This window comes from Ceratotherium simum, chromosome X, assembly GCF_057802395.1.
Source record: "Ceratotherium simum simum isolate JZ-2026a chromosome X, ASM5780239v1, whole genome shotgun sequence".
Lineage (NCBI taxonomy): Eukaryota > Metazoa > Chordata > Mammalia > Perissodactyla > Rhinocerotidae > Ceratotherium > Ceratotherium simum.
In genome coordinates this window covers 62,377,098-62,449,186 of record NC_141940.1, presented here as the reverse complement: position 1 = coordinate 62,449,186, position 72,089 = coordinate 62,377,098, and positions in this window count along the sequence as shown.

The window sequence follows — 72,089 nt, the reverse complement described above, 5'->3', positions numbered from 1 at the left end:
GTCCTCTCTCTTTTTTCCTTAGTCAGTCTTCCTAAAGTTTTGTCAATTTCTTTATCTTTTCATAAGACCAATTTTTAGTATTGTTGATTCCCTTGATTGTTTTTTCTATTCTCTCCTTGCTTTTAAAATCTCTGCTCTAATCTTTTTCATTCTGTTCTTTATGTTGCCTTTGTGTTTAGTTTGCACTTCCTTTTCTAGTTCCTCAGGTTGTAAAGTTAATTTGTTGGTTTGAGATCTTTATTCCTTTTTAATGTAGTGATTTACTAGTATAAATTTCTTTCTGAGCACTAATTTCTTTGTATTGCATAAGTTTGATATTTTGTGCTTTCATTTTCATTTGTCTCAAACTATTTTCTAATTTCTATAGTGACTTCTTTTTTTGACACGTCTGTTGTTTAAGAGTGTGTTGTTTAATTTCCACACAATTGTAACTTTTCCAGTTTTTCTTCTGTTACTGATTTCTAGTTTAAATACACTGTGGTTGAAGAATATACTTTGTAAGACTTCAAACTTTTAAAATGTATTGAGGTTTGCTTTATGACCTAAAATATGGTCTACCTGGAGAATGCTCTATGTGTACTTGAAATGAATATTTATTTTGCTGTTGTCAGGTGAAGACTCTGATATATGTCCATTAAGTTGTTACTTTATAATATTGTTCAAGTTATTTCTTTCCTTATTGATCTTCTGTCTAGATGTTTTATCCATCATTGAAAGTGATGTGTGAAAGTCTCCAAATATTACTGTAGAACTTCCTATTTCTCCCTTCAATTATGTTAATGTTTGCCTCATATATATTGGGCCTATGTCGTTTGATGTAAGTGTTTATAGTTGTATCTTCTTGATGAATTCTTCATTTAATCAAAATATATTGTCCTCTTTGTCTTGTGTAACAATTTTTTCTTGTATTATTATAACCACTCCAGCTCTATTTTGGTTATTATTTGCATGAAATATCTTTGTCTATCCTTTCACTTTTAACATATTTGTGTCTTTTAGTCTAAAGTTAGTCTCTTTTAAGTGACATATATTTACATCATGTTTTTTAAAATCCATTCTGCCAATCCTCTCCTTTAATCTGTGAGTTTAATCTATTTACACTTAAAGTAATTATCCATAATGAAGAAATTTACTTCTGCCTAAAAGTTTAGTTTTACTTTTTGTTTTCTATATGTCTTAATACTTTTTGGTTCCTCAGTTCCTCCAATAATGCCTTTCTTTGTATTTTACTGTTTTATAGTGTACAATTTTTAGCCTCTCTTTATTTCTTTTCTATATACTCTAAATTTATTTTCTTAGTAGTTACCATGAGAATTACCATTAACATCCTAAATTTACAACAATCTAGTTGACTTGATGTTAACTTAGCTTCAACAACATAATTTAACTCCTATGCTCCTATCCATCTCCATCATCCCTTTTATGTTATTATTGGTACAAATTATATCTTTATACATGTGTCCATTAACACAGATTTGTAATTATTATTTTATTTTATTTTTTCTCTTAACTCATGCAGTAAATAAAAAGAGGAATTACAAACCAAAAATCCAATGATGCTAGTTTTTGTATTAATCTATGTATGTAATATAAAGACAGAGACCTTTATATGGCTTTGAGTTACCATTTATTGTCTTTTTGCTTCAGCCTTAAGAACTCCCTTTAGCTTTCTTGTGGGGCAGGTACACTAGCAATCAACTCTCTTAGCTTTTGTTTATCTGTGAAAGCCTTAATTTTTCCTTCATTTTTGAAAGATAGTTTTTACCAGATGCAGATTTCTTGGTTGAGAAGTTTTTTTATTTTTTTTTTCTTTTAGCACTTTGAATATATCATCCCACTGCCTTTTGGTCTCCCTGGTTTTTATTTTATTTATTTATATTTTTTGTGAGGAAGATCAGCCCTGAGCTAACATCTGCCAATCTCCTCTTTTTATGCTGAGGAAGACTGGCCCTGGGCTAACATTCATGCACATGTTCCTCCACTTTATATGGGACACCGCCACAGCATGGCTCGACAAGTGGTGCCTCAGTGCGCACCCGGGATCTGAACTGGTGCATCCCGGGCCACCGCAGTGGAGCACGTGCACTTAACCGCTTGTGCCACTGGGCCGGCCCCTGGCCTCCATTGTTTTTGATGATAAATTTGCTGTTAATCTTATTGTGGATTCCATGTATGTGATGAATTGCTTCTCTCTTGATGCTTTCAAGAGTTTCCCTTTGTTTTTGCCCTTCAACAGTTTGATTATAATGTGTCTCAGTGTGAATAGCTTTAGATTTGTCCTATTTGGAGTTCATTGAGCTTCTTGGGTATATAGATTCATGTATTTAATCAAATTTGGGAAGTTTTCAGCCATTATATCTTCAAATATTTTTTCTGACCCTTTCTTTCTTCTCTTCTCCTTCTGGGATTCCCATAATGCACGTGTTGATATACTCGATTGTGTCAGATTTGTACCTTAGATTTTGTTCATTTTTCGTCATTCCTTTTTCTTTCTGCTCCTCAGACTAGGTAGTTTTCATTACCCTTTTTTTAAAGTTCACAGTTTTTTCTTTTACCTGTTCAAATCTGCTGTTGAACTTCTGTCCTATTTTTTTTTCATTTTGCCTATTATGTTTTTCAGCTCCAGAATTTCTATTTGGTTTCTTTCTATAATTTCTGTCTTTGTTATGATTCTCCATACTTGTTTGCATATTATTTTCTTGATTCCTTTTAATTATTTGTCCATGATTTGCTTAGATCTTTGAGCATATTTAAGATAATTAATTTAAAATCTTTGTCTAGTAAGTCCAAAGTCTGTGCTTCCTCATGGAAGCATTCTTCATGGCTTATTTCTTTTTTCCTATGAAATAGTCACACTTTCCTGTTTCTTTGTATGCTTCATTTTTTTTTTCATTGAGAGCTGGACATTTTGAATATTGTAATTTGGTAACTCAGGAAATCAGATTCTCCTATCTCCCTGAGGATTGCTGTTTTTGCTTGTTGAGTACTGCAGTTTTCCATTTTGTTGGTGACTTTTCCAAGCTATTTTTGAAAAGATTATAATCTTTGTCTTGTGTGGTTATTGAAGTCTCTTTTCCATTATCCCCACAGTCATCAGCTTGTGACCCTACAGAAATTTCCTTGAATGCCTGGATCAGATGAGAAAATAAAAAAGAAAGAATATATGATCTTTTTAAATTTTTTCAACATATGCCACCTGGGAAATCACTCCATCCTGAGAGGATTGAAACAATTGTCATCCTGTGCTGGTCCCTCAGTGATCCACTGGGCACATCAAAACACACAGCTCCAACTTTGTAGGACAAAGTCCTTTTTCCTACCCTGGTACCAAAAAGCTACACCAGGAATGTGGTCTACCATTCTCATGTCTGCTTACTGTGGGAAAAGGGAATGGCAACTGCTATGCAAAATGGCAAAATTCACTGCAATTTACTAACTTCTTTATTTATCTATCACTCTCCTGGATGCTGCAAGTGTTCAGCTGGACTCCAAGTTCTGATACAGTTCATTCCGACATTTCCAAGTAAATTGTTTCAGTGGAGGTACTGAATCCTAGACCTTCCAATCTGCCATCTTTTGTAACATCACTCTCAGAGTTATTTTTCTAAATTCATTTTTTTGCTGTTGTTGAAATAGTAATTTAGTCTTGGAAGAACAACAATGGTTATGCCCCTACATATGCAGTGTGTGGCTTGCTGAGAGGGTGCAGAAGGTGCTCTTGACCCACACTCTGTCTCTGTGGCTGGGTTTCGGTGTATCTCTTGGCCTCTCACATCTGGCCTCAGCCATTGACACCACAGCTGCCACCTCAGTTGTGAATGGCTCTTTACATATCATTTATATCTGAGAACCTGTACCATGGAAATATGGTGAATCTCAGAATCTTGAGAACTTTCATAAACAATTTAAATAATAGGAAACTGAGGAGGATGTAGAGGCACAAAAGTAATAGAAATCCTGTTGCAGGAAGACTCCAATTACCATCATAGCTTTTTAGGATAACAGAAAAGATTGAAAAGTCTTCTGGAACTTCTCATTTTTCAGTATCCTATGCTGAATTTGAGAAATAATATAAAATGAAGAATAATATCTCAGGGGAAAAAGACATAAGTGGAGTGAATCTTGATACAGGACATTTTAAAATGTCTCAGAAAGATTTTCAGAGACAAAGTTCTGAAACAAAAGTTTTGTACAATTTCAGAGGAACTCACTCTTAGTCTCCACTCTTAAGTCAGTAGGTTATAAAAGTAATAGACAGAACTTCAATATAGCAGCCCTCAAAATGCAACTGGAAAGGGAAGGGAAAATGAAGGATATCATAAAAAGAATGAATAGTATCAAAGAAAACATATCAATACCATATAAAGGCAAATGTAAGTTTCAAAAGCTGTCCCTCTTAAGCATAAACAAGCTAAGACAAAACAAAACTGCATCACAGTAATGAAAACATACTACAGAAAAAAATGGGATGTGAACATAAGGAACAAAATTGAGCATAGGATGCAAAAGACTGACAAAAATCCACTCAAGAAGAATGTGTAACCCAAGGAACTGAAGCCAATTCAAATTCCCCATGAATGTTTACTGAATAGAAGAACTTATTAAAAATATGAGCTAAATATAAAAGGAACTCAAAGACCACAGTAAAATCAACAGATAATATAAAAAGGAAGGACTCAGAGCTAAGGAAACAAATTGAAAACCACAAGACACCATATGAGAACTAACAAACTAGAAAATGTAAGAAACTCAGTATAATTTATAAAAATCAAATTAATGAAATGGAGGGAAATTCTGAGATAATTACAGAGAATGAAGAAGATAAAGAGAGAAATTGAAGTAAATAGATAAAATATAATAGAGATGAAGAACAAACATGATCTAGTAAAGATAATGCTGAAGTAGAATAACTTTTACTCTACAAATGAAACAGGGAAAGTAGTAGAAGATATAACAGCAGAAAAATTTTCTAAACTAGTGGAAGAACTAAAGTTGTAAATCTAAATACTGGACTTTGTGTTCCAGCATAGTCTTAAGAGACTGAAAACAAATCATATTATGATTATATTATTAAATTTTAAGGATAAAGAAGGAGTCATGTGCAGAAGGAAAAAAACTGGCTGATATGACACTTCTCCACAAATACAGCTAATGTCAGAAGACAATGGGAAACAATATTCTGAAGGATAGTATGACCTAAGAATACTAGCCAAGCTTTAGATCAAATGTAAGTTTAACAGCAGACATTCTAAGGCATGAAAGAACTCAGGATATACAGCAACCATGATTATTTCTGATGGGAGAAAAAATGACTGAAGGATGAAAGCCAGCTAACTAAAGAAGAATAGAGAAGTTGTTAAAAAAGTATTGGTAATGAACATTTGTTCAATTTAGTCATAGACTTAAGAATAAACTAAGGGCTTATGGTTACAGAATAGAAGGTAAATGTCACATCTTCTGATTAAGATATAAATGTCATATGCTCTCATTAAGATATATAATAGGCATATCTCATTTTATTGCACTTTGTAGATATTGCTTTTTTTTTGTTTTTAAAGCAAGTTTATCAGAACCATTTTTCCAACAACATTTGTTCACTTTCTGTCTCGGTTACATTTTGGCAATTCTTGCAATATTTCAAACTTTTTAATTATTATTATATTTTTACTGGTGATCTATGATCAGGGATCTTTGATGTTACTAATATAATTGTTTTCAGGCACCACGAGCCACACCCATATTAAATGGCAAACTTAATTGATAAATGTTGTATGTGTTCTGACTGCTCCACTCACTGGCTGTTCCTCCATCTTTGCCACTCTCCGCAGACCTCTCCATTTCCTGAGACACAACAATATTGAAATTAGGCCAATTAATAACCCTACAATGGCCTCTAAGCGTCCGAGGTGAAAAGAAAAGTTGCACATCTCTCACTTTAAATTAAAAGCTAGAAATGATTGAGTTCTGTGAGGAAGGCATGTCAAAAGCTGAGATAGGTAGAAAGCTAAGACTTCTTGTGCCAGTTAGCCAAGTTGTGAATGCAAAGGAAAAGTCCTTGAAGGAAATTACAAGTGCTAATCCAGTGAATACACAAATGATAAGAAAGTGAAACAGCCTTATTGCTGATATGGAGAAAGTTTTAGTTGTCTGGATAGATCAAACCAGCCACAACATTCCTTTAAGCCAAAGCCTAATTCAGAGCTAGGCCCTAACTCTCTTCAATTCTATGAAGGCAGAGAGAGGCAAGGTAGTGGTTGGTTCATGAGGTTTAAAGAAAGAAGCCATTTCCATAATATAAAAGTGCAAAGTGAAGCAGCAAGTGCTGATGTAGAAGCTGCAGCAAGTTATCCAGAAGAGTTAAATAAGATAATTAATTAAAATGACTATGCTAAACAACATATTTTCAGTGTAGCTGAAACAGCATTATATTGGAAGAAGATGCCATCTAGGACTTTCATAGCCAGAAAAGAGAAGTCAATGTCTGGTTTCAAAGATTCGAAGGACAATCTGATTCTCTTGTTAGGGGCTAATGCAGCTGGTGACTTTAAGTTGAAGCCAATGCTCATTTACTATTCTGAAAATCCTAGGGCCCTTAAGAATTATGCTAAATCTACTCTGCCTGTGCTCCTTAAATGGAACAACAAAGCCTGGATGACATCACATCTGTTTACAACATGGTTCACTGAATATTTTAAGCCCACTGTTGAGACCTAGTTCTCAGAAAAAAATATTCCTTTCAAAATATTACTGCTCATTGACAATGCACTTGGTCACCCAAGAGCTCTGATGGAGATGTACAATGAGATTAATATTATTTTCATGCCTGCTAACATAACATTTACTCTGTGGCCCATGAATCAATGAGTAATTTTGACTTTCAAGTCTCGTTATTTAAGAAATATACTTGATAAGGCTATAGCTGTCATAAATAGTGATTCCTCTGATAAATCTAGGCAAAGTAAATCGAAAACCTTCTGGAAAGGATTTGCCATTCTAGATGTCATAAAGAACATTCATAATTCATGGGAAAAGATAAAAATGTCAACAGTAACAGGAGTTTGGAAGAAGTTGATTCCAACTCTCAAGGATGACTTTTAAGGGCTCAAGACTTCAGTGGAGGAAGTAACTGCAGATGTAGTGGAAATAAAGAAAGAAAACTGGAATTAGAAGTGGACCCTGAAGATGTGACTGAATTGCTGCAAACTCATGGTAAAACTTTAATGGATGAAGAGTTGCTTCATATGGATGAGCAAAGAAAGTGTTTTCTTGAGATAGAATCGACTCCTGATGAAGATGCTGTGAAGAGTGTTGAAACGAAAATGAATGATTTAGAATATTACATAAACTTAGTTGAGAAAGCAGTGGCAGGGTTTTAGAAGATTGACTCCAGTTTTGAAAGACGTCCTTCTATGGGTAAAATGCTTTCAAACAGAAGCACGTGCTACAGAGAAATCATACATTAAAGGAAGAGTCAATCAATGTGGCAAACTTCACTGTTGTCTTATTTTAAGAAATTGCCACAGCCACCCCAACCTTCAGCAACTAGCGCCCTGATCCATCAGCAGCCATCAACACTGAGGCAAGACCCTCCAGCAGCAAAAAGATTACAACCCACTGAAGACTCAGATGATGGTTAGCATATTTTAGCAATAAAGTATGTTTTAATTAAGGTATATACATTTTTTTGACATAATGCTATTGGATACTTAATAGGTTACATGTAATGTAAACATAACTTTTAAATGCATTGGAAAACCGAAACATTTATGTGACTCTATTGTGATATTCACTTTATTGCAGTGGTCTAGAACTGAACCTCTTTTTGCTGAGGAAGACTGGCCCTGGGCTAACATCCGTGCCTATCTTCCTCCACTTTATGTGGGACGCCGCCACAGCATGGCCTGACAAGTGGTGTGTTGGTGCGCACGCACCCAGTATCTGAACCCGGGCCACCAGCAGTGGAGTGCGTACACTTAACTGCTACACCACGGGGTGGACCAGGAATATTACTTCTAATTTGAGAAGTAGAGATAACAGGAAGAAGAATTTGGTAAGACAATAGTATCAATACATATATCCCAAGAACTTTTAGTAGAAATATATTTTTTTCTTATTAAAATTAAATTGGAGTAAAAACAACAAGATCTTCTTGGAGAAATGGCTGATTCTAAAGCTGGGAAAAGGAAATTACAAAATGAGCCTAGAGCAGCTTGCAGTGCCAGAGAGTTAGGAAGTGTATTAAAAAAAGGAATGTGATCATGTCAAAGTACCAGATCTGAAAGAGCTCCTAATGTCCAAAGCTGGAACAACTTGAGCAACAAAATTAATAATATAATATTAAATTATAACCCCAAGCACAAAATAAATATTCACAAATTTATACTGATATAAATAAATGCTTGCATAAATAAATGGAGTGAGACATATCTTTTCATGAATTAATTTCAAATAATATATAGTTATACTTCCCTCTCCAGGATGTGGAGATTAATTTTCCTCCTCCCATGGTGGGCCACACTTAGTAATTTGCTTCAAAAGAGTAGAGTACGGTAAAGAAAAACTAGTAACTTTATAGTGAAAAAACTTGGAAAACACTACTTTAACCAAGTGATCAAGGTTAACATCACCAATGGTGTTATGGGGCTAACATGTATTTCTCATGTGATGTGATGAGAAGGGCACTTCACTTCTGTGTCATTCTTCTCAAAAATACACAAACCCTGTCTAATCATAAGGAAAACAGACAAAGCCAGACTGGGGAACATTCTACATAATACCAGACCAATACTCTTCAAAAATATCAAGGATCTTGAAAAACAAGGAAATATTGAGAAATTGTCACAGATCTAAGGAGATAGGACAACTAAATGCAGTTATCCTAGATTGGTTCCTAGAACAGAAAAATAACATTACAGCCCAAACTGGTGAAATCTGAAGCTTGGTTGATAGTAATGTATCAACATTGTTTTCTTAGATTTGAGAAATGTACCATGGTAATGTAAGAGGCTAACATTAGGGTAAAACTAGGTAAGATATGTGATGTTGGCAAGATGGTGGAATAGGAGATCCAAGCCCTTGCATCACCATGGACACACTGATTTGACAAACCATTCAGAGATAAAAGTACCTTTATGAGGGCTCTGTAGTCCAGTTGAGAAGTTCCAGCACCCCAGTGAAGCACAAAGTTCAAGATCAGCCATGTTGTAAAGGGAAAGAAGAACAGTTGCAGTTTATCTGCATTACCCTTTCCCCAATCTGGCACAGCTCTGGGCCAAGAGAGAACCCCTGGTCAGCAATTTCTCCCATGGGAAAGGGAGAAAACAAAGTGGAGGTCTGGCATCCCCAGGCTTTTGAGGTACTTCCCAAGAGGCTAGCTTCTGTCCTGTCACATCCAGAACACTGAGGAAATTGGCATGGCTGGATCATTTGGGAGCAGCTAACAACAAAGAACAGGAACAGAAGCTCACAGAAAACAGTGCACAGATCTCAACAACCTCCCTCTGCACCCCTGTAGCTGGCAATCCATGTGCCTCTGAAGCTATCACACTATACATTCTCACAAACAGCATACAGATCTCAGCAGCTGGCATGGATTGCAGCAGCCAGCTTGACTCTGGGATTGGGAGGAGTTGTAGAACCCTCACACTGCTCTTCCAGGAGGGAAAGAGAATGGGAGCTTATGACCCCCATCCCAGCATTTCACTGCACTTTTTTAAGGAAAATGAGTGGGCAACTCTTGGTGCTTGACACAGCTATGCAAGGTAGGAAGAAGGCACATAATCTTAAAGTATCTCCTTCAGGAGTGAGTCAGAGCTTGCACCCAATACATCCACACATCAGGGTGCTGCCGTGGGGAAAAGTTGTAGTGGTTCTCAGCATGTGGCATGGCTGCATGGGAATAAGAGAAGGTACACAATCTTAAGAGATCCCCCCAGGAGTGAGTGATAGGAGTGGAAATGGTGCATTCATAGAAGAGATTTGAGAGAACTCCAGCATCTTTAGCCAGGGTGTCTGGTGAAGGAGTTTCACTCCCAAAGCCAGTCTGTAAAGACTGACAGAGGTGACTACATCTTCAAAAGCACAAATAGCAATACAAGGTTAAAATAAACATGAAGAACTGGGAAAACATAACACCACCAAAGGAACAAAGTAAATCTCCAATAACCAACCCTCCCAAAATGGAGATCTACAAATTGCCTGGCAAAGAATTGAAAACAGTTGTCTTAAAGAGCTCAGCGAACTATAAGAGAACACAGAGAGATAACTAAACAAAATCAGGAAAACAGTACCTAGCCAAAATGAGAAGATCAATAAAAACATAGAAACCATAAAAAAGAACAAAACAAATTATGGAACTGAAGAATTCAAAGACTAAATGGAAAAATTCAATAGAGAGATTCAACAGCAGAATCTATCAAGCGAAGGGAAGAATTAGTGAACTCAAAAACAGATCATTTGAAATTATACAATCAGAGAAATAAAAAGAAAAAATAATGCAAAAGAGTGGTGAAAGTTTATGGGACTTATGAGACATTAACAAGTCAATTAATATACCTATTGTGTGATTCTCAGAAAAATAAAAGAAATAGAAAGAGCCAGAAAGCTTATTGAAAGAAATAATGGCTTAAATCTCAAATGTGGGAAGCAAGATGCACATCCTGATTTATAAAGGTCAAACAGGTTGAACCTAAAGATGCCTTCACCAAGACATATTATAATTTAATGGTCAAAAGTCAAAAATAATGAGAAAAATTTTTAAAGCAGCAAGAGGAAAGTGACTTATGACATATAAGGGAACCCCCATTAGTCTACAAAAGGATTAATCAGCAGAAACCTTGAAGGCCAGGAGAGAGTGAGATAATATAATCATATTGCAGAAAGAAAATAAATAAATAAATAAAATACTATATCTGGCAAAACTGCCAATTGAAATTGACGTAGAGATACTTTCCCAGACAAACAAAAACAGAGGGAGTTCAACGCCAATAGACCTGCCTGACAAGAAGTGCTAGAAGAAGTTCCTCAATTGAAAAAAAGGGCACTAGACAGCAACATTAAAGCATATGAAAGTATAAATCTCACTGGTAAAAGTGAATATATAGAAAATATGGAAAAATTTAATACTGTCATAGTGATGCAAAAATGACTTTTAACCCTAGTATAAAAGTTAAAGGACAAAAATGTTAAGAATAATTTTAATGACAAACATTTGTTGGTGTGTGCACAATATAAAAGATGTAAATGGTGGGGCCAGCCCAGTGGCATAGTGATTGGGTTCACGTGTTCCACTTCAGTGGCTCAGGGTTCGCTGGTTCAGATCCTGGGCATGGACCTACTCAGCACTCATCAGGCTATGCCGAAGTGGCGTCCCATATAGAAGAACTACAATTCTACAACTATGATACACAACTATGTACTGGGGCTTTGGGGAGAAAAAAGAAAAAAAAAGAAGAAGATTGGCAACAGATGTTAGCACAAGGCCAATCTTCCTCAATAAATAAATAAATAAACAAACAAACAAATAAATAAAAACAGCGTCTGCTCAAACAAGAAGCCCAAAGAGGCATACAACCCATTAAAAAAAAAAAGATGTAGGGGCCGGCCTGGTGGCGCAAGCGGTTGGGTGCGCGCACTCCGCTGCGGTGGCCCGGGGTTCGCTGGTTCAGATCCCGGGCGCGCACCGACGCACTGCTTGGCAAGCCATGCTGTGGCGGCGTCCCATATAAAGTGGAGGAAGATGGGCACAGATGTTAGCCCAGGGCCGTCTTCCTCAGCAAAAAAAAAGGAGGATTGGCAGATGTTAGCACAGGGCTGATCTCCTCACAAAAAAAAAAAAAAAAAGATGTAAATTGTGACAACAATAACATAAAATGTGTTTTAGGGAGAGAAGTAAAAGGGTAGGGTTTTTTTTTTTTTTTTGTGAGGAAGATCTGCCCCGAGCTAACATCTGCCAATCCTCCTCTTTTTGCTGAGGAAGACTGGCCGTGGGCTAACACCCATGCCCATCTTCCTCTGCTTTATATGGGACGCCGCCACAGCATGGCCTGAGGAGCGGCGCGTCAGTGCGCACCCATGATCCGAACCAGGGAACTCCGGGCCGCCACAGCAGAGCGCGCGCACCCAACCATCAGCGCCACTGGGTTGGCCCCAAAAGTGTAGAGTTTTTTTATGCAATTGAAATTAACTTGTTATCAGCTTAGTATGTTGTTATAATTTTTTACGTACATCTCATGGTATCCATAAAGAAAATCTACAAAGAATATACACAAAAGAGCAAGAGAAAGGAATCAAAGCATATCAATACAAAAAATCAACAAATCACAAAGAATCAGCAAGACGGGAAGAGGATAAAAACTATAAAACACTCAGAATACAATTAATAAAACGACAATAGTAAGTCCTTACTTATCAATAATTACTTTAATGGAAATGGTTTAAACTCCCCACTCAGAAGATATGAAGTGGCTGAATGGATAAAACAATAAAACTTAATATATATGCTGTTTACAAGAATTTCACTTTAGATTTAAGGACACACATAGGCTGAGAATGAAGGGATGGAAAAAGATATTGCATACTAAAGGAAACCAAAAGAGAGCAGGGGTGGCTACACGTGTATCAGACAAAATTGACTTAAAGTAAAAAACTGTCACAAGAGGCAAAGAACACCATTAAATAATGATAAAAATGATTATTCAACAATTGTGTGTGTATATATATATATATAACAATTGTACATGTATATCTATAAAACATCCAGCATCAGAGCACATAAATATTTAAAGCAAACATTGAGAGACCTAAAGTGAGAAACAGAGAGCAATTAAATAATAGGAGACTTCAATATCCCACTTTCAAGAATGGATAGAATGACCAGACAGAGAAACATGAAGAAAGCAGCAGTTGAACAACACTTTAGACTAAATGGACTTAACAAACATAGAATGTTCCACCCATCAGCAGGAGAAAACACATTCTTCCCAAGTGCCCATGAACTATGCTCCAGGATACATCACATGCTAAGTCAAAAAATGTCTTAAGTTTAAAAGACTGAAATCATCCCAAGTATCTTTTCCAACAACGATGGAATGAAACTAGATATCATAACAGAAGGAAAAATGTACAATTACAGGGAAATTAAACAACACATTCTAAAACAACCACTGGTTCTAAGAAGAAATGAAAAGGGAAATTAGAAAATAGCTCCAGACAAACTAACATGAAAACACAACACACAATACTTAGAGGAAGCAGCAAAACTATACCAAAAGGGAAGTTTATGAAAATAAATATGTACATTAAAAAATTAAAGAACTCAAATAAAAACTGTAACTTTACACCTCAAAGAACTAGAAAAAAAGAACAAACTAAGACCTAAGTTAGAAGAAGGAAAGAAATAATAAGGATTAGAGTAGAAATGAATGACATAGAAAATAGAAAAAAATCAAAATAACTAAAATTTTCTTTTCTAAAAAGATAAAATCAACAAATGCTTTTCAAGACTAATATAAAAGAGACATGATTCAAACAAATAAAATTGCAAATGAAAGTGGAGCTGTCACAACTGGTGCCACAGAAATAAATAAAAGGCATAAGGGACAAATATGTACAATTATATAGCAACAAATGGGACAATCTAGAAGAAATGAATAAATTATTGGAAACATACAACCTACCAAGACTTAATGAAGAAGAAATGGAAAGCCTCAACAGACCAACAACAAATAAGGAGACTGAATCAGCAATCAAGTATCTCACAACAAATAAAAACCTAAGAACAGACAGCTTCACAGATTAATTCTACCAAACATTTGAATAAAAATTAATACCAATCCTTCTTAAACTCTTCCAAAAAATAGAAGAAGAGGGAACACATCTAAACTTATTTTTTGAGGCCAGCATAACCCCAATACCAAATCCAGACAAAGAAAGAGAAAGAAAAAACTATAGGTCAATAACTGTGATAAACATAGATGTAAAAATCCTCAACAAAATACTAACAAACAGAACTCAACAGCACAATGAAAAGATCATACATCATGACTGAGATTTACCATGTGATGCAAGGATGGTTCAACAATACACAAATCAATATGATACATCACGTTAACAGAATAAAGCATAAAAATCACATGATTATCTCAATATATGCATAAAAAGCATTTGACAAAGTTAAACACTTTTTCATGATAAAAATTCTCAACAATTTAGATCAAGAGCAAACTTACCTCAACACAATAAAGACCATTTAAGAAAATACTACAGCTAACATCATACTCAATGGTGAAAATTGAAAGTCTTTCCTCTACGATCTGAAACAATGCAAAAATGCCCACTCTCACCATTTCTCTTCAAATTAATACTGGAAGGTCTAGCCAGAGCAATTAAACAAGAAAAAGAAATAAAAGGCATCGAAATTGGGAAGGAAGAAATAAAATTAGCTGTTTGCAGGTGTCATGATATTATATGTAAAAAACTCTAAAGATTCCATGAAAACTCTTTTATAACTAAAAAGTATATTCAATAAACTTGCAGAATACAAAATCAATCTGCAAAATCAGTTGCATTTCGATACACTAACAACAAAACATCCAAAATGAAATCAAGAATACTATTCCATTTACACCATCATCAAATAGAATAAAATAGGAATACACCTAACCAAGGAGATGAAAAAACTCGCACACTAAAATTGATAAGAATTGATGAATGTAATTGAGGAAGATGCAAGTAATGGGAAGATATGGTTTGGTTACATACTGGAAGAAGTAATATTGTTAAAATGTCCATACTAACCACAGTGATCTAGAGATTCAATGTAATTCCTATCAAAATCCCAATGACATTTTCTACAGAAATAGAAAAAACAATCCTAAAATTCATATGGAACTACAAAAGACCCCAAAGAGACAAAGTAATTTTGGGCATGAAGAATAAAGCTGAAGGCCTCATACTTCCTGATTTTAAAGTATATTTCAAGGCTACTGTAACAAAAAGAACATGCAACTGGCATAAAACAAACATTTAGAATAGAAAGCCAGAAATAAACACATGCATGTAAGGCACTGGTCTTTGATAAGGTTACCAAGAACACATAATGGTGAATGTATAAGGTCTTCAACAAATGGTGCTGGGAAAACCAGATAGCCCCATGTAAAAGAACAAAATTGTACCCTTATCTTATAGCATAAACAATAATCAACTCAAAATAGTTTAAAGATTTTAAATGTAAGACCACAAACTGTAAAACTCCTAAAAGAAAACATAGGGGAAAAGATTCCTGACATTGGCCTTGGGATTGACTTCTTGGATATGACACCTAAAGTATAGGCAACAAAAGCAAAAATAGACAAGTGGGATTACATCAAACTTAAAAGCAAAGGTGACAATCAACAAAATAAAATGGCAATCTACAAAATGGAAGAAAATATCTGCAAACAATATATCTGATAAAGGGATCGCATCCAAAATATATAAGAAATATATCTATCATCTATGTTATCTATCTATGTATCTATCTATCCATCATCTATGTAACTGTGGAATTCCAGGTGATTATAGTTAACAATACTGTATTATATACTTGAAATTTGCTAAGAGAGTAAATCTCAAGTCTTTTCAGTGCAAAAAATTGAAAAGTATCTGAGGTGATGGTGCATTAATTAAATTAAGTGTGGTAATCATTTCATAATGTATACATATATCAAATATATTTCAAAACTACAGTAATTATATCAATATGATACTGGGATAAAGATGATATATAGACGTGTGGAACAGAATAGACAGCCCAGAAATGAAACCATGCATTTATATTTAACTGATCTTTTGTTTTTAATGAGATATAGCTGGCATGTAACATTGTGTAAGTTTAAGGCATACGAACTGTTGATTTGAAACACTTATATATTGCAATATGATTATCACTGTAGCATTGGCTAACATCTCTATCATGTCACACAATTATTATTTCTTTTTTATGATGAGGGCAATTAGGATCTAGTCTCTTAGCAACTTTGAGGTCTATAATATAGTATTGTTGATTGTAATCACTAAACTGTGATCTCCAGGACGTATTTATCTTCTAGTTGCAAGTTTGTACCCTTAAACAGTATCTCCTCAATTCCCTCATCCTTCAGCTCCTGGTAACCACCAATATATTCTCTGTTTATACAAATTTGGCTCTTTCAGGTTCCACACATAAGTGATATCATACAGCATTTACCTTGTTCTGTTTGATTTATCTACCTTAGCATAATGCCCTCAAGTTCCATACATGTTGTCACAAATGGCAGAGTTTCCTTTTTTCTCATGGCTAAATAATATTCTTATAGATATATAATATATGATATATATACATATATATATATATATATATAATCAAATTTTCTTTATCTATTCATTTCCTTTGGATATATACCCAACAGTGGGATTGCTGCATCATATAGAAGTTCTATGTTTAATTTTTGAGGAAACTTTGTATTCTTTTCCATAGTGGGTGAACCAATTTACATTCCCACCAACAGAGCGCAAGGGATCCCTTTTCTCCACATCCTCATAACACTTGTAATTTCTTGTATTTTTGATGACAGCCATGCTAACAGGTGTGAGGGGATAGCTCATTGTAGTTTTGGTTTGCATTACCCTAGTGATTAGTGATGTTGAGCACCTTTTCATGTACCTGTCTGCCTTTTGGATGTTTTCTTTGGAAATATGTCTATTTAGTTCCCCAGCCCTTTTTATAATCAGATTTTTTTTTGTTATTGAGTTGTATGAGATTTTTGTATATTTTGGATATTAACTCCTTATCTGATGTAAAGTTTGAAAATATTTTCTCCCTTTCCATAGGTTGCCTTTTCATTTTTTGATTGTTTCTCATGCTGTGCAGAAGAGTTTGTTTGATCTAGTTACATGTGTTGATTTTTGCTTTTGTTGCTTCTGCTTTTGGTGTCATATCCAAAAAAAACCTTGCCAGATCAATTTCAAGGAGTTTCTTCCCTATTTTCTTCTAGGAGTTTTATGGTATCAGGTGTTATGTTTAAGTATTTAATCAATTTAGAGTTAATTTTTGTGAGTGGTGTAAGATGAGAGCCAATTTCATTTTTCTGCATGTGGTTATCCAGTTTTCCCTGCACCATTTGTTGAAGAGACTATCTTTTCTCCATTGAGTATTCTTGGCTCCCTTGCCAACCAAAAGTTAACTGTATATGCAACGGTCTATTTCTGAGCTCTCTATTATGTTTCTTTTGTCTATGTGTCTTTTCATGCCAGTACCATATTGTTTTAATTATTATAGCTTTGTAGTATAGTTTGAAATCAGGAAATGTGATGCCTGAGGCTTTGTTAATCTTTCTCAGGAGTGTTTTGCCTATTGAAGGTCTTTTGTGATTTCATACAAGTTTTAAAATTGTTCTTTCCATATCTATGAAAAATGCTATTGGGATTTTGATGGGGATTGCATTGAATCTATAAATGGCTTTGTGTAGTACGGACATTAATTCTTCCAGTCCACGAACATGAAATATCTTTCCACGTGTTTGTGTCTTTCATCAAAGGAAGTGTGTTTTTATTGTACAGATCTTGCATTGTTCTTGGTTAAATTTATTCCTAAATTTTTGTTTATGATGTCATTGTGTGTGAGATAGTTTTCTTTATTTCTTTTTTTAGATGTTCATTGTTAGTATATAAACACAACTAATTTCTGTGTGGTGATTTTTAGCTTGCCACTTTACTGAAATGTTGATTAGTTCCAAAAGGTTTTTGGTAGAGTCTTTAAGATTTTCTATACATAAGATCATATCATCTGCAAATAATGATGACTTTACTTCTTCCTTTCAGATTTGGATGACTTTTATTTCTTTCTTGTGAAAATTAATAAACAGAAATATCATTTAAACCAGAGTTGGGAGGCCAGCACTGGGAGTTCTCATGCCCTACAATGATTGCATAGCCAAAATGGAAAAAAAAAAAAAAGAGACTTCCTTTTCTTGCCCAGCAACAGCTCAGCCAATGAGAGACTGTCACAACTCATCCAATGAAAAGCCACTACACTTTGAACTCCCAGTCTTCTCCAATGGACTTTTTGTTTACAGTAGGCCTCCCAGTTTCCTCTCCCTTTCTGATAGAAGAGTTTCTCCTCCCCTTGTTGCTCAGGACTTGTACATGGCTCACGTGGTTGCAGACCCCAAATTGAGATTCTTTGCTGATTCCAAATAAACAATTTTTGCTGGGGAAATAACTAGCTGTCTATTTATTTAAGGTCAACATTTTGATGGCCTATATGGGTGCACAGAGAAGACCACTGAGAAATCCAAGGCTGGTGAGCTAACAGGTGCGGTACTCACAAAAGAGCCCATTGAGTTACTGTTTTTCTCACCAAACCTAGAGTTTGAGGTGAATCTTTCTTCTGGATCCCAGCTTCTACTCTATTTGTATTTTGAAGCTCTCCAAGCTCTATTTGGGATTTATTTTAAACCTTTATCCTTTTCTAGTTAAGATCTTCTTTTCTCTGTGAGTACTCATTTGGCACTTTTGCCTGACTATTTTGAGTCAAGCTGTTCCATTGGAACTGATTGCTCAGCTTTTGGTCTGATTCATCTGGAATCAGACTGTTTCATTGGAAGTGTGCTATTCAGCCTTTGGCCTGATCGTTGTGGAACTGGGCTATTCTACTGGAACTGTGCTACTCAGCCTTCACCCTAACTACTATAGGATTAGGCTGTTCTTTTTGTGTGTGTGTGTGTTTGGCTGCCCCGTCTTTACTAAGACATAAATACACAATCACCACCACCCCTGACAGATTATGCATTAGTGAAGGCTGTACATAAATAGAGAATTTTTATTCTTTTTTTTTAATTTTTTGTTTATTGCAGTAACATTGGTTTATAACATTGTAAAAATTTCAGGTGTACATCATTGTACTTCTATTTCTGCATAGATTACTAGGCTGTTCTAGTGGAACTGTGCTTTCTTCCTTAGGCCTAACTCTTTCAGGATTAGGCTGTTCCATTAGAACTACATTGTTAACCCTTCAGCATGACTCTTTCAAAATTAGGCTGTTCTATTAGAACTGTGGTGTTCAGCCTTTGGCCTGACTACTTCAAGATTAGCCTTTTCCCTTAGAACTGTGCTGGTATTAAGACTGTGGGCTGTTTAAGCTATTTTATTTGCAAGCTATTTAAGCTGTTTGAGCTGTTTAGGCTGTTTGAAAATTATTCATTTACTCTAGAGAAAACCCTCTGAGAAATGGATTCCCAGTTGTCTAATTATTTTGAGGGTGCCTACCTACAGAGACCCTGGCTGATTTTATATTTAAGAACTGTGGTCCTTCCTTATATGCATTTATAATTAAATGGACAGACTTAACCAAAAGTAATTTAAAATACCAATGACCAGTATGGGGAACTTTTGAACTTTCCAAACTTGCTTTTCTTAGAACAAAATTGAATAAACATAGCTCTGTAACTTTTGAAACTATATGGAATGCCTATTTCAATTGGTATGTTGAGACTTCCACATGTTATCAGGAGTCTAAACTTGCCTTTTTGCAAAATAAAATTTTAAGATTAACTGAGACAAACAATTAAAGAAAGATAAAATAGCTTCTGAAGTCTCATGTTCCTCTTCCCTGGCTTCTTTGTTTTAGGCTCTGCCTCTGATAAGATCATATTCATCTTCCCTGGCTCCTTGTGCTCAGGTGCCACCTCTGGTGCCATAACTCTCCTTCTGTTCTATAACATCTACACTGCCTCTATACCCTTAGTTGCCAGATACAAACTCTTGCCAAAATTTATATTTTCCCTGGACCTCTCCTCATTCCCTCTTCCTCTGACCCTATCAGAACATGTCCTTTCCTAATTAATCCTTCTGAGGATCCAAAGGCTAAACACTTAGTTTTTTATCTTCCCTGGATTTAAGCTGAACGGTGGCCATAGCCAAAAATTTTCCCAAAGTAACACAATATCTTCACAAGTTTTCTGAGGAATTTAATATAGTCACTCAAATTTATCAACCTGGTTTATACGAAATTTTTTGGTGCCATTATTTTTATTGGTGTCATAATAGTTTATAACATTGTGAAATTTTAGTTGTACATTATTGTTTGTCATTCACCATGTAAATGTGTCCCTTCATCCTTTGTGCCCCCCTTCCAAGTCCCTTCCCCCGGTAACCACCAAATTGTTCTCTATGTCTGTGTGTTAGTTTATGTTCCATGTATGAGTGAAATCAAGCAGTGTTTGTCTTTCTCTGTCTGGCTTATTTTGTTTAACACAATATCCTCCAGGTCCATCCATGTTGTTGCAAATGTGATGATTCTGTCTTTTTTATGGCTGAGTAGTATTCTATTGTGTATATATACCACATCTTCTTTATCCTATCATAAGTTGAGGAACACTTGGGTTGCTTCCACTCCTTGGCTATAGTCAATAATGCTGCAGTGAACATAGGGGTGCATAAACCTCTTTGGATTGTTGATTTCAAGTTCTTTGGATAAATATCCAGTAATGAGATAGCTGGATCATAAGGTATTTCTATTTTTAATTTTGTGAGGAATCTCCATACTGTTTTCCATAGAGGCTGCACCAGTTTGCATTCCCACCAGCAGTGAATGAGGGTTCCCTTTTCTCCACAACCTCTCCAACATTTGTTATTTTTTGTCTTGGTGATTATAGCCATTCTAAGGGGTGTAAGGCGGTATCTTGGTGTAGTTTTGATTTGCATTTCTCTGATGATTAGTGATTTGAACATCTTTTCATATGCCTATTGGCCATCTGTATATCTTCCTTGGAAAAATGTCTGTTCATATACTCTTCCCATTTTTTGATTGGGTTGTTTGTTTTTTTGTTGTTCAGTTGTGTGAGTTCTTTATATATTACGGAGTTTAATACCTTGTTGGATATGATTTGCAAATATTTTCTCCCAGTGTGTGGGTTGTCTTTTCATTTTGATCCTGGTTTCCTTTGCCTTGCAGAAGCTCTTTAGTCTGATGAAGTTCCACTTGTTTATTTTTTGTTTCCCTTGTCTGAGTAGACATGGCATTCAAAAAGATCCCTCTAAGACTGATGTCAATGAGTGTACTTCCAGGAGTTTTATAGTTTCAGGTCTTATCCTCAAGTCTTTGATCCGTTTTGAGTTAATTTTTGTGCATGGTGAAAGAAAATAGTCTACGTTCATTCTTTTGCGTGTGGCTGTCCTGTTTTACCAACACCATTTATTGAAGAGACTTTCCTTTCTCCGTTGTATGTTCTTAGCTTCTTTCTCAAAGATTAGCTGTCTGTAGATGTGTGGTTTTATTTTGGGGGTTTAAATTCTGTTCCATTGATCTGTGTGTCTGTGTTTGTACCAGTACCATGCTGTTTTAATTATTATAACTTTGTAGTATATTTTGAAGTCAGGGAGTGTAATGCCTCCAGCTTTGTTCTTTTTTCTCAGGATTGCTTTGATTATTCGGTGTCTTTTGTTACCCCACATGAATTTCAGTATTCTTTGTTGTATTTCCATGAAGAATGTCATTTGGATTCTGATTGAGATTGCATTGAATCTGTAGATTGCTTTAGGTAGTATGGACATTTTAATTATGTTTATTTTTCTGATCTATGTGCATGGGATGCCTTTCCATATCTTCATGTCATCATTGATTGCTTTCAATAATATCTTATAGTTTTCATTGTGTTGGTCTCCTTGGTTAAATATATTCCTAGATATTTTATTCTTTTTCTTGCAATTGTAAGTGGGATTGTATTCTTGACTTCTCTTTCTGTTAATTCATTATTAGAGTATAGAAATGCAACTGATTTTTGTAAGTTGATTTTTTACCTTGCAAATTTGCTGTAGCTGTTGATTATTTCTAGCAGTGTTCCAATGGAATTTAGGATTTTCTGTACGTAAAATCATGTCATCTGCAAACAGCAGGAGTTTCACTTTCTTGTTGCCTATTTGGATTCCTTTTGTCCCTTTCTCTTGCCTAACTTCTCTGGCCTAAACCTCCACTACTATGTTGAATAGGCGTGGCAAGAGCGGGCACCATTGTCTTGTTCCCATTCTCAGAGGAACGGCTTTCAGTTTTTCCCCATTGACTTTGATTTTGGCTGTGGGTTTGTCACATACGGCATTGATTATGTTGAGGTGCTTTCCTTCTCTACACAATTTATTGAGAGTTTTTGTCATAAATGGATGTTGGATCTTGTCAAATGCTTTCTCTGAATCTATTGAGATGATCATGTGGTTTTTATTCCTCATTCTGTTAATGCGGTGTATCACATTGATTTATTTGCAGATGTTGAACCATCCCTGCATCCCTGGTATAAATCCCACTTGATCAAGTTGTATAATCTTTTTAAGGTATTGCTGTATTCAGTTTGCCAATATTTTGTTGAGGATTTTTGCATCTATGTTTATCAGCAATATTTGCCTGTAATTTTCCTTCTTTGTACTGTCCTTGCCTGGCTTTGGTATCAGGGTGATATTCAGCTCATAGAACGTGTTAGGAAGTATTCTATCTTCCTCTATTTTTTGGAATAGTTTGAGAAGGATAGGTACTGTATCTTCTTTGAATATTTGGTAGAATTCTCCAGAGAAGCAATCTGGTCCTGGACTTTTATTTTTGGGGAGGTTTGTTATTCTCGTTTCAATATCTTTACTTGTGATTGGTCTATTCAGGTTCTCTATTTCTTCTTGATTCAGTTTTGGGAGGTTGTATGAGCCTAAGAATTTATCCATTTCATCTAGATTGTCCAATTTGTTGGCACATAGTTTTTCATAGTATTGTCTTATAATCCTTTGTATTTCTGTGGTATCCATTTGATGGTACCCATAGATTACACTGGCTTTCTTCACTCTTTTTATTTTTTTTCCTTTTTCTTTGCTCCTCTGATTGGGTAGTTTTAGTTTATCTGTCTTTCAGCTCTCTCATTCTTTTTTCTTCTTGGTCAAGTCTGCTGTTGAAACTCATCTTTGTATTCTTCAGTGAAATCATTGTATTCTTCAGCTCCAAAATTTCTGTTTGATCCTTTTTCATGTTTTCTGTCTCTATGTTGAACTTCTCACCTTGTTCTTGCATTGTTTTCATGACATCTTTAAACAAGTTATTTGGGTTTTCTTGTAGCTCTCTGAGCATCTTTAGAAAAATTATTTTGAACTGTTAGGTAATCCCCGAATCTCCATTTCTTTGGGGCCAAGTGTAGGAGTTTTACTATATTTCTTTGGTGGTGTCATGTTTTTCTCATTCTTCATTATGGTGAAGTAGGTATCTGTGGATTTGAAGAAGCAGTCACTTCTTCCAGATTTTATGAACTTCAGTAAAGGAAGACTTTCACATGCATAGGAGGGCACATTAGAGTGTGCTGTGACCGCAAGTCTAGTGTTGCATGCATGAAGTTTGGCATCATGTTGTGATTTTTGGTCCAGGTGGGGCATGGTATATCTTTGGCACAGGCCAGTGCTATCCTTAGCTTCAACAGCTTTGTGGTCTTTGGTGGGTGCTGCATGGGTCCCACATTGGCTAAAAAGTGTGGTGGAGTGCTCAGTAACACCTCCAGCTCCAGCAGCTTGGAATTAGAGCTGTCAACAGTAGTGGCCAGAACGAGTGTTGAACACACACTTGGCTGCAGGGCTAGTTGCAGGTATCTGTTAGTGGCATGTGCCAGTTGTAAACACACATATAGCTGGGGGACAGCACAGGGAGCAGGGCCTGGGGCTGACTGTGGATGCACTAATGACTTTGAGGGCCCTGGCTGTCAGTGCATACTACCATGTTTGCTGGGTCTTGCTACAGGCACATGGCAGTGGAGACTGAAGATGGCAGTTGGGCCAGGGGCATACAGGTGCTCAGTTGGAGGGGCTAGCATTGAGCTTGCACACAGCAGTGAGATCAGCTTCAGTGGTCTAGGGCGGCATTTTGCACTTGTGCAGGCCTAAAGGCCTTGATTGACTGCCAGTACACTTCCCAGGCTCAGTTAGGGACAGAGAATGAAGAGGGAATCAAGAAGCTGGCATCAGTGAACAGGAATATCTGTGAGGGGAATGCTGGTGAAATCAGGGGTCCACAGTAGTTGTGCTGGCTGTTGGTTTTTTCTTCAGTGGAAAGATGTTAGATTTGTATGTAGAGCAGGTCACTGTGAATCACCATCTCTCTGCTACATGGTTGCTATTGGTAGTCCCTGCTTTTCTTACTTGTTCCTAGCCATCTCTATATGTCTTAGCTTTGCCAGTCTGGGTAGGGTGAAATTAAAGTGGGATTTTTGTGTGACGCCCCAAAATGCTGGGCAAGATCAATGCTCACCTCACTCATTCTTTACCAGTGAGGGGAACTCTTCCTAGCTGGGGAGTTTCCTCTTAGCACTGTGCAACACCAACTTGGGGAATAGAAAGATGCAGGCAAAATGAAACTGTCTTCATTTTATGTGTGATTTTTCTCAAGTTTTTTGTTTCATTGTGTTGCTGAGGTTTCTTAAGTGGATGCTAGAGCTCACCCACAGCTGCATTTGTTCATGGACAGCTGTCTAATTCTTAATCTTTGTGAGGGGAAGAGAGGCTGGCTTCTCCTATGCCACCATCTTGGTGATGTCACTCAACAATTACTTTAAATAAAAATGGTCTAGACATAACAATAAAGGTGGAGATTATTTGAATGGGTTATGCAAGACCTGATTATATCATGTATATAAGAAACCCACTTTAAATATAATAATATAGGTAGATAAAAGGTAAAAGGATAACAAAAGATATGCAATGCCAACACCAATTAAAAAAAAAAAAAAACTTGGAGAGGCTCTGTTAATACCAAACAAAGTAAAATTTAGAACAAGGAAAATTACTAAGGAGCAATAATGACATTGCCTAATGATAAAATGGACATCTCAAAAAGATGTAATATTCTTAAATATATGCACATAACTCAAAACAAAAGAAGCAAAAACTGGGAGAACTGAAAGGAGAAATGGATAAATTAACAATTATAGTTTGAAACTTTGACAGTCGTCTCTCAGTAATTCATCAAATAGAAGAAGCAGAAACACTCACCTCATTTGCTGAGGCTAACATTTCCCCAATATAAACACCAAATAAAAATAAATGCAGTGCAAGAAAATAAAAATAGAGACAAAGTAGCCCTCATAGATGAAATAATTCTTAACGAATACTAGTGGCAAAGAAGAAGTCAAAAATATCTTGAGACAAATGAAAATGGAAATATAGAACACCAAAACTTATGAAATGAAGCAAAGCAGTTTTAAGAAAGAAATTCATAGCAATAAACTCCTGCATTAAGAAACAAGAAAGATCTCAAACGATCTAACTTTATACCTCAAGAAATTAGAAAAAGAATAAACTAAACCCAAAGCTAATAAGGGGAAGGAAATAACAAAAATTAGAAAAGAAATAAATAAAATAGAGTCTAAAAAGACAATAGAAACAAATTAATGAAACTAAGAGCTGGCTTTTTAAAAAGATTAAAAAAATAGACAAACATTTATCTAGACTCACAAAGAAAAAAAGAGAGGAATCAAATAAGTAAAATGAGAAAAAGGGTAGATGTTACACTTGATACCACAGAAATACAAAGTGTCATAAGAGACTACTATGAACATTCATCCACCGACTAATTGGACAACCTATAAAAAATGGATAAATTCCTAAAAAGATATGACCTGTCAAGACTGAATCATGACAAAATAAAAAATCTGAACAGACCAATTACTAGTAAGGAGATTCAATCAGTAATCAAAAACTCCACACAAACAAAAGTCTAGGACCAGATGGCTTTGCTAATTACTTCTACCAAACATTTAAAGAAGAATTAATACCAATCCTTTTCAAACAGTTTTAAAAAATAGAAGAGGAGGGAACACTTCCAAGCTTGTTTTACAAGGCCACCTTTATCCTGATATCAAAACCACACAAGGACACTACAAGAAAAGAAAATGACGAGCCAATATCCCTGATGAACATAAATGTAAAAGTTCTCAACAAAATATTAGCAAACTGAATTAAACAACACATTAATAGAATTATACACCATGATCAAGTGGGATTTACTCTGAGGATGCAAGGATGGTTCAACATCCACAAATCAATCTATGTGATACACCACAATAAAAAATGAATTATAAAAATCATATCATCATCTCCATAGATGCAGAAAAAGTATATGAAAATATTCAACATCAATTTATGATTAAAAACTCTCAACAAAATGGGTAGGGAGGGAACACACCTCAACATAATAAAGACCACATATGAAAGCCCACAGCTAACACCATACTCATTGATGAAAACCTGAAAGGTTTTCCTCTAAGATCAGGAACAAAACAAGGATGCCCACTCTTGCCACTTTTATACATCCTAGTATAGGAAGTCATAGGCAGAACAAATAGGCAAGAAAAAAAATTTAAATAAGAAAGGAAGAAGTAAAACTTTCACTATTTGCAGATGATATAAAATTGTATACAGAAAATCCTAAAGACTATCAAAAAACTGTTAGAACAAACAAGCAAATTCAGTAAGTTGCAGGATATAAACTCAATACATAGAAATTAGTTGTATTTCTATAAACTAATAATAAAGTATCATAAAGAGAAATTAATAAAACAATCCCATTTACAATTGCATAAAAAAGAATAAAATACTTAAGAATAAATTTAACCAAGGAAATGAAAAACCTATAACTGAAAACTATAAGACATTCCTGAAAGAAATGAAGAAGGCACAAATAAATGGAAAGACATTTCATGCTCATGGATTAGAATAATTAATATTGTTAAAACGTCCATACTGTCCAAAGTAATCTATAGATTCAATGCAATCCCTATCAAATTCCAATGGCATTTTTCACAAAAATAGAACAGGCAATCCTAAAACTTGTATAGAACCACAAAAGACCAGAAGAGCCAAAGCAATCTTGAGAAAGAACAAAGCTGGAGGCATCATGCTCCCTGATGTCAAACTAAATATAATTGTAACTGATTACAAAGCTCTAGTAATCAAAACAGAATAGTATTTGCATAAAAACAGAAACATAGATCTACAGAGATACAGAAACATAGATCTCAGAATAAAGAGATGAGAAATAAAATCATGCATATATGGTCAGTTAATTTATAACAAAGAAACCAAGAATAGACAATAGGGAAAAATAGTCTCTCTCATGCATAGTTGAGAAAACTGGACAGCTACCTGCAAAAAAATGAAACTGGACCACCATCTTACACCATACTCAAAAATCAACTCAAAATGGATTACAGACTTGAACACAAGACCAGAAACCATAACATTCTTAGAAGAAAACACAGGAGGTAAGCTCCTTTACATCAATCCTAGCCATGATTTTTTAGATTTGACACCAAAAGCAAAGGTAACAAAAGCAAAAATAAATAAGTGGGACACTTGAAAATAAAAATCTTCTGCACAGCACAGAAAAACATCAATAAAATGAAAAGGCAACTTTCAGAATGGGAGAAAATTTTCGTAAATCATACATCTAATAAGGGGTTAATATACAAAACATATAAGGAACTCATGCAACTCAATACCAAAAAAATCCCAGTCGGATTAAAAAATAGTCAGAAGATTTGAATAGACATTTTTCCAAAGACATACGGATGTCCAACAGGTACATGAAAAGATAGTCAAGAGACCGGCCTGGTGGAATAGCAGTTAAGTGTGCACACTCCGCTGCGGCCCGAGGTTCACAGCTTCAGATCCCAGGCGTGCACCAACACACTGCTTGTCAGGCCATGCTGTGGCGGCATCCCATATAAAGTAGAGGAAGATGGGCACAGATGTTAGCCCAGGGCCAGTCTTCCTCAAGAAAAAGAGGATGATTGGCGTCGGATGTTAGCGCAGGGCTAATCTTCCTCACAACAACAACAAAAAGCAGTCAACATCACTAATCATCAGGGAAATGCAAATCAAAACCACAATGAGATATCACCCTACACCAGTTAGAAAGGCTATTATCAAAAAGACAAGAGATAACACATGTTTGCAAGAATGTGGAGAAAAGTGAACCCTTTTACATTGTTAGTGGGAATGTAAATTGGTGCAGCCAATATGTAAAACAGTATGAATGTTCCTCAAAAAATTAGAAATAGAACTACCATATGATCTACCAATTTCACTGCTGAGTATTCATCCAAAGAAAACAAAAATACTAACTCAAAAAGATATCTGCACCCCTCTGTTCACTGCAGTATTATTTATATTAGCCTCGACATGGAAACAACTTAAGTGTACATTAATGGATGAATGGAATGAAAATTTGACACACACACACACACACACACAGAAATATTACTCAACCATAAAAAAGAAAGATATCTTGTCATTTGCAACAACATGGATGAACTTTGAGGATATTATGCTAAGTGAAGTGTCAGACAGAGAAAGATAAGTACTATATGATCTCACTTACATGTGGAATTTAAAAAAAATCAAAACCAAAAACCTAGTATATTTACAAGAACAGATTGGTGGTTATGAGAGTCAGGGAGGGTGTGGGCTGAGCAAAGTGTGTGAAGGTGGTCAAAAGGTACCAATTTCTTGTTATAAAATAGATAAATTTGGGGGATATAATGTACAGCATGGTGACTATAGTTAATAATACCGTATTGTATATTTGAAAAAAAGCAAAAAAACAAATATTAGCTAATTATTATATATATAATATGCACATGGAGTCTATCCAAGGAATGCAAGGCTAGTTAAGTATTGAAAAAATCCATGTAATCCATTGTATTAATAGAGAAAAATAAGAAAAACTACATCATCTAATCAATTCACACAGAAAAATGTTTTGACAGAATTCAACATCTCTTAAGCTAACTTTGTACTCAATAGTGAAAGATTGAATGCTTATGTTACTTATATTTTACCACAATAAAAATATTTTTATGAAGGTAATAATGTCAGTGTCTATTTAAGCTCAAAAAATTAGGAATAAAAGGAAATTTCTTTAACCTCATTAAGGGCATTTAAATATAACCATTGCTTATATCAATGTCAATGGTGAAAGATTGATTGATTTTCTCCTATAATGAGCAACAAGACAAGGATGTCTGCTCTTGCAACTTATATTCAGCATTGTTCTGGGTGTCCTAGCTAGTGCAATTTGAAAAGAAAAAGAAATAAATGACATACAGATTGGAAAGGAAGCAATAAAATTGGTCTTATTTGCAGATAGCATGATTGTCTACACAGAAAATCACAAAAGTTCACGATAAATACTCTTTGGAATAAAAAGTGAGTTTAGCAAATTCAAAAGATATGAAGTCAGCACACAAAAATCAATCATATTTTTATGCACTAGCAATGAACAACCAGAAATTGATATTTTAAAAAACACCATCTACAATAGCTCTATAAAAAAAGGAATACTTAGGTATAAATCCAACAAACCATGAGAAGGATCACTATGCTAAAAATTAAAAAGTACTGATAGCAGAAATTAAAAAAAAAACTTTAAAAATGTACAAATATACTGTGCTCATTGAAAGATTCAATATAGTTATGATATCAATTCTCCCCCAAATTGACCTATTTATTTAATGCAATTTCACTCAAAATCCCAGCAGGACACTTTGTAGATTTAGAGAAGTTGATTCTAACATTTATATAGTAATTCAAAGGGCAGAAAATAGCTAAAACATTTTGAAAAAAGAGGAATAAATTTGGAGCCTGCACACTACATGATATTTAATACTATCTTCAGAGCTATAGTAACCAAATTATTGTGATACTGGTGAAGGTTTAAACACGTAAACTGATGGAACAGTATAGAAAGTCCAGAAACAGACCCACACAAATATGGTCAATTAATTTTTGACAGAGGTACAAAGGCAATTCAACAGAGTAAGGATGGTCCTTTCAATAGTTAGTGCTGGAACAATTGGGCATCCCTATGCAAAATAAACAAACAAACAAATAAATGTACTTTGACCAAAAGCTTACACCTAATACAAAATTTTTTCTTATTGAAGTATAATTGACATACAATATCCTATTAGTTTCAGGTGTACATCATAATGATTTGATATTTATATACATTATGAAATAGCTACCACTATAAATCTAGTTACCATCTGTCACTTTAAAAAGTTATTACAATATTATTAATTATATTCCCTATGTTGTACGTTACATTCTCATGCCTTATTTATTTTATAACTGGTATTTTGTACCCCATAATCACCTTCACTTATTTCACCTGCCCCACAAACCCTCCCCTCTCTAGTAAACACCAAATTGTTTCCTGTACCTATGAGTTTGTTTCTGTTTGATTTTCTTTGTTCCTTTGTTTTGATTTTTAGATTCCACATATAAGTGAAATAATATGGTATTTGTCTTTCTCTGCCTGAGGTACTTCACTTAGCATAATATCCTCTACACCCATCCATGCTGTCACAAATGGCAAGATTTCATTCTTTTTTATTGCTAAGTAATATTTCTTGCATATATACATACCATACCTATTATATCCATTCATCTACTGATGGACACTTATGTTGCTTCCATATCTTAGTTATTATAAATAATGCTGCAATGAACATAGGGGTGCATATATCTCTTCAAATTAGTGTTTTCATTTTCTTTGCATAAATACCTAGAAGTAGAATTGCTAAAGCACATGGTAGTTCTATTTTTAATTTTTTGAGAAATCTCCATATTGTTTTCCATAGTGGTTGCACTAATTTACATTCCCACCAAGATTGTACAAGGGTTCCCTTTTCTCCACATCTTTACCAACACTTGTTATTTTTTGTTTATTTGATAATAGCCATTCTGACAGTTGTGAGGTGACATTTCATTGTGGTTTTGATTTGCATTTTCCTGATGATTAGTAATGTTGAGCATCTTTTCATGTGCCTGTTGGGCATCTGTATGTCTTCTGTGGAAAGGTGTCTATTCAAATCCTCTGCCTATTTTTAGTAGGGTTGTTTGTTTTTTTGATATTAAGTTGTATAAGTTCTTCATATATCTTAGATATTAACCCTTTATCAGATAGATGATTTGCAAATATCTTCTCCTGTTCAGTTGGTTGCCTTTTCATATTGTTGATGGTTCCCTTCATTATCCAAAGCTTTTTAGTTTGATTTAATCCCATTTGTTTATTTTTGCTTTTGTTGCCCTGGCCTGAAGAGATTGGTCCAAAAACTTACTGCTAAGACTGATGTCAAAAAGCTGACTGCTTAGGTTTTCTTCTAGGAATTTTATGGATTCAAGTCTTAGACTCAAGCCTTTAATCCATTTTTAATTTATTTTTGTATACGGCTTAAGATAGAGGTCCAGTTTCATTCTTTTGCATGTAGTTGTCTGGTTTTCTGAGCACCATTTATCGAAGAGAATATCTTTTATTCATTGCATATTTTAGCCTCCTTTGTCATAGATTAATTGACCATATATTTGTAGGTTTATTTCCGGGCTCTCTATCCCATTGATTTATGTGTCTATTTCCATGCCAGTACCATACCGTTTTGATTACTATAGTTTTGTAGTATAATTTGAAATCAGGGAATGTGATACTTTCAGCTTTCTTCATCTTTCTCAAGATTGCTTTAGCTATTTGTGGTCTTTTGTGGTTCCATACAAATTTTAGGATTCTTTGTTCTAGTTTTGTGAAAAATGCCATTCATATTTTAATGCAGATTGCATTGAATCTATAGACTGCCTAAGATAATATGGATGTTTTAACAATATTAACTCTTCCAATCTATGAACATGATATATCTTTCCATTTATTTTTGTCATCTTCAATCTTTCATCAGTGTCTTACAATTTTCAGAGTACACATTTTTCACCTCCTTGTTTAAATTTATTCCTAGATATTTTATTCTTTTTGATGCAGTTGTAAATGAAATTGTTTTCTTACTTTCTCTTTCTGATGGCTGGTTATACAATTTCTGTATATTAGTTTGTATCCTTCAACTTTACTGAATACATTTAATAGATCTAAAAGTTTTTTGGTGGAGTCTTTCGGGTTTTCTGTATATAGTAAGTATCATGTCATATGCAAATAGTGACAATTTTACTTCTTCCTTTCTAATTTGGATGCTTTTATTTACTTTTATCGTCTAATTGCTGTGGCTAGGACTTCTAATACTATGTTGATATAAGTGGCGGGAGTGGGCATCCCTATTTTGTTCCTAATCTTAGAGGAAAAGATTTCAGCTTTTCACCGTTGAGAATGATGTTAGCTATTGGTTTGTTATATATGGCCATTATTATGTTGAGGTATGTTTCTTCTACAGCCATTTTGTTAAGAGTTTTATCATGGGGCTGGCCCGGTGGTGCAAGTGGTTAACTGCTTGCAATCCACTTCTGTGGCCCGGGATTCACATGTTCAGATCCTGGGTGCACACCAATGCACCACTTGGCAGGCCATGCTGTGGTGGCGTCCCATATAAAGTAGAGGAAGATGGGCACGGATGTTAGCTCAGGCCACTCTTCCTCAAGAAAAAAAAAATGGGGGGAGGATTGGCATGGGATGTTAGCTCACAGTTAGTCCTCTTCACAAAAAAACAAACAAAAAGATTGTTATCATAATTTGATGTTGAATTTTGTCAAATGCCTTTTCTGCACCTGTTGAGATGATCATATGATTTTTATCCATTGTTTTGTTCATGTGCTGTATCACATTGATTGATTTGCAGATGTTGAACCATCCTTCCATCTCTGGAATGAATCCCACTTGATTGTGGTGTATGATCTTTTTAATGTATTGTTGAATCCAGTTTGCTAATATTTTGTTTGATGACTTTTGCATCTGTGTTCATCAGGGATATTGTTACCGAGCAAGGGCTCCATCTGCTTGCTGGAAGACAAAAGCCAATCAGTCGAGAGAAAAGTGGTAGAGAAAGAACATTATTAAGTGATGAGCTAGCTGATTGGAAGATGGTAGACTATTGTCCTAAAAAAATCTTAAAGGGGAACTGATTTAGAAACAACTCATATAAGGCAAACGGGGTTGGGGAGGGGGATCAGGAATATCAGGTGATGGATGACTGCAGACCATTGGGAATCTCTCCATAGACAAAAAGTTTCAGATCTGCTGAATGTGACATTCCTGAGGAATCTAAGAGAACATCAGTTACTTCCTTATCTGGGACAGAAGGAACAGTTTTGTGTAGAGGACATACATTTTCTCCTAATAAGTTATTTTTTCTACTGGTTACTGATTAGCTTGCCTATGTGCAGTTCTATGCATTTTTCCAAAGCACATTGTGAGAATAAGACAGAGGGTGAGGAAAAGTTTAAAGCAAGAATTCTTGCATGCTAATATGGGGACTCAATCTCAATATTGGCTTATAATTGTTTTTGTGTGGTGTCTTTGTCTGGTTTTGGCATCAGGGTAATGCTGGTCTCATAAAATATATTTATAAGTGTTCCTTCTTCTTCAATTTTTGTAATAAATTGAGAAGGATAGGTTTTAAGTCTTCTTTAAATGTTTGGTTGAATTCACCAACCAAAACTGTGAAGTCATGTGATCCTGGGCTTACTGCTTTTGAGTTTTAAAATTACTGATTCAATTTCACTACTTGTAATTGTTCAATTCAGATTTTCTATTTCTTTATGACTCAGTCTTGGAAGCTTGTGTGTTTCTAGGAATTTTTCCATTTCTTCTTGGTTTTCCAAATTGTTGGCTTATAATTGTATGTAGTATTCTCATGATCGTTTGAATTTTTGTGGTGCCAGTTGTAACTTCTCCCCTTTCATTTCTGATTTTATTTGGGCCCTCTCTCTTTTTTTCTTGATGAGTCTGGCTAAAAGTTTATCAATTTTGTTTATGTTTTCAAAGATTCAGCTTTTAGTTTCATTAATATTTTCTACTGTTTTTTTTTGTCTCTATTTCATTTATTTCTGCTCTGATCATTATTATTTCCTTCCTTCTACTAAGTTTTGGGCTATGTTTGTTCTTCTTTTTCTAATTTTTTTTTGTGTAAAGTTAGATTATTTGAGATTTTTCTTGTTTCTTGAGGTAGGCCTGTATGATTATGAACTTTCCTCTTAGAACTGCCTTTGCTGTGTCCCATAGATTTTGGAAAGTTGTGTTTTCATTGAAATTTGTCTCAAGATTTTTTTTATTTCCTCTTTGATTTCTTCATTGACCCATTGGTTGTTTAGTGGAATGTTGTTTAGTCTCCACGTGTTTGTGTTTTTTCCAGTTTTCTTCTTGTAATTGATTTCTAGTTTCATATAATTATGGTCAGAAAAGATGCTTGATATGATTTTAATTTTCTTTAATTTATTAGACTTGTTTTGTGGCCTCTATGACATGTTCCACGTGTACTTGAAAAAAATGTATGTTCTGCAGATTTTGTATAGAATGTTCTGTATAAAACTCTTGTCCATCAGGTGTAATGTGTCATTTAAAGACAGTGTTTCCTTATTGATTTCTGTCTGGATGATCTATCCAAGTGGGGTATTAAAGTCTACTACTATTATCGTATTACTGTGATTTTCTCCCTTTTTGTCTGTTCAAATTTGCTTTATAATTTAGGTGCTTCTATGCTGGGAACATAAATATTTATGAATGTTATATCCTTTTCTTGGATTGACTCCTTTATCATGTAATATTCTTCTTTGTATCTTGTTACAGACTTTTTTAAAAATCTACTTTATCTCATATGAGTATTTCTACTCCAGATTTCTTTTCATTTCCATTTTCATGAATTATCTTTTTTCATCCCTTTACTTTCAGACTCTGTGGGTCTTTAGGTCTGAAGTGTGCCTCTTGTAGACAGCATATAGATGGGTTTTGTTTTTTATCCCTTCAGCAAAACTATGCCTTTTGATTGGAGCATTTAGTCTATTTACATTTAAAGTAATTACTAATAGGTATGTACTTAGTGACATTTTTGTCAGTTGTTTTCTGGTTATTTTTGTAGTTCTTCTCTGTTTCTTTCTTCTTCGCTTTGTCTCTACCCTTGTGCTTTGATAGTTTGCTTTAGTGTTACAGTTGGGCGTTTTTCTCTTTATATTTTCATATCTATTGTAGTTTTTCAGTTTGTGGTTACCATCAGGTACATATATATTGACCTATGTATATAGCAGTCTATTTTAAGTTGATAGTCACTTACTTAAGTTAAAATGTATTCTGAAAGCACTGTATTTTTACTCCCCCCCAAGTTTTATATTTTTAGACATCATATTTTATATCTTTTTATTTTGTCTATCCCCTAACTACTTATTGTAGTTATACTTAGTTTTACTACTTTTGTTTTTTAACCTTGATACTAGGTTCTTAAGTGGCTGATCCATTGCCTTTACTAAATATTTGCCTTTATCAGTGAGATTTTTTTCTTTCATATATTTTCTTATTTCTAGTTATGATCTTTTCTTTTCCACTAAAGAAGACCCTTTCACATTTCTTGTAAGTCTGGATTAGTGGTGATGAACTCCTTTAGTTTTTACTTGTCTGGGAAACTTTCTCTCTCTTTCAATTCTGAATGATAACCTCGATGGGTAAAGTATTTTTGGTTGTAAGTTTTTTTCTTTTCAACACTTTAAATATATCATGTTGCTCCCTTTTGGCCTGTAAAGTTTCTGCTGGAAAATCAGCTGATAGTCTTATAGGGATTCTCTTGCATGTGACTTGTTATTTTCTATGCAACTTTGAGATTCTCTCTTTACCTTTAATTTTTGCCATTTTAATCATAACATGTCTTGGTGTGGCTCTCTTTCAGTTCATCTTATTTGAGACTCTCTGTGCTTCCTGGATCTGAATGTCTGTTTCCTTCCCCAGGTTAGGGAAGTTTTGAGCCATCATTTCTTCCAATAAGTTTTTTGCCCCTTTCTTTCTCCCTTCTCCTTCTGGGACATCTATAATGTGAATGTTAGCACACTTCATGTTGCCCCAGAAGTCCTTTAAACTATTCTCAATTTTAAATTTCTTTTTCTTTTTGCTGTTCTGATTGGGTGATTTCCACTATTTTATCTTTCAGATCACTGATCCATTCTTCTGTGTCATCTGATCTGCTATTGATTCTCTCTAGTGTATCTTTCATTTCAGTTAGTATATTCTTCAGCTCTGATTGGTTCTTATATTTTTTAAATCTTTGTTGAAGTTTTCACTGTGTTCCCCAATTCTTCTCCTGAGTTCAGTGAGTATCTTTATGACCATCATTTTGAACTCTTTATAAGGTAAATTAATTATCTCCATTTCATTAGGTTGTTTTTTTCCTGGGGTTTTATCTTGTTCTTTCATTTGAAACCTATTCCTTTGTCCTTCATTTTGTTTGACTTTCTGTGTTTGATTCTATGAATTAGGTGAAACAGTTACCTCTCCCAGTCTTGAAGGAGTGGGCTTGTGTAGGAGAATCCCCTGTGTAGACTGTGTGTGCCAACCAACTTTGGCAGGCTGGCTGAAGCTGGAGTGGGCATGAGCTAGGGAGTCCCAGGGTACACTGTGTCAGGCTGCCTTGGTGGGATGGCTGGAGCTGGAGTGGGCATGGACCAGGGGGTCCAGGATGTGCCACACCTGGGACACTCTGGTAGGACAGCTGATGCTGACATGGGCATGGGCCTGGGGACCCCAGGGTTTGCTGTGCCATGGACATCCTGTCAGGATTCCTGGAACTGGAGCAGGCACAGGTTGAGGGTTTTCTGAGGCATACTGTGCTGTGGCCACCTTGGAGGAATGGCTGAAGCTGGCATGGGCCAGGAGCCCAGGGTGCGCTGTGGCAGCCTTAGCAGTCTGGACAGAGTTTCCGGACAGTGCAATCATGTATACCATCAAGGTGGAAGAAAAATACAAAAAAAATGTGCTCACTGGTGCCTCCAACCTTGGAGAGTTCCAGCAGCTCCCCACCCATTTGGCAGATGCTCTACAGTAAGTAAATGGATTACCTTCCCATATCATCTAGGTGCCCTTTAAATTGTTGGGGTTTTTTGCTGTGCCCCTGGGCACGCAAGCTTGTGTGCAGGCCCCTCAGTGATATCCCTCCCTGCTGCAGGCTGCCACATCAGGGATGGGTTCCCATTGATACCATGTCTCCAGGCTTCCTACCCATCTCTATGTTGTCCCTTTGCTATTTGGTGTACAGAAGCTGCTCAATAAGCCCTCAGTTCTTTTTCAAGAGGAATCGCTCTGTATGTAGGATAGATTCAGTGTGTCCATGGGAAGAGGTGAATTCAGGGTCTTCCTATGCTGCCATCTTAGACTAGCTCTCCACCTCATATAAAATTTAATTTAAAATGGATAAGAGGCCTGGATGTAAAACATAAAACTCTAAACCTTTTAGAAGAAAACATAGGAGAAAATCTTCTTCACCTTAGGTTGGGCAAAGAGGTCTTGGACATGACACAAAGAGCCAGATCCATAAAAGAAAGAAAAAAGATAACTTGGGCTTTATCCATATTTAAATATATTCTTTGGCAAAATAAATTTAAGGTAATGAAAAGACTAGAAGAAGTCTTTGTAAATTACATATATGAATAAAGTATTTTTAACCATAATACATAAATAATGTTCAAAATTTAACAATAAAAAACAAACAAAAAATGGTCAAAAATCATGAACAGATATATTACCAAATAAAATATATGAAAGGGAAATTTTTACATGAAAATGTGTTCAATACCATTAGGGAAATGCAAATTTAAACCATAAAACCATATCTCTACACGTCTACTAAAATGACTAAAATAATACATTTTTAAATAAAAAACCTGACAATGCCAAGTACAGGTGAGTATGCAGAGCAATTTCTGGTAAGAATGCAAAATAGTACAGCCCCTCTGGCAAAAAGTTTGGCAATACCTTATAAAATTAGACTACTTCTGCTATATGATCCAATAATCCCACTTCTGGCTATATACTATAGAAAAAGAAAACTTATGCTCCCCCAAAAAATCTGTACATAAATGTTTATAGCAGCTCTAGTCAAACTTGCCAAAAACTAGAGAAAACTTAAATATTCTTCAGTGGGTGAACATAAAACCAAATAAAAAAGAATGCACTTTTGATGCCCACAAAAATATACATGAATTTCAAAGGCATTATGCTGACTAAAAGAAGTCACACTCAAAAGACTACATTCTATATGATTCCAAATGTATGACATTCTGGAGAAGGCATTAGGGAAATAAACTTGAAACTATACAGAGATACTACTGTATGCTCACTAGAATGGTTAAAATTAAAAAGACTGATCATACTAAGTGTTGGCAAGGATGTTGAAAAACTGGAACTCTCATATACTGCTGGTTGGAATGCAAATTGGTACAATCATTTTGAAAAACAATATGGGAGTTTCTTCTATAGTTAAAATATACTTTACTATATGACCCAACAATCCCATTCTAGGTATTTATCCAAGAGAAATAAACAAATATGTTTAAACAAATCCTTGTACCCAAATGTCATAACAGCTGTGTATAATATCCAGTAATTGAAAATAACTCAAATATTCATCAATAGGTAAATGGATAAAAAAATTTTGAGGGCCGGCCCTGTGGCCTAGTGTTTAAGTTCAGCATGAACCAATTCCGTGGCCCAGGTTCGATTCCCCGGCATGGACCTACATCACCCATCAGCAGCCATGCTGTGGCAGTGACATACGTGCAAAGTAGAGTAAGATTGGCAGATGTTAGCTCAGGGTGAATCTTCCTCAAGCACAAAGAGAAAGATTGGCAATGGATGTTAGCTCAGGGTGAGTCTTCCTCAGCAAAACAAAAACAAACAAACAAAAATAATTGATATACCCACACAATGGATATACTCAGAATTAAAATGAATGAAATACTAAAAGAAGATAAACGAATCTCAAAAGCATTATGATAATTCAAAGTAGCCAGACCAAAAATACAACATATCACATGATTCTATTTACATGGAATTTTAAAAAAGTTAAAACTGTGGAGATAGAAATAAGTTCAGTAGTTTCCAGAGATTGGGTTTTGAGAGAAGGGTTTGACTTCAAAAGGGCACAAGGGAACATTTTTAGATTATGGAAATGTTTTGCAACAGAGGTCAACAAATGTTTTTTGTAAAGGATCAGATGGTGTATATTTTAGACTTTCCGGGCCATACAGTCTCTTTCACAAATATTCAAATCTACCATTGTAGTACAAAAGCAGCCCTAGACAACCTGTAAATAAATGAGCATAGCTGTGTTCTAATAAAACTATGTTCATAAAAACAGGCAATGGGGCTATGGATCATAGTTTGCCAATACCTGTTCTATGTCACGAATGTTATGGTTGTTATATGACTGTATACATTTGTCAAAAGGCATCAACTTACACACTTGTAATTGGTGAATTTTATTATAATGTTATTGTATGTAAATTATACTTCAATAAAACTGATTTTAAATAAAGAATACAACTAAATCCAGGGGAGAATCGTCATCATTATCCTTTTAACCTTGCACAATACTTTGTCGTTTATAGAGCACTTTCTCATGCATGATCTTATTTTGCCTTAAATAGACAGAATCCTAGAAATATGATAGTTAGAGAAATTTATGTAACATGTACAGGCCTTTTGAAATATTTTGCTATTTTTTCTTTTTATCTGAGCCTCATATTTCTAGAAGATAGAAAAGCCAAGATGATTTTCACTGTATAATTCGGTATCTCAGCAGGAAATAAATGGCACACTCAGAAGGATTTAATTTAAGAGACTTTAATGAAGGTACTTTTTGCAGAGATGTGAGCAGGATTAAAGAACCAATAAGGAATGATGAGATATCTAGAGTCTAGCAACAGTGATAAGTCTTTACTACTTGTAGGCTTGAAGGGTGCTGAGAAAGAACTATGTTACTAGAATATGGCAAGAGCTAGAACTGTTGGAGAGGAGCTGACCAACAGGAACTCTGGTCACACAGCTATTGTAGAGAGAGGAAAAGTATACCATGACATCTCTCTCCTCCTGTATCCACATCTCTTGCCTCCTATTGCTGAATCCAACTGGAAATCAGATGGCAAGGGACTCTTGGCTATACAGTCCTTAGAGGTCAGTTTCCTATGGCACAGAGCAGTATAGAGGAAGGTGGAGAGTAGATATTGGGGGAGTAGGAAGCAAATAGAGACTACACAACACATCCACCATTTTATGAAGAGGTCTGCCCCTATAAATAATGTCATTACTTTAATCCCGCAAGGTGTAGAGAAATACACCTAAGTGGTGTGACTGAGGAGACATTGAGAAGGCCCCTGAAATTCTACCATATAAGAGTCTTCCCCTGGATTATAAAGAGTTTCTTCATCTGCAGGAAACTTCTTTCCTTTTTAAAAAATATAAATGGTTCTAGAAGTGGTAATACCACAATATAATGTTCCCTTATGAGGGAAATTAGACTACTGTCTGCCAAATCTGGGAAGGGTGGTGGTGATGCCATCCAGGAAAGGGACAGCTGTCTTGAAAAAAGAAGTAAGAGAATTAAATAGATTAATAACCCACTGCTGCCAAAGGCTGAAGCTAGTTGTCAATGAGTGCTGGCCCATGTCCAGAAGAATAGCCTGGTTAGAGCCTAGTCAGTTTGATAAAAATGCAAAATGTTACCCTCATGCTATTTATGACACACCTCTTTCTGACATTTTGGAAGAGTTGGTGAAACATTTGCATGCTGCTTGGAATGTTTTGAAGGCCAAAGGATTGCATAAATCTTCCTGCCTGAAATATGAAATAAAGCTTCTGTCTCTCTTTCTAATTCACATGACCCTTTGATTTCAAAGCATTAAGCAATTGTTGTTGCTCTTCAATGCTTAAGACAGACCTCAGAGATTTTCCTTTCTGACACCTCATAACTAACTACCCTGGGGAAAACTGTATATCACTTAGCCCAGGCCTTCAAGTTCAGGGTGTAGTAGGAATATAATTAATATTAGGGTAAATGACAAACTAAGAATAACTTATAAGACAGAATTAAATATATATACTATTTCTCACCCCCATCCCTTTAATCCCATTTGTAGCCAAAATAAAATACTTTTTGTTCTGTATACTTGATGTTTTATAATAAATTAGCTTTTTTTTTTTACCAATTACTAGGTGCCAGACACCATGTTAGGTGCTTTTCAGGTGTTATCAAATTCATTATTACATTATTAATGAAAATCAAGATAAAGTGTAGAGAGATTAAGCAACTATCCACTTGTCACATGGTCCAGAACCTGCTGTCCAGAACCAGAGGACATGCTTATATGCATCCTTCCAAAAACAAGCTGATCCACAGGTATGTTTATGCTAAGGCCTGGAGGTGGCCAAGAGGCAGGTATTTGCAAGTTGGAAGCTAGTAAATGGCATAAATAAGATTTTAGCACATGTATAATCTGACTTCAGTGTCTTTGAGGGCTTATTATTCTATCTTATCTTTCTATTTTCCCATTTTTATAATTTTCCCCAGACTGTTCCCTCTATCTGGATTGTCCATTTCTCAATATCTGACTGGAGAAGACCTGTCTATCCTTCCCAGTCCAGTTTAAATTGGACCTTTTCTAGGAAGATTTTAACCTGTCCCCTGATTTAAAATTAATCTTGCATCATCTGTGTGTTTTGCACTTTTCTTATATAACTTCTCATATTCTATCCTATTTTTTCAGTTATTTCTGAAATATATAATTTCCTTGATTAGATAGTAAGCTCTTTAAAAGTAGGGATGGTGCCTGCTTCCTCCACAGCATGTATTAGAAGCACATTGAGGGGCCGGCCTGGTGGCTTAGTGGTTAAGCGCGCATGCACCACTACTGGCGGCCCGGTTTGGATCCGGGAGCGCACCGACGCACCACTTCTCTGGCCATGCTGAGGCCGCGTCCCACATACAGCAACTAGAAGGATGTGCAGCTATGACATACAACTATCTACTGGGGCTTTGGGGAAAAAAAAAAAAGGAGGAGGATTGGCAATAGATGTTAGCTCAGAGCCGGTCTTCCTCAGCAAAAAGAGGAGGATTAGCATGGATGTTAGCTCAGGGCTGATCTTCCTCACAAAAAAAAAAAAAGAAAAAAAAAAGAAGCACATTGATTTGCAGATAGCACACTTCAATAAATGTTTAATTCAAATATTTTATTTATTCATTTGTTCATTCATTCACTTAATAAACATGAATTCAGTGGCTCTGTGTGCTTGCAAGTATATGTGTGTGTCTATATTCTTACCAAGACAGGATTTAATCTAACATCATGAAAGTATCACAGAAAATTTCATAGGATTTTTTTTAGCTAAAGTCCCCTGAATAGCAAGACTTCATTGGAGGCAGGACAATGTATATTGTAGAAGGATTAAAATTGGATTTATATAGCCCTGCTTGGCTTGATTTGGGGCTCCAAAATGTAGTAGCTATGTGGCCTTGAGAAAGTTACTTAATATCTTCAGCCTTGGTTTCCTTATGCACAAAATAGAAATAAAATTATTTCTACTAATATTAATATTTGAAGTTAAAGACCACTTACCTAGAATGCTTTATTATTTCCCTTAGTTAACACATACTCGTGTGCACACATACACACACATATGTTCCCCTTGGCTAATTCATCTATTAAAAAATAAGTTTAGACATCATGTCTTCTGGAAATCGTGACCGTCCTTCCCCCACTTCACCTACATCCTTTCTGTTATCCCATATGGTACCAACACCTAGAACAGTGCTTGACAATATATAAGACCCTTAATAAATGTTTGTTGAATTAACTAAGTAGGCCTCCTACAAATTAAATATCTTTGGTATAATATTTTATTTAGCCAGATCTGAGAATCATTAACTGCTCTCTTCTTCCTAGTAATGTCTTCCTCCTGAGCTTGAAGAGGTATTTAAATGTCTACTCCCTATCAAGCACTCATTTGGGCCCCAAAATGTTCTGGTTCTAATATAGTCCCTGACAACTGGGAGTTTCAGTAAACCTTTAGCCATTCCGTGTCCTACTTCCCACTCCCAAAAGAATAGAGGTTCATTATTAAGATTAGCTGGATATCACAAGAGAATGTAAGGCCTTGACAGACATACAAAATTTGCTGAGGAAAACTTAAAGACAAATACAGAACTCCAGACACAGGAGCTCAGTATCACCCTTGTGCTGGGTAACAAGGCATTGTACTTTAGAAGGACCTCCTTTTGTTTCTCCTGCAGCCACTTCCCTCTACAGGGCCAAGGGTACGTTCTCCACTTGAAGACTTAACTCCCTTTTCTAAACTTTGCAGGTACAAAAAATTCCACTCAAATGGTCCAGAATCTGCTGTCCAGGAACAGAGGACATGCTTATATACATCCTTCCAGGAACAGACTGATCCACAGGTGTGTTTATCCTAAGGCCTGGAGGTGGCCAAGAGGCAGCTGTTTGCAAGTTGGAAGAAGTAAATACAGCTTGAATATATGGACAGGTGTGTACACACACATACCCAAGAGGTCTTTGTGGTGGACAGAGCTAGAGGTGAGAAGAGAAGGAAGATGGATTGTGTGCCTCAAGGTGCCTCCATTTATACTCTTTCTCTAGACTTAGAAAATGTTAAAAGTGGGCCTACAGATACCAGTGTAGTTTGGCTAGCCAATCAGGGGACAGAGAATGGGCCTGGCTTAACTGCAAAATATTTTTTACCTCGCCCTCTTCTCAGGATACCTAACTTGGTTCCTCTGTGCTTCCCCTTGGCTGCCCACTGCCCAGGGCTCTTAACAGGGCTGATTTATCTAGGCTTTTCCAATATCTACAAATTATGTCTCCATCTTCCTCCACCTCTCTGAGTCAAATTTTACATTCTCCTTAGTTCAGAATTCTGTTAAGCAAGAGAAAAGGATTTCAACCTGTGGTGATTTTGCTCTCCAGGGAACATTTGGTAATGGCTGGAGAGATTTTGGTTGTTGCAACTTGTGGGGATGGTGGGTGCTACTAGCATTTAGTCAGCAGAGGGTAGAGATGCTGCTAAGCATCCTACAATGCATAGGACAGCCTCTACAACAAAGAATTATCCAATCAAAGATGTTAGTAGTACCGAGGTTGAGAAACCTTGTTATAGATGCTCCTGCTCCTTGAAGTGCTATCTGGGAATTATCCATTCAGGTTTCCTTCCCTATTGTGTTCCCTCCCTCCTGTCGACATTTATAAATATTCATATTTGCATTTGGGTTGCAAATTTATGAATGTTTCAACCTTTAGCTTAAACTTAGATAGATTTAGGGGACTAATTTACAGGGCTTTTTTTTTTTTTTTTTTCATTTCTAAAGATGAGTAACACATTTGTTTTAGCACAAAACTGAAAAGCCTCACCCGGACTCCCAGATTTTTAAAAGTTTGGCTCCAGGAACTGCACTACAGCATTAAACTAGGAGTATTGGTGCCTTCATGGTCTTGGTCTCATGATACATTACCTCAACCAAAGCTTCAACCCCACATGAGTTATGAGACTGCTCAAGATAAAATATTTAGGTTTCAAATAGAATCCATCTGTGGCTTGGGTTTCCTCCATCATACCATTTTAAAATATTTCACACGTAGAACATTCTTAGCAATGTAGGATCTCAGTGCACTTAATAAAACAACTCACTAATATCCTAAAAATATTCCTGATGAAGTAGGTGCATAGAAATTATTGTCAATTTAGAGAAATGTAAAGCAAGGTGATCATTAAGAAGCAAACTTTGCTTCTATCAATCAAGGCTACAGCCAGGGATTTTAGTCTTAAATTTCTTAGTCAAACCTCTAATCATTCTATTATTCTCCCTTGCTTAGCTAAAATCATTGATCACAGTAACTGGCTACTGACTTTAACAGTTGATTTTTAGAGAGACCAACACTTAAGCTGGAAGCAGAAGTCATTTCATTAATAGGTCTTGGGATAGTCAAAGGAGACACACTAAAGGCAAAATTTTGAGGAGACTCCTTATGAAGCAGATGGAGGAGTGCAAAAACTCACTTTTATATTTCTACCTTATTAAAATGCAATGGTGACAAACCACAAATCACCACCTTTTGTATTATACTAACCTCATCCCCTAATACATCACCATGCTGTGTAATGAATGAGGTCATTAACATTACTAAGCTTTCAGACCAAAATTTAAAATATGTTATTACCTAAGTCTCCAGGCCACAGTGTTATTACTTGAATCTTTGAGCAACCAACCTTTCAGGAGAAATGGAAGGCAGTGATGAGAGTGTTTGCTCAGAATTCTATCAGGCTAGGATGATTGTGGTTGAGGCCTGGGAAATTTGATATTAAATTAAAAAAGCAATAATTTCTTTTAGAGTATTCTGCTCTAAAACCTGGCTAGAGCAACCTAAATTTAATTAGCAGCCCAGAGCCATTCCAGAGTATACAAACAAAAGCATATATATAGGCAATTGCACCTCAGGGAAGCAGTCAGCACTCAAAAGCTAGACTTCATTATTTTCCCTGCTTTGGCCAGAACTTTGTAGACAGAGTAAGTGTTCAACTTAAAAGATGATTGCTTCCTCTTCAGGGGACTAAATATATTGGGAAGATGAGTATGACTAATACATGTTCAAGTTCACATTGCAACAAAAGGAGAGTTGGATTCTACCGTTCCCTTTCTCAAGTCTAAGGCTCAGGCTATAGACAAAAGGGAGTGGGTTGAATGATGAGTGTGACTAGAGTGGACCGGGGCTAAATTTTAACCAAAGGACTAACTCCCTCTCTAGGCACAGTTTACATTTGTAGAAAACTACAAGCTTTTCGGGAAGGGTCACATCATTTTTTTCCCTTAAATTTTTTCTTACAGCATGTTTTGCTGAGAAGGAGATCAGATATTCCCAAATCTGAACTAGTGGAAAGAACACGAGCTTTTGAGTTAAACAGACCTAAATTTGAATCATTCTTTCCCCATTCTGCTAATTGGTTCATGTTGAGCAAGATCCTGAGTTTTCTAACCTTTAAATGGGGATATAACATCTGCTTCTCTGATATAATATACAAAAAGCACATGGGACATAGTGGACCTTCAAAAATGTAGCCATTTTACTTTTTTTTAATTTTTTGTTTATTGCAGTAACATTGGTTTATAACATTGTAAAAATTTCAGGTGTACATCATTGTACTTCTATTTCTGCATGGACTACATCATGTTCACCACCAAAATACTAATTACAACCCATCACCACACACATGTGCCGAGTTATCCCTTTCACCCTCCTCCCTCCCCCCTTCCCCTCTGGTAACCACCAATCCAATCTCTGTTCCTATGTGTTTGTTTATTGTTGTAATTATCTACTACTTAATGAAGGAAATCATACGGTATTTGACCTTCTCCCTCTGACTTATTTCACTTTGCATTATACCCTCAATGTCCATCCATGTTGTCACAAATGCCTGGACTTCATCGTTTCTTATGGCTGAGTAGTATTCCATTGTGTATATATACCACAGCTTCTTTATCCATTCGTCCCTTGATGGGCACTTAGGTTGCTTCCAAGTCTTGGCTATTGTGAATAAAGCTGCATTGAACACAGGGGTGCATGTACCTTTAAAAATTGGTGTTTTCAAGTTCTTTGGATAAATACCCAGCAGTGGAATAGCTGGATCATATGGTAGTTCTATCCTTGATTTTTTGAGGAATCTCCATACTGTTTTCCATAGTGGCTGCACCAGTTTGCACTCCCACCAGCAGTGTAGGAGAGTTCCATTTTCTCCACATCCTCTCCAACACATATTGTTTCCTGTCTTGTTAATTATAGCCATTCTGACGGGCGTGAGGTGATATCTCATTGTAGTTTTGATTTGCATTTCCCTGATAGTTAGTGATTTTGAACATCTTTTCATGTGTCTGTTGGCCATCTGTATATCTTCTTTGGGGAAATGTCTGTTCAGGTCTTTTGCCCATTTTTTAATTGGGTTGGTAGTTTTTGTTTTTTTTTTTTTTAGCTTATTTGTTTATTGCAGTAACATTGGTTTATAACATTGCAAAAATTTCAGGTGTACATCATTGTACTTCTATTTCTGCATGGACTACATCATGTTCACCACCAAAATACTAATTAAAACCCATCACCACACACATGTACTGAATTATCCCTTTCACCCTCCTCCCTCCCCCCTTCCCCTCTGGTAACCACCAATCCAATCTCTGTTCCTATGTGTTTGTTTATTGTTGTAATTATCTACTACTTAATGAAGGAAATCATACGGTATTTGATCTTCTCCCTCTGACTTATTTCACTTTGCATTATACCCTCAATGTCCATCCATGTTGTCACAAATGCCTGGATTTCATCGTTTCTTATGGCTGAGTACTATTCCATTGTGTATATATACCACAGCTTCTTTATCCATTCGTCCCTTGATGGGCACTTAGGTTGCTTCCAAGTCTTGGCTATTGTGAATAACGCTGCAATGAACACAGGGGTGCATGTACCTTTGCAAATTGGTGTTTTCAAGTTCTTTGGATAAATACCCAACAGTGGAATATCTGGATCATATGGTAGTTCTATCCTTGATTTTTTGAGGAATCTCCATACTGTTTTCCATAGTGGCTGCACCAGTTTGCACTCCCACCAGCAGTGTATGAGAGTTCCCTTCTCTCCACATCCTCTCCAACACATGTTGTTTCCTGTCTTGTTAATGATAGCCATTCTGACGGGCGTGAGGTGACATCTCATTGTAGTTTTGATTTGCATTTACCTGAGAGTTAGTGATTTTGAACATCTTTTCATGTGTCTGTTGGCCATCTGTATATCTTCTTTGGAGAAATGTCTGTTCAGGTATTTTGCCCATTTTTTAATTGGGTTGGTAGTTTTTTTGTTGTTGAGATGCATGAGTTCTTTATATATTTTGGAGATTAAGCCCTTATCAGATGTATGGTTTGCAAATATCTTCTCCCAATTGTTAGGTTGTCTTTTCGTTTTGTTGATGGTTTCCTTTGCTGTGCAGAAGCTTTTTAGTTTGATGTAGTCCCATTTGTTCATTTTTTCTATTGTTTCTCTTGCCCGGTCAGATGTGGTGTTTGAAAATATGTTGCTAAGACTGATGTCGAAGAGCGTACTGCCTATGTTTTCTTCTAGAACTTTCACAGTTTCAGGTCTTACATTCAAGTCTTTAATCCATTTGGAGTTAATTTTTGTGTATGGTGTAAGGTAAGGATCTACTTTCATTTTTTTGCATATGGCTTTCCAGTTTTCCCAACACCATTTGTTGAAGAGACTTTCTTTTCCCCATTGTATGTTCTTGGCTCCTTTGTCAAAGATTAGCTGTCCATAGATGTGTGGGTTTATTTCTGGGCTTTCGATTCTATTCCATTGATCTGTGTGTCTGTTTTTGTGCCAGTACCATGCTGTTTTGGTTACTATAGCTTTGTAGTATATTTTGATATCAGGGAGTGTGATACCTCCAGCTTTGTTCATTTTTCTCAGGATTCCTTTAGCTATTCGAGGTCTTTTGTTGTTCCATATGAATTTTAGGATTCTTTGTTCTATTTCTGTGAAAAATGTTGTTGGAACTTTGATAGGGATTGCATTGAATCTATAGATGGCTTTAGGAAGTATGGACATCTTAACTATGTTAATTCTTCCAATCCAAGAGCACGGAATATCTTTCCGTTTCTTTGTGTCTTCTTCAATTTCTTTCAGAAATGTTTTATAGTTTTCGGTGTACAGATCTTTCACCTCTTTGGTTAAGTTTATTCCTAGGTATTTTATTCTTTTTTTTGCAATTGTAAATGGGATGGTATTCTTAATTTCTCTTTCTGCTACTTCATTGTTAGTGTACAGAAATGCAACTGATGTTTGTATGTTGATTTTGTATCCTGCAACTTGACCATATTCGTTTATTACTTCTAAAAGTTTTCTGGTGGATTCTTTAGGGTTTTCTATATATAAAATCATGTCATCTGCAAATAGTGACAGTTTCAATTCTTCCTTTCCAATTTGGATCCCTTTTATTTCTTTCTCTTGCCTGATTGCTCTGGCTAGGACTTCCAATACTATGTTAAATAGGAGTGGTGACAGTGGGCATCCTTGTCTGGTTCCTGTTCTTAGAGGGATAGCTTTCAGTTTTTCAACATTGAGGATGATATTAGCTGTGGGTTTCTCATATATGGTCTTTATTATGTTGAGGTACTTTCCTTCTATCCCCATTTTATTCAGAGTTTTTATCATAAATGGATACTGTATCTTGTCAAATGCTTTCTCTGCATCTATTGAGATGATCATGTGATTTTTGTTCTTCATTTTATTAATGTGGTGTATTATGTTGATTGATTTGCGAATGTTAAACCATCCCTGCATACCTGGAATAAATCACACTTGATCATGGTGTATAATCTTTTTAACGTATTGTTGTATGCGATTTGCTAGTATTTTGTTGAGGATTTTCGCATCGATGTTCATCAGTGATATTGGCCTGTAATTTTCTTTTTTTGTGTTGTCCTTGTCTGGTTTTGGTATCAGGGTAATGTCAGCTTCGTAGAATGAGTTAGGGAGCTTCCCCCCCTCCTCAATTTTTTGGAAGAGTTTGAGAAGGATAGGTATTAAGTCTTCTTTGAATGTTTGGTAGAATTCCCCAGGGAAGCTGTCTGGTCCTGGACTTTTATTTTTGGGGAGGTTTTTGATTACTGTTTCGATCTCCTTACTGGTGATTGGTCTATTCAAATTCTCTTCTTCTTGATCCAGTTTTGGAAGGTTGTATGATTCTAAGAATTTATCCCTTTTTTCCCGATTGTCGAATTGGTTGGCATATAGCTTTTCATGGTATTCTCTTATAATCTTTTGTATTTCTGAGGTGTCTGTTGTAACCTCTCCTCTTCATTTCTGATTTTACTTATTTGTGCCTTCTCTCTTTTTTTCTTGGTGAGTCTAGCTAAAGGTTTGTCTATTTTGTTGATCTTTTCAAAGAACGGGCTCTTGCTTTTATTAATTTTTTCTATTGTTTTTTTGGTCTCTATTTCATTTATTTCTGCTCTGATTTTTATGATTTCCCTTCTTCTACTGATTTTGGGTTTTGTTTGTTCTTCTTTTTCCAGTTCCTTCAGGTGCATTGTTAGATTGTTTATTTGAGATTTTTCTTGTTTGTTGAGATAGGCCTGTATCGCTATACACTTCCCTCTTAGAACCGCTTTTGCTGTATCCCATAAATTCTGGCATGTTGTATTTTCATTTTCATTTGTCTCCAGGTATTTTTTGATTTATTCTTTGATTTCTTCGTTAACCCAGTCGTTTTTCAGCAGCATTTTGTTTAATCTCCATGTATTTGTGGCTTTTCTGATTTTCTTCCTATAGTTGATTTCTAGTTTCATACCGTTGTGGTCAGAAAAGATGCTTGGTATTATTTCAATCTTCTTAAATTTATGGAGACTTGTTTTGTGGCCTAATATGTGATCAATCCTGGAGAATGTTCCATGTGCGTTTGAAAAGAACGTGTATTCTTCGGTTTTCGGATGGAATGCTCTGTATATATCTACTAGGTCCATCTGTTCTAGTGTGTCGTTTAAGGCCAATGTTTCCTTATTGATCTTCTGTTTGGATGATCTATCCGTTGGTGTAAGTGGAGTGTTAAAGTCCCCTACTATTATTGTGTTACTGTCTATTTCTCTTTTTATGTCTGTTAATAATTGCTTTATATATTTAGGTGCACCTACATTGGGTGCGTAGATATTTACAAGTGTTATATCCTCTATATAATCTCTTGTTGGATTGTTCCCTTGATCATTATGTAATGCCCTTCTTTGTCTCTTTTTACATTTTTTGTTTTAAAGTCTATTTTGTCTGTTATCAGTACTGCTACCCCAGCTTTCTTTTCATTGCCATTTGCGTGGAGTATCTTTCTCCATCCCTTCACTTTCAGGTTGTGAGTGTCTTTAGATCTGAAGTGTGTCTCTTGTATGCAGCATATATATGAGTCTTGTTTTTTTATCCAGCCAGCCACCCTATGCCTTTTAATTGGAGCATTTATTCCATTGACGTTTAAAGTAACTATTGATAAGTATGTACTTACTGCCATTTTTTAACTTTTTTTTTTCTCAGTGTTTTAGTAGTCCTTCTCTGTTCCTTACTTCTTCTATACAGAATTGATGGTCACTTTAGTTTGACCTCTGTCTGAAAGCTGTACTCTTTAACTCCCCTCCTCCCTCACTTTATGTTTTTGATATCATATCTAACCTCTTTTGTGTGCATTTGCATCCATTTCCCTCTTATCATGGAAATAGATAATTCTTCCCATTTGTGGTCTTTTCTTTTCCCCTTAAATCAGTCCCTTTAACATTTCTTGTAGCACTGGTTTCTTGGTGACAAACCCCTTTAATTTTTGCTTATCTGGGAAAATTTTGATCTCTCCTTCCATTTTGAATGATAACCTTGCTGGGTAGAGTATTCTTGGCTGTAAGTTTTTTCCTTTTAGTACATTAAATATATCGTGCCATTCTCTTCTAGCCTGTAAGGTTTCTGCTGAGAAGTCAGCTGATAGCCTTATGGGGTTTCCTTTGTATGTAACTTGACATTCTCTTGCAGCTTTTAGGATTCTCTCTTTATCTTTAATTCTGGACATTTTGATTATGATGTGTCTTGGTGTGGGCCTCTTTGGGTTTATCTTGTTTGGGGCTCTCTGTGATTCCTGTACCTGGATGTCTGTTTCCTTCCTTAGGTTAGGGAAGTTTTCATCTATTATTTCTTGAAATAGATTCTCTGCCCCCTTGTCTCGCTCTTCTCCTTCCAGGACACCTATAACACGGATGTTAGTGCACTTGATGTTGTCCCAGAGGTCCCTTAGACTGTCCTCACTCTTTTGAATTTTTTTCTCTTTTACCTGTTCACCTTGGGTAATGTCTTCTAGTCTTTCTTCCAGCTCACAGATCCGTTCTTCTGTATCCTCTACTCTGCTTTTGAGTCCCTCTAATGAATTTTTCATTTCCAGTATTGTATTCTTCATTTCTGATTGGTTCTTTTTTATATCTTCCATTTCTTTGTTGACATTCTCACTGAGTTCATCTATTCTTCTCCCCAGATCAGTGAGCATCCTTAACACTCTTAGTTTGAACTCTCTGTCGGGTAGGTTGCTCATTTCTGTTTCACTTAGTTCCTTTTCTGGGGTTTTGTCCTGTTCCCTTACTTGGAATGTATTCTTTTGCCTCCTCATTTTGCCTCTTTCCCTGTGCTTGTGTCTACGTATTAGGTAGGTCAGCTATGACTCCTGCTCTTTGATAGGTGACCTTATGTAAGTGATGCCTTAGGAGGCTTCCAGTGTGCTTCCCTCAGTTCTCAATGTTCCAGGGGTGGCCCCTATGAGGGCTACGTGTGTCCTTCTATTGTGGCCTGTTAGCTCTCCCTATAGGCGCCCAGGGAGGCTGAGTTATGCTCCTGGCCAGCTGTTGTAATGCTCAGCTGCTTGTAGTTGTTGTGGGCCCTTCAGTCTCTTTATCAGGTGTGGGGAGCCCCAGCACAGTTGGCTGTAAGCTCTAATACCACATTTATGTTGCAGTATTTCTTTTAACTGAGTAGGCCCTCAGTGTGGCAGGTTGTTAGGCTCAGGGCCTTACAATTGCTGTAAGCCTCTAGCCTATTAGGTCTCTTGTCAGCTCTCTGAGGATTGCAGCTGGGTGGGGCTGCCCTCAGGCATAGGAGCACCCAATTGTTTCAGGCTTTGGAAGGTTGGGCAAACCTCCTATGTCGGTCTTTGAGAAGCACAAGTCTTCTGCAGCTGACAAGCCTTGTTGCCCACAGGTCCACACCCATAGTCAACACAGTCCTTCCCCGTGTGAGCGCCCGGACCTCCCCAAGTGGACCCAGTTTCTCCACGGCGGGAGTCCCACACACTCCGCCACCGCCCCACACTCTCCACCCGCTCCTTGTGCACACCCTGCCCCGCTCAAGACAGCTCAGTTGCCAGGCTGCAGAGAATCCAGTCACCAATCTATGCAGGCCCATAAGTTGCCTGAGGGCTTGTTGTTGGTTGGGACCAGTCTCTAGGGTGGGCTGCCTGCCCTGGCTGAGCTGCATTAAATTGGTGCTCTAGCGGGTGGAGCAGACCCTGGGCTAGCAGGCCTCAGGGAGAACTCCAATGGCGTCTGTGTCAGCACGCCCACACCATGCCACAACAATGGCCGCCGCCAATGTCCCAGTCCCTGGAGAGGTCTCACCCCTCACCGAGATGCACTCAGGGCCTATTAGGTGAGTCTCTTGTCACCAAAGCACTGTGAACCTTTCTTTCTGGTGATTTTAGGATGCTTTCTGGAACGGGTGAGTTTGTGCGCGGGCCCTTTAAGAGCCAGTTTTAGTTTCTTTGTGAACCGGGTTTTCTGGGGGTGCTCCCCAATGCTTTAGTAGCAGGCAAAGTCAGATATTATGCCACTGGTGTCGATTGTGCTGGGTCCACAAAATGCCCACAGCAGGGGTGCTCCCCGGCTCAGGGCCCTGCGCCTCCAGGGAGGCTGCGTACCTGTGCGCTGCTCCCGGCGGCCGTGAAGCTGGCGGCTTGTGAAGGCGGCGTTTTTCCTCTCCGGAAGGGAGTCTCTGCCTCTTCTACCCCAGTTAGGATTGTCCATTGTTGCAGGAGTTCCTCTTATCCAGTTTTCAGTTCTGTCTCAGGGGTAATTTTTCCACGAGTAGTTGTAAATTGGCTGTGTCCACGGGAGGAGATGAGTTCAGAGTCTGCCTACGCCGCTATCTTGACTCCGCCCCCCAAAAATGTACCCATTAAGAAGCAAAATTCTTTCTGGACTTAACATTATTATCCAGCTTTTAGAGATAAAGAAATTGATGTTTAAAGTGGCAGTAAATTCCTAGACAGTATTATTTTGATCAAATCAACCACTTGGGACAAAGAGAATATATGTCATTCTGCAGGAATTGTATCTGTAGACTACCCAGTCTACAGTAGATTCTTCCTAGAGAAAGGGGGCTACAAAGTTGGCAGGTGAATGAAATGAAAGCCAAGGGTAAAATCCTCATGCAACTGTTACTTAGCATATCAGAGGAAGCAGGTGTTTAAGAGCATGGGCTCTGTTGCCAAAATTTTAGGCCCAAATCTCAGCTCTGCCATTTACTAGCTGTGCGACCTAGGTCAAAAGTTATATTGCCTAACTTGTTTGGGTCTCAGTTCCTTCATTTGTAAAATGGAGACAGAATTTACCTCATAGTGTACTGTAGTTGGATCATACCTGCTCACAAAGAATCAATTTTTAATTTTCAGATATTTTGTGAACTGGATGTTAAACATAGCCATTATTAAAAATTGAGTCATATAAACTTAAAATTAAGTAAATTGTATTAAAGAAAATGTGAATAAATACTGAAAACTCACCACTTTTGTCCTAGCCCAATCAGCCTAAGGGTACCAAGAACAAACCTGCCATCTGACAAAATCAGTTTTCCTGACCCATTGCAATGAGAAAGATAACACACCAGAGGAATCGTGGGGTGTCTCCCAAACAATGGAAAAGATGGAGCTTTAGAATTTTGGAGAAAAATGGAGTTTAGGTGAAATTTAAATGAAACAGTGTTTTGATAGACTCAAAGCAAAGCAGGGTTGTGTATAAAAGGACCAGCATCATGTATGGACTGCAAAGTAGACTCAGGGTCCTGTTTCCTTGGAATTACTATATTATGTTAAGATAGGTGTGGAGTATAGTGTCTAGAAACTCTTCATCTGAATCTCTGTACCAGAGCTGGAAATCAAGACTGAATCTCTCAGTCAATGTGATTTAGATTTTATAGACAGGAGTGAGACATTTCGTTCTTACTGATACAATTTCAAACAGCCAGGTTTCTAAAGTCTTTTAAGGAAGTGTTCTCCAGTGAATAAGGAAGCAGTAGCCACTCAGAGAAGGGAGATGATATGACATTTTACAGTTGCAGATGCCTGTGGGAAAAGTATTGTCTCCTATTAACATTGTAGCTAGCTTTATCTCTGTGTTTTGTTCCAGCATGCTGAATAGCAGGGAGGATTTTTTATAGTCCAAGTTAATTTTTGTTTTCTACCCTTACTAGTCACTTTACTATATTTTACTATTATCTATGTTCTTGAGGTTATTTACGTCTGTTTTATATGTATGATTGAAATGCTATATAATGATATGCTACTGAACATCTCTTCCCAACTCTGCATTCAGTGATATCATGCTACTAGCTTGAAATTGATTCAAATGGAATATTTATACCACAGAAATCAGAAACATTACACATCGGGGTTTTTGTTCTCCCCATAGAGCTGGTTGTTAGAGATTTACCAGCATTTCACTGTTAATAAAGTTATTGTGAGAGTTGAATAAGTTAATAAGTGCAAAGTGCTACTATAGTGCCTGGATCCATAATAAACACCCAAAAATGCTAGTTGTTGTTATTACTAGTGTGAGGAGGTGGAGGAGAAGAAAGAGGAGTAGTAATAGTAGCAGTAGTAACTAAGAAACATGAAGGTGTGGTATATATATATATACATATATATATATATATAATGTATATATATATATATGTATATATATATATATACATATAATGGTATATATATATATATATGTATATATATATATATATAATGGAATACTACTTAGCCATAATAAGAATGAAATCTTGCCATTTGTGACAACATGGTTGGATGTTGAGGATATTATGCTAAGTGAAATAAGTCAGATGGAGAAAGATTTTATCATTTCACTTGTATATGGAATCTAAACAAGCAAACAAAACAAAAACAAAAACAAACTCAAAGATACAGAGAACAGATTGGTAGTTACCAGAGGGGAAGAGGGATGAGGGGTGGGCGAAATGGGTGATGGGGGTAAATTGTATGGTGATGGATGGTAACTAGACTTTTTATGATGATCGCTTTGTAGTATACAGATGTCAAATTATAATGTTGTACACCTGAAACTTTTATAATGTTATATACCAATTTTACTTTAATAACAAAAAATGTGGGAATCCTGCCTATTCCCACCCTCAACATTTCTGAGTTTAGAGCACAAGCAAGGAAGGGAGGAAGGGAGTAACCTTATTTCTCCTCATCATGTTGACCTAAATCCTCTAAAATGATTTCCTCCTTTTAGAAGCTGGCTCCCTGGCCTTGAGTCAACTCTGCTTTGGGGTAAAACTCATCTTCTCCAAGTTGGTACCACAACCTCTATCTCCTAAAACTCCATTGACTCAGACATGAATTTCACCCCACACCTAGGATGAAGAAAAGAGGAGAGAGAAGGACCCAAATGGATAGAATGGTAGGTATTAGGCCCTAAAGGAACAGAAAGTAAGCCCCATGTAGCCTCCCGAAGCCTTATACAAGAAAGGAAGAAGAGTAGGAAGGAGAACAATGCCCTTTAATCTAAGTTTGAGTCCTGAGGCTAAGCAGTAGAGAAATTGTGTGGGTTTTCACAGCAGATATACAGTAAATCATCTCAATCTCAGTTATTATGTTATTGTTAACATTAAATATGATAACTTATATAAAGTGCTAGGCACATGGTAGGTGCTGATTTTCCTATTCACTCACATTTTACCAAATACTACTACTGCTACTACTACACTAGTACTACTACTATGACTACTACCACCACTATCTACTAATACTACTACGTGAATAATCCTTTGTAATTTACCAAGCACTTTTATATATCACCCAAGGACACATCATGAGTTAGAATAACAGCTGGGTCTAAAGTTCATGTCTCTTGACTCCAAGGCTACCTATTATAGCAGGGTAATAACAACACCAATAATAATTACCATTTATTGAACACTTTATATGTGGCACCACTGTGTTAATGCTTTCGCATTTATTACCTTTAATCCTTTCAACAATCCTCTGAGGAAGGAGTTATTGTCTTTGTATACTAGGTGAGAAATTTGGGGCTTAGAACACAGAAGTAAGGTTCAGAGCTTGAGGATGTGTCTGTTGGACTAAAAAAATCACCATTCTATACTACCACACTGATTCACTAATGCCTCAGTATGAATGAGTTTTGTTCTGCTTTTTCCTGGTGGAGGCAAGGAACTAGAAAAAGGGAGGCCAGGAAGCTGTAGGTAAATTTCTGTTTTCTAACTAACTACTTTTCCCAAGCCTGATACTAGCTGTGACTCATAAAGTTTGTGCAGAATATTGAAAAAGTAACAAATAATCATAGATTTCTGACACTTGAAAAATATTTATATCACTACTATTTTCAGTACCTATAAATTCATAGTATGTTAGTAGTAGTATTATGGTTGTTTATAATGATTGAGCCCTACTTATGCCAAGAAATCTGCTAGGCATTTTATATTCTTCATGTTAAAATAACCTTATGTGATACGTATTATTATCTCCATTTTAACAATGAGGAAGAAAATGTAAATAGATTTATAACTTATTCCAGGTCACAATGCCACTACGTCACTTGGGGTCAGGTATGACTGGCCCAAAAATTCAGATGCTTAACCACGACACTGCCCTGATTCTCCTTGGACTATACACTCAGTGTTCTTGGTAGCAGCGCTATTCCATAACAAAATGGTTATCAACTTTTAAAGCACATGGAACTGCATATAATCAGCAACATGCTGACCTGACCATCAGGTTCTCATCACAGAGTATAACCTGAAACTTACTGTTGCTCAACATTTTCAAAATCTAAATGGAAAGAGCTTATATTTATAGAGAAGTCCTTGAAGGAGACTTCCTTTATCTTGGATGTTTTACAATCTATTGCTGGCTTCAGCAAGGCCACCAGAGAAATGTGAATATGGACTACTGGGTTAGTTTACTCTGATGTAGTATAGCTCAGTAATCATTTTTTTGGAAGATCACTTTGGCATTATGGCATGAATTTATAGTAAGTAAAATTATTAGAAACAGGCCTTAAGAAACATGCTGCTATGTTTACTGTGGAGGTGCTATTGATGACATTACTCACAACATCCTTTTCAAGAGTTCTCTGATCTTAGTAACAATAGCTCTGCTTCTTAGCAACTGGTCTATAATTGTTGTTTAGACCGTGTGAATCATACAACTGATGGGGTTTCCCTCTTTGCATTAAAAGTTCAGAATCAAATTTGTAGCTCATGTTTAGAAAATGTGAAGAACTTTTTAAACATGCATTTTGCATGCTAACTGCATTCAGACATTCTTCATTCAGTCACTGGTATCTCCTCATTTCCAAAGCCATAAACTCTTTCAAAGCTTTACATAGGCAGTATGTGTAGTAGTTACAATCATGGCCTCTACAGTTAGATTGTCTGTGTTTGAACCTACTTTCTGTCACTTACGAGGTGACCATGGGCATGGTGTTTACTCTGTACCTCAGTTTCTGCATTTGTCATGTGGACATACTAATAGTGTTAACCTCCTAAGGTTGTTATGAGTACTATATTGAGATGATATATATAAAATGTTTGGAACAGAGCCTGACACTTGGTACCACTGCATTGCATAACTCCAGAGGATACCATTTACAGAATGCAGTATGAATGGTACCTCCTAGATTTGGACAATGTGGTGGCTCTGCTAACACATAGTGAGTGCCATATACATGTTAGCCATTGTTATTGCTGTCACATGCTCATAAAGCACAGAGTTTTAATGGAAAAAATAAATGGAATTTCACTTATTTCCCTGTCTCTGCATTTCCACAAAGAAAAGTGGGTGCATAAAAACCCAGGCTGTCAGACAACGTTCTAACACTTACTTGCAAGGCTGGCTGTCCATCTCTAATCAGAGCTAGCTGCAATTCCACTTTGCTACTTGGTTGTCTACTAGGTTAGTGAGAAGATAGCAGATCATGACATCCACATATGATATTTAAATATGATGCTAGGTAGGCCATTTCATCAGATGTATTATTCTAACTTTAAACAGCATAAGGGAATTTTTAATTTCACCTGTACTCACAAATATTCTTAAAGAGTTTCAGTGATTCTAATGCAAGGGTTGTATTCAGTTACACTTGACATTTTTTGGCTGCTTGGTTTAAAGTTTCATTTGGAGTTAAGAAGAAATTTAATGTCAAATAAGCATATACTTCCAATATACACACATCACTACCACCACCATCACCAATACTACTTTCTTTAGTTTGCCTAATCTACCAAATAGCCTAACAATAATCATCTTGAATGACAGAAAGATTAGAATGCAGAAGGAGAGTTGGAGGGCTTTGAAAAAGAAATGACTATCAAAATATTAAAATGAAAATATAAAATACATGCATATATATTAATTTTAGTGATATAGTAGTCTAACTTCAAATGAAAGCAAACTATAGAAAAGAGAGTTTTCTCTTTAGAAAACATCAAATACATCAAGTTACTGACATCAAAATCAGGCAGACAGGTCTACAGGCAGACACACAAGCCTCAGCCTTGACAAAAGATATTCCATTTTTTAGCAAGCAGGCAAGGAGGGACTATAGAGGGGATCACTCTATTCTCCTTCCCTTTTGATTAATTGAGTAATTTTAAATTATTCTGCAGGGAGGTGTGAATGACCACTTGGCTTTACTCTCAGTCAGAAAGAACATTTAATTGGTTGAATGTGAGCTGCTATCTTCAAATTGTCCCTGGCTCATAAATATTAGAGAAGCCTTTCTGTCTAACTTCTTTAAGATCAAGGATCAACAATTGGCTGCCTCATTTTTTTCAGCCAAATTACCAACTTTTTCTTCATAAGTCTCATTCAAGACTCTCCTACATTGTCTACTCCACTTTCAATCAAAGACAAAATGGAGAAAGAAGCTAAAATAAAACATTTACCCACAAGTCTAGATTTCTGAGGTTAAGAGTATACTACAGGGAAACTGCTTAGTTCATTGTTCCCAGCCTTACACTGGGAAACTCTGTGGAAAAATTATTCTAAATAGGACTTCTGGAAATTTAGTTTGATTTCTATCTTAAATTCCCATAGCAAAATATCAACATCCCATGCCCTCAGGTTCAAAAGAAATACAGCAACTCGAGAAAGCTCATGATGTTACCATTCACTTCTTCTGGACTATGTTGCTTTCATTCCTTCTACGAATATTTATTGAATATTTATTGTGTGCAAAACACTGATCAGTAGACTGAGTTCATAATCTCTAACCTCCTAAGAGTAAAACCAAAACTCACACTTAAAGTTAAATAGAAAATGTGGCTGATTGTTTATTCAATATTGCTTAAAGACATTGAAATAAAAGCATATGATTGAAAGATAAGTGTTTTATTTAAAAAAAAGATCTCAAGGAGTGACATCAGCATCATGGCAGAATGAGCTCTCCCCTTACACTCTCCCCCCAAGATACAACAAAAAGGACATTCGTATACCAACAGAAGACATTCCCACAACACAAAAGACGTCTGAGAGACCCACACAGACGTATGTCTGAAGGTGGAGGTGAGGGATTCCACCAGAGGAAGTCAAAGGAGGTAAGGAGAACTCCTATCTCTCCTTGGCAGTGACCCTGGGACCATGTGGCTCTCAGAGAGAGGGGGGGAGAGGCAGCCCTCTATGGGAAAACCGTCACTTTCCAAGTTCCCTCACAATCCATGGGAAACTCCCACATGGAGGTGACTGAACTGTTGTGGGGGTGTCTTCATTAAGCAAGGATCCCAGGAGAGCAGATAGCAAGGGAAGAGTGAGAAGGCCCTGGGATCAAGCAAGTGACAGAAGGCGCCTCTCCTCCTTCCCGGTGCTCCAGCACAGCCAGCCAGTCAGAGCACCCGTGGATCATGGCAGGCTCAGAATACACAGCTCTTGACCGTCACCCAGTGGCAGCAGGTGGAAGCTGCAACCAGATATCATCGCTATGCAGAGAAACAAATCCATGTCATAAAACAGTATGAGAAAATATATTACATCTCCAGTCCAGAAGGAAAATGACAAGCACCCAGAAATCAATATTGAAGGCACAGAAATCAATAACTTAAATGACAGAGAATTCAAAATGGCTATCATAAAAAAGCTCTACAAGTTACAAGAAAATACAGATAGATGGTTCAATTAAATCAGGAACTTCTTCAGAAAAGAGATTGAAACTATAAAGAAAAACAAATCCGAAATGATGGAGATGAAAACACAATGGAGCAGATAAAGAAAAATATGGAATCTTTAAAGAACAGAGATGAAAATATGGAGGATAGAATTATCAACCTATATGATAGGAATGCAGAAATGATCCAGATGAAGGAGGAGAAAGAACTAAGACTAAAAATAAATGAAGAAATTCTCTGAGAAATATCCGACTCAATTAGGAAATGAACCATAAGGATTCTAGGTATTCCAGAGTGAGAAGAGAGGGAAAAAGGGGCAGAGAGTTCATTCAAAGAAATAATAGCTGACAAATTCCCAAACCTGGGGAAGGAGCTGGAAATATAAATGAATGAAGTCAATAGATCTCCTAACTATATCAACATAAAAAGACCCTCTCCAAGGCATATAGTAGTAAAGCCCGCAAAAGTCAATGAGAAAGAAAAAAATATTAAGGGCAGCAAGAAAGAAAAAAAATGTACAAAGGAACTCCTATCAGGCTTTCAGTGGATTTCTCAGCAGAAACCGGAGAGGTTGGGAGAGAGTTGAATGATATATTCAAAATTCTGAAACACAGAAACTTTCAGCCAAGAATACTTTATCCAGTGAAAATATCCTTCAGATATAATGGAGAAACAAAAACTTTCCCAGATAAACAAAATCTAAAGGAGCTCATCACCACAAGACCCCCACTGCAATAAATGCTCAAGAAGGCCCTCATACCTGAAAAAAAAGGGGGGGGGCAGGGATACAAAGCCTTGAGCAAGGAGAAAAATAGATAGACAAAATCAGAAAAATTGCACCTCTCTACAGATCAGGTTAGCAAACACTTAATTATAATATCAAAGATAAAGGGAAGGAAAACAGCAAAAATAAATATAACCTCGTCACATTAGCCACAAACTCACAACACAAGATGGAATAAGTTGTGAAAATAATAACTTAGAAGGGGAAGAGGAAAGAGATGGAATCAACTTAGTCTAAGGAAATAAGAGGCTATCAGAAGATGGACTATCTCATGTATGAGATTTTTTATACAAACCTCATGGTAACCACTAGAAAAATAATCAGAACAGATACACATATGATAAATAAATAGAAAACTAAGAAAACCATCATAGAGAACTACCAAACTGAATTGGTAGTCCCAAACTCATGGGCGAAGAAACAAATGAAATGTAGAAGAACCTGAAAATGAGCGATAAAATAGGAGCATTAAGCCCTCATATATCAATAATCACTTTAACTGTAAACGGACTGAATTCTCCAATCAAAAGAGATAGAGCGGCAAGATGGATTAAAAAACAAGACCCAACAATATACTGCCTCCAGCAAACACATCTCAGCTCTAAAGACAAACACAGGGTCAGAGTGAAGGGATGGAAGAGGACACTCGAAGGTAAAGGCACATAAAAGAAAGAAGGTATTCCCATATTTATAGTAGACAAAGTAGACTTCAAGATAAAACAGGTAGTGAGAGACAAAGAGGGGCAATATATAATAAAAGGGACACTCCACCAAGAAGACATATTGCATATAAATATATATGCACTGAACACAGGAGCACCAAAGTACATAAAGCAACTATTAACAAACCTAAAAGGAAATATTAACAACATAATAATAGTAGGGGATCTTAATACTCCACTTACATCAATGAATAGGTTGTCCAGACAGAAAGTCAATAGGGAAACAGAGGACTTAAATGAAAAACTAGACCAGATGGACTTAATAGATATATAGAGAGCATTCCATCCAAAAAGAACAGATTACGCATTCTTCTCAAGCATGCATGGAACATTCTCAAGGATAGACTGTATGTTGGGAAACAAGGCAAGCCTCTATAAATTTAAGAATATTAAAATCATAACAAGCACCCTTTCTGACCCCAATGCTATGAAACTAGAAATCAACTACAAGAAAAAAACTGAGAAAGAGATAAAGATCTGGATACTAAACAACATGCCACTGAACAACCAATGGATCATTGAAGAAATTAAAGGGGAATTCAAAAAATATCTGGAGACATGTGAAAATGAAAATATACCATACCACCTCAGATGAGATGCAGCTAAAGTGGTCCTGAGATGGAAATGCATGGCAATACAGGCCCACCTTAACAAACAAGAAAAATCCCAAATAAGCAATCTTAAACTACTCTTAACAGAATTAGCAACAGAACAAAGTCCAAAGTCAGCAGAAGGAGGGAAACAAAAATTAGAGCAGAAGTAAAATAAATTGAAACCAAAAAACAGTAGAAAGGCTTGATGAAACAAAGAGTTGGTTCTCTGAGAAGATGTGCAAAATTGAAAAACCTTAGCCAGACTCACTAAGAAAAAATGAGAGAAAGCTCAAACAAATAAAATTAGAAACGAAAGAGGAGAAATTACAACAGATACCAGAGAAAGACAAAGGATTATAAGAGAATACTATGAAAAACTACATGCCAATAAACAGGACAATCCAGAAGAAATGGATAAATTCTTAGACGCATACAAAGTCCCAAAACTAAATCAAGAAGAAATAGAGAATCTGAACAGAACAATAACAAGTAAAACATTAAAACAGTAATTAAAAATCTCCCAAAAATAAAAGTCCAGGACCAGATGGCTTCTCTGGAGAATTATAACAAACATTCAAAGAAGATTTAATACCTATCCTTCTCAAACTATTCCAAAAAGTAGAGGAAGGTGGAACACTTCCTAACATATTCTACAAGGCCGACATCACCCTGATACCAAAGCCAGGCAAGGACAATGCAGAGAAGGAAAGTTACAGGCCAATATCGCTGATGAACAAAAATGCAAAAATCCTCAACAAAATATTGGCAAACAGAATACAGCAATGCATTAAAAAGATCATACACCATGATCAAGTGGGATTTACACCAGGGACACAGGGATGGTTCAACATCTGCAAATAAATCACTGTGATATACCACATTAACAAAATGAGGAATAGAAATCACATGATCATCTCAATAGAGGCAGAGAAAGCATTTGACAAGATCCAACATCCATTTATGATAAAAACTCTCAACAAAATGGGTATAGAAGGAAATTGCCTCAGATTAATAAAGGCTATATATGACAAACTCATAGGCAATGTCATACTCACTGGGGAAAAACTGAAAGCCATTCCTCTGAGAACCAGAACAAGACAAGGGTGCCCACTCTTGCCACTCCAATTGAGCATAGTACTGGAGGTTTTGGCCAGAGCAATTAGGAAAGAAAAAGGGATAAAAGGAATCCAAATAGGCAATGAAGAAGTGAAACTCTTGCTCTTCGCAGATGACATGATTTTATACATAGAAATCCCTTAAGAATTAATTGGAAAACTATTAGAAATAATCAACAATTACAGCAAAATTGCAGAGTACAAATTCAACTTACAAAAATCAGTTGCATTTCTATACTCCAATAACAAACTAGCAGAAAGAGAACTCAAGGGTACAATCCCACTTACAATTGCAACAAAAATAATAAAATATCCAGGAATAGATTTAACCAAGGAAGTGAAAGACCTATGCAATGAAAACTATAAGACATTATTGAAAGAAATCGGCAATGACACGAAGAAATGGAAAGTTATCTCATGCACATTGATGGGAAAAATAAACATAGTTAAAATGTCCATACTAGCTAAAGCCATTTACAGATTCAATGCAATCCCAATTAGAATCCCAAGGACATTTTTCAAAAAAATAGAACAAAGAATCCTAAAATTCATATGGGGCAACAAAAGACCCCAAATAGCTAAAGCAATCCTGAGAAAAATGGACAAAGCTGGAGGCATCCCCATCCCTGACTTCAAAATATACTACAAAGCGATAATAATCAAAACAGCATGGTACTGGTACAAAAATACATGCACAGATCAATGGAACAGAATTGAAAGCCCAAAAATAAAACCACACATCTATGGACAGCTAATCTTTGACAAAGGAGCAAAGAACATACAATGGAGAAAGGAAAGTCTCTTCAATAAATGGTGCTGGGAAAACTGGACAGCCATATGCAAATGAATTAAATAGACCATTATTTTTCATCATACACAAAAATTAACTCAAAATGGATCAAAGACTTGAAGCTATCTCATGAAACTATAAAAGTCCTGGAAGAAAATACAGGCAGTACACTTATTGACATCAGTCTTGGATCTTTTCAAATTACATATCTATTTGGACAAGAGAAACAAAAGAAACAATAATCAAGTGGGAATTCATCATACTAAAGAGCTTATTTAAGGCAAAGGAAACCAGGATCCAAATGAAAAGACAACCTACCCTCTGGGAGAAAATATTTGCAAATCATATATCTGACAAGTGGTTAACCTCCACAGCATATAAAGAACTCACACAACTGAACAACAAAAAACCAAAAATCCTGATCAAAAAATAGGCATAGGATATGAACAGATATTTTTCCAAGGAAGATATACAGATGGCCAATAGGCACATGAAAAGATCATTGACATCAATAATTATCAGGGAAATGCAAATAAGAACTACGTTAAGATATCACCTTATACCCATTAGAATGGCTAAAATCACCAAGACAAAAAATAACAAATGTTGGACAGGTTGTGGAAAAAAGGGAACCCTCATTCACTGCCGATGGGAATGCAAACTGGTGCCGCCTCTACGGAAAACAGTATTGAGATTCCTAAAAAAATTAAAAATAAAAATACCTTATGATCCAGCTATCCCACTACTGGGTATTTATCCAAAGAACTTGAAATCAGCAATCCAAAGAGGCTCATGCAACCCTGTGTTCATTGCAGCATTATCCACTATAGCCAAGAAGTGGAAGCAACCCAAGTGTCCATCAACAGATGATTGTATAAAGAAATTGTGGTATCTACATATACAATGGAATACTACTCAGCCATAAAAAAAAGACAAAATCATCCCATTTGCAACAACCTGGATGGACCTGGAGGTTATTATATTAAGAGGAATAAGCCAGACAGAGAAAGACAGACACTTTATGATTTCACTCATATGTGGAAGATAAACAAACACACGGACAGAAAGAATAGTTTGGTGGTTACCAGGAAGAAGGGGTTTGGGGGGTGGGCATAAGGAGTGAAGGGATGCATTTATATGGTGACTGACAAATAATAATGTACAACTGAAATTTCACAATGTTATAAACTATTATGACATCACTTAAAAAAATAAGATCTCAATGTTATGGGTTGAATTGTGTCCCTCTAAAATTTATATGTTGAAGTCCTAAGCCCCAGTACCTCAGAATACGACCTTATTTGGAGATAGGGTCTTCAAGTTGGAATGAGGCCATTAGAGTTGGCCCTGATCTAATATGACTTGTGCTCTTATAAAGAAGCAAAATTTGGAGACAGACTTGTATACAGGGAGGACATTATGTGGACATATAGACAGCCATCTACAAGCCAAGATGAGAGACCTAGAACAGATCCTTTCCTTGCAGCCTTCAGAAGGAACCAACCCTGCTGATACCTTGAGTTCAGACTTCTACCCTCCAGAACTGTGAAATGATAAATTTCTGTTGTTTAAGCCACCCAGTTTATGGTACTGTTACAGAAGTCCTATCAAACTAATATAGTCAATTTAACAATTTATAATTATGTGGAATCCTAAGTGATCAACCTACTTAGAAGTATATACACAACATGTGTATATGCACACACACGTACATATACACATCTTGAGGAAATTTAAGGCAGAACTCAATTGAACGTTTCTAAAAATTAAGACTCCCATTTTATTTTTAAGTACAAAGTATCTATGACTCTAATTCTATAAAGTGATAAAAACAACTGTATTGAAGCAGTGCCAGAAATGCTTTGTATTATCAATGCTAAATTACCCTGCATGTTTATTGAAGTTGGATGTGAACGACTAAAAGCAGAGCACTACAAAGAACAAATGAAAATAGACAAATGTCGGGGCCGGTCCAATGGCTTAGCGGTTAAGTGCTCGCGCTCCACTACTGGCGGCCCGGGTTCGGATCCTGGGCGCGCACCGACGCACCACTTCTCCGGCCATGCTGAGGCGGTGTCACACATACAGCAACTGGAAGGATGTGCAACTATGACATATGACTATCTACTGGGGCTTTGGGGGAAAAAAAAAAAAGGGGGAGGATTGGCAATAGATGTTAGCTCAGAGTAGGTCTTCCTCAGCAAAAAGAGGAGGATTAGCATGGATGTTAGCTCAGGGCTGATCTTCCTCACAAAAAAAAAAAAAAAAAGAAAAGAAAATAGACAAATGCCAACAGACCCCAGATGTTGGCTGCTTTGGGAATGGCATTCTGGCGGCTAGGTTTTTCTCTGGCCTATGTATAATCCATGCCTGAAGGCATTAAATTTTTTAACAGCAAAATTATATTGATCCAGCAAGTGTACAATTTGAACCCCAGCTGCTCCTTAGGAGTAAGGAGAAGGGGGTGGGATATATTTGACATCAAACATTGAAGTTACTATAGATTAAATGACTTCCGAGTTATTCTGGGGAGATTCTTCAAGATAGCACTAAAATTAGAAATTATTTTTTCTATCATAAGTCAGGTACATTTCCGGGGCCGGCCCGGTGGTGCAAACCGTTAAGTGCCCACGCTCCCCTGCGGCAGCCTGGGGTTCGCGGGTTCAGATCCTGGGCACGCACCGACACACTGCTTGGCAAGCCATGCTGTGGTGGCCCCCCCATATAAAGTGGAGGAAGATGGGCACGGATGTTAGCCCAGGGCCAGTCTTCCTCAGCAAAAAAAGAGGAGGATTGGCAGATGTTAGCACAGGGCTGATCTCCTCACACACACAAAAAGTCGGGTACATTTCCAAAGCAACAATGCAAAACTCAAGTATATCTCTAAAGTAACAGTGCAAATAGACATATTTATAAAATTTCATATACCTACATGTACACATTATTATGTGCCATTTCACGATTATAATGTCATTCTGTTAAACGTTGAAAGTTTTGAGGAGTGTGTGTGTGTGTGTGTTTGTGTGTGTGTGTGTCAATGCAAGAAGGTCTTATATTGTCCACTGTAGAAATGCAAATACTCCAGGTAGGTCACATTTTAAGTTATTAAGCAGCAACCACCAAAATTATTGGTGAATCTTTCAGCTGAAGAGACTTAGGAGGGGGCAGTTGGGAGTGAATTAAAGGCAGTCTAGGAAGGTAGGACAAAATTTGATCGCATGTTCTTTATCTAAGAACACTCCTGAAAGGGATGATATAGGTCAAAGGATACTGAACAAGTTGGTGAATCCCAGATAATCTTTCTATCCCTCAATAGTCCGAACACACACTGACTTTCCTTGCTTCTCTCCGGGTACAACCCTGCAGAAAGCACTAGAAAGAACATTGTGAGGACAGGAATTGGTTTGCCTGCCTTCCTGGGGTTGGGTCCGAAGGACTGCAACTAATTAAAGTGGTTTTGCATTGTTTAGAGTTTTCTGGACTTCTATCTTCAGCTCTTCATTACAATATTGCCCTTTGATAAGTTTTCTCATAAATATGCTCTAGCCTAAACCAGAAACTTCATTTAATATTTGTGGATGTGTTTGTCTGGATATGGAATCTTTTGTATCTTACCTGGTTGCAGTAACCAGTTACTCTTTTCCTCTTCCAGTAGTATTAATAATTGTCATGTTGATTGCCAAGTACTAATATAGGTACTTCCTATTTAATATTCAAAATAACTCTATGAGGTAGATGCTATTGTTTTTATTTTGCAAAGGCATTGTGTGTTTAAGGGTAGAGTTATATGTAACTTGGATTCAAACCCAATTATTTTAATTCCAAAGCTGTGCTGCTTCATTTCCAGTATACCATAAGTGATGGGTTTGAATTTGGGACCTATTTTTTTAAATACTCCCTGCTTATTTTTTTAACATTTTAAGTATTTTATAATATATTACATATATAAATAATTTAATATTCTGTATTTCAGCAGACTTCACTGACAAATGGTTTTCCTTTAAGTTTCTTAAATGGAGTACACAGAGGATCAGCATAAATTAGAGGACATTAGACATCCATTTTAACTCAGGAGCTTTGAAGGACTCTTTTCTTATCAGCACGGCAAAGCCTCTCCTATGAGTAGCCCCCAACAGAGCTCCTATTCTAGCCCCAGAAGAAACCTTTGCTATAAACGTCAGCCCACTGAGAAAAGCCATCATCTTTTCATTAGAACCAATCAACCTTGGTACTTTAAGAGAATGATGGGCCAAGCCTAGTTCCCAATAGACTACTAAGTCTTCCTCAGGGACCACTCCAGAGAATTTCTGGAACAATGCCTTTACCTTGATTTTTAGGAGCAGTCTGTATCCAAAAGAATATATCTGTGCATGATTTTTATTTTATCCAACATCTAGATGTTACCCAGGAGAACAGATAACCCAGCTAGTTGCAGGAGAAGGAAATCAGGGCATCTTCAGATAGTTAGTGGGAAGGACCGTTCAGTGGTAAGTTTAACTTTAGGGAAGAATCAAAGCAATCTGGCTTCACCTACCTCTCCTTCCTCCACAACAAACTTTCAAAGCACTCAGGTTTCCTCACAGGCAGATCTTTCTAGATCATTTCCCTAATTAAGAGAACTAAGATGGTTTCTGGGAGAGAAGTGGTTCCCTTATCTTCTCTCTTTGTGAAAGACTTGGAGTTTGTAATTGACACCTCTCAAAGGCAGAGGGGGCCTGCGTTTCTGAGAGCCGTACTCTCCCGGGCACACGCTTCCTGCCACAGATAAATAGGAGACCAATGAGTCAAGGCTCTAGTGGGCCTGACAGAACAAAATGATCGGTATTCCTAGCCTGGGCCTGAGCCATATATACACACTCAACCAAAGTAGTGAGGGATATGCTTCCTTGTATTGGATATAACTATAATAGCCTTTAATGTTTCCATTTTTGTCTTGGCTGTCAGAAATCTCAGAACTAAATCTGATGCTCAATTGCCAAAAAATCTCCTTCTTCATGTTTTCCAGTCTTTTAATTTTAGTTTTTTTTTTTTTTTTTTGTTTTTTTTTTTTGTGGGAGATCAGCCCTGAGCTAACATCCATGCTAATCCTCCTCTTTTTGCTGAGGAAGACCTGCTTTGAGCTAACATCTATTGCCAATCCTCCTCCTTTTTTTTCCCCAAAGCCCCAGTAGATAGTTGTATGTCATAGTTGCACATCCTTCTAGTTGCTGTATGTGGGACGCGGCCTCAGCATGGCCAGAGAAGCGGTGCGTCGGTGCGGGCCAGGGATCTGAACCCGGGCCGCCAGTAGCGGAGCACAGGCACTTAACTGCTAAGCCACTGGGCCAGCCTTAATTTTAGTTTTAAACGTTCATTATAACATGTGTCATTATTGTAAACTGTTTCAAACTTGCTATGAAATATGAAAGTAGATAAGGGTATAAATTGTAAATATACGTATACTAAAGAAAGAGGCATTCAAGGCTTTCTTGTTTTGAGTATGGAGTACTAATGGCTCCTAACTTATGATGACACTTTCTCTTCTCTCTCTCTATATATATTTTATTAAGGTATAATTCATATCCCATAAATTTCAACCTTTTAAAGTATACAACTCACGAAATTGTGCAACAATCACTACTATGCAATTCTAGACATCTTCATCACCTCAAAAAGAAATGTTGCACCCATTAGCAGTATAGCTCCCTATTCTTCATTTCCCTATCCCCTGGCAACTACTAATCTACTTTCTGTCTCAATGAATTTGCTTATTCTGGACATTTCATATAAATCGAATCATACAATGTAGTCTTTTGTGTTTTTTTTTTTCTTACTTAGTATAATGTTTTCAAGGTTTATCTAGGTTGTAGCATGTATCAGTAATACATTCTTTTTTATGATTAAGTAATATTGCATTTATGGCTATACCACAATTTATTTATTCATTCATCTGTTGATAGACATTGGGGTTGTTTCACTTGTTGGCTATTATGAATAATAATGTTATGTACATTTATATATAAGTTTTTGTGTGGATATACGTCTTCAATTCTGTTGTGTACATCCTTAGGGCTGGAAATGCTGGGTCATGTGATAACTCCTGATAGCCAGCTCTAGTGGTCTATTATTAAGATTTGGTTTGCTCATCACCATGGCCTGAGTTCTTTTTCCTGTCAGGGAACTACACCACCTGTCCAACTATCATCATACTATGGCAGCTGTGATGTGGAAAGCTATGCCACTGGTATTTTGAATACCAGCAGGGTTACCTGAGTGGACAGGTTTCAGTGGAGCTTCCAGACTAAGACGGTAGGAAAAGAAGGATCTGGCTACCCATTTTCAAAAAATTGGCCATAAAAACCCTAGCAGCATAGCATTGTCTGATATAGCGATGGAAGGTGAGAGGATAGTGCATAAACACCAGGCAGAGTTCCACTCTGCTGTACCCAGGGTCGCTAGGAGTCGGAATCGACTTGACTGCACTAACAACAATGATAACTCTGTTTAACTTTTTAAGGAACCACTAAACTCTTTTCCACGGTGGCTGCATCACTTAACATTCCCACCACCGATGTATGAGTGTTCCTATTCCTCTGTATCCTTGCCAATATTGATATTCTCCTTTACTTTTTTTGTATCCATTATAGTCATCGTACTGGGTGTGAAGTAGTATCTTACTGTGGTTTTGATTTGTGTTTCCCTAATGACTTATGATGTTGAGCATCTTTTCACGTGATTCTTGGCCATTTGTAGATCTTATTTGGAAATGTGTCTGTTCAGACCCTTCACGTTTAAATTGTGTTGTCGTTTTATTGTTGAGTTGTAAGAGTTTGTTATATATTCTGTATTCTAGACCCTTATCAGACATATGATTTGCAAATATTTTTTCTCATACTGTGGGTTGTCTTTTCACTTTTATCAAAATATCTTTTTAAGCAAAAACATATTTCAATTTTATGTAGTCCTGTTTATTTCTTTCTTCATTGCTTGAACTTTTGTTGTTATGTCTAAGAAATCATCACATAATTCAATCTCACAAATGATTATGTGAATGATTTCTTCTAAGAGTTATATAGTTTTCCTAAGTATTTCATTCTTTTTGTTACTATTATAAATAGAATTGTTTCCTTAATTTCATTATTTTATATATCCTGTACACATTTTGTTAGATTTATACCTAAGTCATTCTCTCTTTTTGGTGCTATTATAAAAGGTATTGTGGTTTTATTTTGCATTTATTTAAATTATTTTACTGAGGTCATATTGGCTTACAACATTGTGTAAATTTCAGGCGTGCATTATTGTATTTCA